Genomic DNA, 72,089 nt, shown 5'->3' on the forward strand with positions numbered 1-72,089 from the left:
CACCCTGTGGACATAAAATTCACCAGACTGCATAAGTGGGAGACGTCATATTTTTACATGGCCGCCATTTAAATAATGAAGACAGCGATTAATTATTTTACTATAATAGTACTATATCGGCCTAATTATCCCGCATTCTTACTTTTTTTCGATTCGTTTATATTAGAATAAGAGAACGCTTCTAAAAAAATGTAAAAACAACAAAAAAATTATTATTTTTGAAAAACTGATTTTTAAAATCGAAAAAAAAAATCATTAATTCATTGAAATTTTTGAGGCGCTCGATTTTTAGACGCGGTAGTATCTAAAATCAGTAGATGGAATTTGTTTCGTTCTTACATTAGGCACTCAAATTCATATTTAACATTAGTTAATTGTATTGTGATACAGAATAATTTATTTTCATTTATTTCATAAGAAATAGTGTACATTTTAATTCATCAAACTATTTAAGGTTAAAAAATAAACTTTGTTTCAAGTTATAAATCAGAATAATTTAAATGGTGTATTTTATCCATAGATTTATTGTGTATTTTTCAATTTCAAAGGAATAATTTTTCACCAAAAACCAGTTCATTTTTTATACCACTAGCTCTATTTATATACCAAAATCAGTTTAATTTTTTAACCAGCAGCGGAGTTTATTATACACGAGAAAATGGTATATTTTTTATATTCAAAATGCATATCACGAAAGTGCAAAAAATACTCCAAATATTTTGGTGTATTTTAGTTTTTTGTGCTACTTGAGAGTGTACGTCCCTGTTAAGAATAAAAGTTTTTTTTTATATTTACATTTAGTTTTCTGATAGTCTAACTATAATCAGGGCTAACACTTACTTTTTTATGTTATTAACCTTTTCTTTTGTCAGGAAACTATATTTTTTATTTTTGATGAATTTAATATGAAAAAAAATATCCTATTTTTCAATCAAAAAGAATACAGACAGATATTTTATTTTTTGAAAAGTCTGGGATACCGTGATTTAAATTAATGCCTTAAGACACTGTAGAAAACTTCATGTTTATTTCAGAACATATTGGGAAAATTGAAAAAAAAAAAAACGATTTTAACCTTCCGTCCTCCCTCTGGGGTATGAGATACCCCAGAAAAATTTGTAAAACGAAATTTTTTCTCTAAGTATAATTTTTAAATCATTTTTTTGTGTAGAAAGTATTTATTTTTTAATTGTTTGAGTGAAAAATATTATTTTAAATTCGTGTACTAAAAATATAAATGATGAATAAAAAATTAATTTTATGAAAACAATATAGTTTTTAAATATTTATGATTGGGGTATGTCATACCCCAGTTGGAGCAACGTGTAAGAAAAAATAAGATGGAGAAGGGAAGGTTAAGATCGATTTGCCGTTAATCACACAAATATTGGCCAGTCAGATTTTGCCATGGAAATATAGGACTTTGACCTTCTTATTTCCAACCAAGGTACCAGAATTTCTCTAACGTTAAACGTTTTTGAGATATCGAATTTTGAACTTCCAAAAACACTATTTTTGTAATGTTTTAGGTTATGAAAGAAGAGACCAATTTCAGAAAAAAATCCATTAGGAAAGTATATAAGTATATCACTAAATCTGACTGGCTAATATCACTGTAAATCTTAAAATCGTTTTTTTTTTTTTTAATTTTCCCAATATTTTCTGAAATAAATGTGTAACTTTGACTTTACCAAACTTTTCAAAAATCAAAAAAAAAATTTGGGCAACTTTTTTGATTGAAAAAATAGGCTAATTTTTTGATTTTAAAAAATTAAATTCGTCAAAAATACAAAAAATAATATTTTTCTAAAAAAAAAACTAAACATTGTTTAGAAACAAGTTTTGTTAAAATCCAACTGATTTGTAAGAGATAAACCTAAAAAAACAACAAAAACTGATTGTGGCAAAGTTGAAGATCTTTTTATTATCTACAACTTTTGTATTCATTTTTTTTTTTTAATAGGAGGCCTACTTTATACAAAAATTGTAAAAAACACGATTTTTGACACCCATCCCAATTATTTTCGTTTCCAACGAAATATGTAGGTACATACATAATAACGATTTTCGGATACATGCATTTTTAATAGAATATTTTTTTTATGAAAATCGTTTGCGATGTCGCCAGAGGTCTAGTCGATGTCGCCAGAGGTCAGAGGCAGTACTTTAAATATAGTTTTTGAAAAATGTATTTTCAAACTCAAACTTTTGAAGAAAAAAAAAATTAGCACAACAAAAAATTGTCAATCTATTTTTTTTTTTTAATAGAAACAAGGAATAGCTGATATTCTGGCTCTAACCCTTCGTTTAAAAATTGTCGCATAAATGGGGTTAAGTTCTCTCTATAGTAAATTAGAACGAATTCTGTTGCAATAAATCAAGCATCCACCAGAATATCGGAGTTGTCGTTTTCTTCACGAACACCAACAGGAACAAAAACCAGAAGACAAAAAGAAGTGATTCCATAATTTTGCTCACGATTGTAAAAAAGGTTTGTCACCACTTGCAAGTTTAATTTCTTGAACTTGTCTACTCAAACAGTATCTGTTTGGTATATTTAGTTTTGTTCATATGATTGTTCATGTTCACTGACCATTTTATTATTCACATTTATTTCAAACGTACTTTCTTTCCTAAAATCAATAAAACCCTCTTGAGTTATAAGGACCTATTTCTTCAAAAAAAAAAAAAAACCAATATAATAACCATTTTCTAATTTTGTCTGAAGTCTCAGGTCAACGAAAAGGTCGATATTGATTTCTGGCAAATTACATCTTGTGTATAAAATTAAGGTCAAAGCTATGTATAATGTTAATATAATATATTGACACTTGAAATGGCTTTCACAAACATACATTTGGTATGCAATTCAATGCGATAATAACCATCATGTGGTGTTCCCAGACAATCGATTCTATCTCTTTGGGTCACCAACAGAGTGTCATCTTGACTTGTATTGACAGTAGTTCTATCATGTTTAATAAAAATAAATTTATCTGTGTTGTTTTGTGTTATTTGATAACGTCTTTTGTAGTTAGATTATGTGATTGTTGAAACTAACTATGTTACATAGAGGAAAACTCTGTTCTAGTCATCAGATGGTACAATGCTTTAATATTCACTATTCGGATTTCAGGCTTTTAAACCTCGCCTATACAAAGACTTTAATTGATGTAATTATTTTGGGATCGGGTCAAAATTCTGGCTTCAAAATTCTGCTTTTCAAAATTCTGCTTTTTCAGCGAAAATTCTGTTTTTCAAAAATCTACTTTTTTTCTATTCTGTTTTTCAAAATTCTGCTTTTTAAAATTCTGCTTTTCAAAATTCTGCCAGCATTATATTTGAACAAAAAAAATTCTGCTAATTCTGTTTTTTTTGTTTTTATAGCATATGCGCTGGCTAAAGAAAAATACACCTCATTAATGTAATTCAACATTGGTACTTTCCAAAATTTTTTTATTTAAGTGTCGCAAATATTTTTTGAAATGTATATACTGACTTTCTTACAAATAAAATATGTATACTAATTGGAACCGATGTTACCTTTTTTTGTTCAAATTTTTGAATATTCATCTTTATTTGATAAATTAATAAATTTTTAGTTATTTTCGGAATGTTTAATATTAAAAACCTTTTCTTAATATTTTCAAATTTATTCATTTATAAAACAAAAATTAATTCGCATTTAAAAAATGACAAATTATGTAGGTAAGTAATCAAATAAGCAGATAATTTTTCAAAAAGATGATTTTACAGAATTCTGCAAAAAATTAAAAAAGGGTTTGGAAAATGTTTAAAAGCGCGCGCTTTTTAACATTTTCCAAACCCTTTTTTAATTTTTTGCAGAATTTTGAAAAGCAGTATTTTGAAAAACAGAATTTTGAAAAGCAGAATTTTGAAAGCAGAATTTTGTAAAGCAGAATTTTGAAAGCAGAATTTTGACAAAAGAATTTTGACCCCGGCAGAATTTTGACCCCAACCCAATTATTTTACTTAGGGGACAAGAGTAAACTGAAATTAACACATTGCTTTACTATGATTCCGGTCATTTTATTAGAATCAAAACTTTTAATTTTCTTTATGTTAAAAGGGAGAAAATCTCCAGTTGAGAATAAAATTTTGGCAGGGCTTATATTATTCGTTTTTTTATTTTTTTGGTTATTCAATGCGCCAATCTCGTTGCGGTATGAAATCCAATCTATTTTCTTATTTCATTAGGTGAGTATATTTTTCGACTGAAAATTCTACCTAACTTATTTGCATTTCTGTTTTGTCAGTTCAATTTATTATTATCGATTGAATTTGATGGCATCACGGTTTGCATAGATTTATGTCCTTGTGAATTCTATATTAAAAAATTCAACAATAATAAAAAAAAAAAAAAAAAAAAAAAAAAAACGAAAGTGGAAGTGGAAGGAGTAGCTACCTATAGCATCACGTCAAACTGCCATCGCCCTTTGAGGAATTTTTTAAGGATGAAATTGAAAATTCATTAAAATTCTGGCCAAACACTAGAAAAATATTTTTTCAAAAAATTCAATTGAATCTAGTTCAATTTTTATTTGACATTCTTATAGTCAATAGATGATGGGATTGGTGGTGGAATGCAAACGCAGTTAAAAATTTTTGTTCGATAACATTTTCTACCTGGTTTGTAACTCTTGAACAAAAAAACCGAATGTGAAATTTAAATATAAAGATTAAAATATTTTTTTTTTTGAGAATATTTTTGTGTGATAAACGATAAGTGTTAGTTACACAAACAGCATTTGATAGTATTTTTATTCAAGGTCAACCCTAAACTTTTACTGGTGAGTGGACATTGCCATATTCTGGCTAGTGAAAAAGAGGGCTAGTATTGAGAGGTGGTGATTGAAAAAAATCAATTCTTATCGCGAAATTTTAGGATTTGAATACCCATAAATTTAGTCGGTCTCAGTTACATATTCATATATTCCATAACGTAGGTATAGACTTGTATTTTGTTTTTGATTGTATAGTATGGTTGAAGTGTCAATACAATAAATATGAGGATGAGGACGGCAACGGTTCGCAGTGGCAGTGGTAACTTTCCATTAGTGACCTTGGAAACTATAGACATTCAAACGTTTTCATTTTTTTTTTAAACATCAGTGATTTTATAAGTATAGTTCAGGAGTTCTGGTGTTTTCATCGCGGAAAATTTTTTAGTGCAAAGCGTTTGAAAATCTAATCTTTCTCTTTTAGGTATATTATTTTTTAACTTTTCAAAAGTATATGAATCTGTTAATTAGTTGTAAATATGAATATTCATCATTAATTTGTCTTCTATGGTGGATTCACAAATATTAGGTTTCTACGTATCCCAGAGATGGCAAAGAATTTTGAAGAGATTTCTAACAAATTAAGAATTTTATCTGAGATAATAAAATTTACAGTCAAATACAACCAACACACAAGTTTTGGAAATCATAACATATTCCAAAAAGCAAGATTTTTGATATTTTCTATTTAATTTCTCGAAAAGAGAACGTGATACAGCATCTTTGAATCGTTTGCAGACTACTAATTTGTTTTATTAAAAATGGAAAAATTCTAAAAAAAACCGACAAAAAAAAAATTTCGATTCAATTTCAATGCTATTATGTTGAAATTCCCTTAAGCTCTAAACGCAAGAAATTAATGTTATTTATGATAATCAAAATAATTTAAGCCATTTTTAATGCTTAATTTTGCTGAACTAAAATCGCACATGTAAGAGTCCGAACATTTTTTCGTTCCACATCTTTTTATTTAATAGAAAATTCTACTAAGAAAGCATACTTTCAGTTAAAAAATATAATATATCCAAGTATTTAATTTATTGGATTTTCAGAAAAGTTTGTGATAAAATATGAGTTCGAATGTAAAGTAATACACTACTTTTTGATCCATATAAATATAAATTTTTTCAATAAAAAAAAGTTCGTCACAGTGACCTTTAAAGTTCAAATTAAAAAATTTACAGGGTGATTCAGGAGTAATGTGCCAAAAAGCTAGAGCTTGTAAATTGGGTCGAGACAAAAAAAAATCGTATAGGCAGTGGCGTACGTTGAGTCGCCGGGGCCCCGGGGCAAGACTAAATTTTGGGGCCCCTTAGATACAAAAAAAAAGGATGTATACGCCATACATTTTTTTGTATGGCTTATTTATTTTTAGGTTTATTTTAATGTTTTAATATGTTCGTAATGCACTTTGCTATACTTACTTTAAATGTCTATAATAAAAGTAGTAAATACTCGTACTAGGAGCCCCCAAAATTAAATACAGTCGACTCCCTCTAAGTCAAACTTTCACGCTACTCGAAAATCGGTTCGAAATAGAGGAAAATTCGAGTTAGAAGGATTTATTTAATATTTTTTTTTTCAGAACTGTTCATTAAAAGTGGTGAAAAAGTTCGACTTAGAGGGAAATTCGACTTAGAGGGAGTTGGACTTAGCGGAGTCCACTGTATTAAGAGACCCCTAAAATACAAATTTTTGAAGCTTAGGGCCCCTGAAAAATTATTTTTGGGGCCTCAAAATTAAGTGCTTAGAGGCCCCTAAAATATAATATAATTTTTTTGGAGCCAAGAATTAATCTGTTCTGAAGTAATATTCAGAATGAGACCAATAACGTAATGTTTTTATATTTGGGCCCTGATGTATTTATGTTGGGGTCCCTGAATTGATATTTAATTTTCCATTTGATTGTTTTGAACCGCTTTTTGAGGATCCTCAAATAATATTTGTCATGCCATCAGAAAATTTGATGAATATTTTTGGGCTCCTTAGTAATAGATTTTGGGGCTCCTAGAGTAATATTTAGTAATCCATCAATAAATGTAATTTAATTTAAAAAACAATTTTTTTTTAATTTAATTTTTCTTGACCCCCTGAAATAGAGGCTTTTGGGGCCCCTGGCCTGAAGTAGTTGTTTGCTTTTTTGGGGCCCCCAATGTATTGACTTGAAGTAATATTTGGTATGCCATTAACAAAACTTTTTTTGCTTTTTTGGGGCCCCTAATGTATTATTTGTGGTGGCAAAGATTTTTCAAGTAATATTTTTTGGGGCCCTAAGATAAAATTATAATTTTTCTTTTAAAAAAGCAGTTTATTTTTTTGGGGCCCCTGGGGTAACCTTTTTTTTTAAATCAATATATATATTGTGTGGCTACCAACTGAATGACATAATTAGTTTCCCTTGTATCCGAAGTGATTCAAATACATTTTAATTTACTTCGTAACTCAATTTATAACTGTTCTGTATTGTCTCCAGTGGGGGCCCTGGGGTCGGTCTGGGGCCCCGGGGCGCTGCCCCGCTTGCCCCAAGGGAGTGTACGCCCCTGCGTATAGGATAGGGTCTATTCCCCCTCGTTTAGCGGGGGGGCAATTTAAACAAAGCCATTTTATGGCACAGTTTTTGAAAAATTAATTCTTAAAATCAAAATTTTGAAAAAAAAAATTGGAAAAAAAATTTCAAACCAATTTTTAAAAAAAATGTAGGTATGTAACTAAGTACTAATTTAGTTTTTAAAATTCGATGTTTTTATTTATTTTTTGACAAAAACAGAAAATCAGATTCAAAAATATCTTGTTATTTTCGAGAAATTAACAAAAAAACCAAAACTACTTTTTTCTAAAAAACCTCCTTATTTTCTGTTTTTACGTGGCTGGACTTGTTAATAAATAAATTTATGAAACATTAACCATTCGTCAATTATTTTTTGTGTCCTTTAAGGACACAATAAAGTGATACAGTATTGGATTAACCCTGAATAGATCAAATTTTTTTCATTGATAACACCTGAAAACTTACCTTACCTAGCTGTAAGGGCGTTAAGGAAATAAAATTGTTTGATTTTCATGAAAAACAATAAAATAATATTTCCCCAAGCAGTTCAGAACAAAAAAATGGACTTTTGAAATCATATTCTTTGAATTTTAAAGGTTTCAAGAGAAACATTTTTCCGAGACAACATTTGAATTCTTTTCCTTCGTATTTGCCTTTTCTTGTCATCGATTATTATTATTTGTTATTAAATTTTCATTAACAAAATTGCGATTTTATTGCCTAAAGGCCCTTAAAACTATAATCCATGGGCGGTACCCCATGGATTTATTGTCGAGACAAGAAAAAAATCGCATTGGAGGGGGTCTATTCCCCCTCGTTTAGCCAGGAGTGGCAATTAAAAAAAAAATGACTTAATTTAGAAAAAAAAAATAATTATTATTAATAATAATAATAATCGAAAAAAAATTTCAAACTAATTTGTTTCAAAATTTTATGTAATTAAGTACTGATTTAGTTTTTAAAGTTCGATGCTTTTTCTTGTCTCGACCCAACCTACACGCTCTAGCTTTTTGGCACATTACTCCTGAGTCACCCTGTATATAAAATATAACGAATCGTTGAAAAAAATTGTGTTTTCCTTTATTTATTAGAATTTGAATTTTTGTTAACGTTCGAAAAATTGACAAGAAAATATCATATGTACTTAAAATGTCAAAAAATACCCAAATTTTTCAGATATACACTTTTATCCGAACATTCAGGATGTTTTGTTGGCTTTAATTATAACAATTTCACGAAACCATTTCCTTCGTACCTGCTAACACATAGTAAATTTATCTAATTGAAGCAAATCATTATCTTCACTAATAAATTACAGCTTCATCAAAACTGTACAAATTAGGTGTCTGTAATCAAATATTAAGTACAGCATTTTGCCATGTTACCATAAGAATTATGTTTCACCGGTAAAGTATTCTCACAGAAAAAGTAATATAAGTTTAGGGTTCATTACTCTTTCCATAAGGCTTATTTCTTCCTTCACACATAAGATTAACGAGACTATATTATATTATGCGAGTACTTCTTAGCCTTCTCTGTTTATCTTTATTATGTTTTTATTATTATATTTTCTTTATGACCTGTTAATTTTGGTCTATAGAAGATTCCTTCTTCCAGGTCCTGTCAAAATGTTAAGAACGAAAGGAATGAATTAACTGCGTTTTATTTGGAGAGAACAAGAACAGAGTCTTCTTTCATATTATTTTCAGTCAAAATCGTTTATAGGTATCTACAGTTACTGGAGCAAATTATGATTAAAACAAGTGCAATTTTATGAATTAAAATGTGTGGGCATGACCCACATGGGGCATGACCCACATGGGGCATGACCCACAAGGGGTATGTCCTACATGGGGCATGACCCACATGGGGCATGAACCACATGGGGCATGACCCACATGGGGCATGACCCACATGACCCCATGGGGCATGACCCAAATGGGGCATGACCCACATGGGGCATGACCCACATGGGGCATGTCTTACATGGGACATGACCCACATGGGGCATGACCGACATGGGGCATGACCCACGTGGGGCATGACCCACATGGGGCATTACCCACATGGGGCATGACCCATATGGGGCATGACTCACTTGGGGCATGACCCACATGGGGCATGACCCACATGGGGCATGACCCACATGGGGCATAACATACATGGTGCATGACCCACATGGGGCATGACCCACATGGGGCATGTCTTACATGGGACATGACCCACGTGGGGCATGACCTACATGGGGCATGACCGACATGGGGCATGACCCACGTGGGGCATGACCCACATGGGGCATTACCCACATGGGGCATGACCCATATGGGGAATGACTCACTTGGGGCATGACCCACATGGGGCATGACCCACATGGGGCATGACCCACATGGGGCATGACCCACATGGGGCATGACTCACATGGCGCATGACCCACGTGGGGCATGACCCACATGGGGCATGACCCACATGGGGCATGACCCACATGGGGCATGACCCACATGGGGCATGACCCACATGGGGCATGACCCACCTGGGGCATGACCCACATGGGGCATGACCCACGTGGGGCATGACCCACATGGGGGATGACTCACATGGGGCATGACCCACGTGGGGCATGACCCACATGGGGCATGACCCACGTGGGGCATGTCCTACATGGGGCATGACCCACGTGGGGCATGACCCACATGGGGCATGACCCACATGGGGCATGACCCACATGGGGCATGACCCACTTGGGGCATGACCCACATGGGGCATGACCTACATGGGACATGACTCACTTGGGGCATGACATACGTGGGGCATGACCCACATGGGGCATGAATAACATGGGGCATGACCCACGTGGGGCATGACCCACATGGGGCATGACCCACGTGGGGCATGACTCACGTGGGGCATGACCCACATGGGGCATGACCCACATGGGGCATGACCCACGTGGGGCATGACCCACAAGGGGCATGATCCACATGGTGCATGACGCACATTAGGCATGACCCACGTGGGGCATGACCCACATGGGACATGACCCACATGGGGCATGACCCACATGGGGCATGACCCACATTGGGCATGTCTTACAAGGGGCATGACCCACGTGGGGCATGACCCACATGGGACATGACCCACATGGGGCATGACCCACATGGGGCATGACCCACCTGGGGCATGACCCACATGGGGCATGACTCACATGGGGCATGACCCACGTGGGGCATGACCCACATGGGGCATGACCCACGTGGGGCATGTCCTACATGGGGCATGACCCACATGGGGCATGACCCACGTGGGGCATGACCCACATGGGGCATGACCCACGTGGGGCATGACCCACGTGTGGCATGACCCACGTGGGGCATGACCCACATGGGGCATGACCCACATGGGGCATGACTCACATGGGGCATGACCCACGTGGGGCATGACCCACATGGGGCATGACCCACATGGGGCATGACCCACTTGGGGCATGACCCACATGGGGCATGACCTACATGGGACATGACTCACTTGGGGCATGACCCACGTGGGGCATGACCCACATGGGGCATGACCCACATGGGGCATGAATAACATGGGGCATGACCCACGTGGGGCATGACCCACATGGGGCATGACCCACGTGGGGCATGACCCACAAGGGGCATGATCCACATGGGGCATGACCCACGTGGGGCATGACCCACAAGGGGCATGATCCACATGGTGCATGACTCACATTAGGCATGACCCACGTGGGGCATGACCCACATGGGACATGACCCACATGGGGCATGACCCACATGGGGCATGAACCACATTGGGCATGTCTTACATGGGGCATGACCCACGTGGGGCATGACCCACATGGGGCATGACCCACATGGGGCATGACCCACATGGGGCATGACCCACATGGGGCATGACTCACATGGGGCATGACTCACATGGGGCATGACCGACATGGGGCATGACCCACATGGGGCATGTCTCACATGGGGCATGACCCACGTGGGGCGTGACCCACATGGGGCATGACCGACATGGGGCATGACCCACGTGGGGCATGACCCACATGGGGCATGACTCATATGGGGCATGACTCACATGGGGCATGACCCACGTGGGGCAAGACCCACATGGGGCATGACCCACATGGGGCATGACCCACGTGGGGCATGACCCACATGGGGCATGACCCACGTGGGGCATGACCCACAAGGGGCAAGACCCACATGGGGCATGACTCACATGGGGCATGACCCACGTGGGGCATGACCCACATGGGGCATGACCCACGTGGGGCATGACCCACATGGGGCATGACCGACATGGGGTATGACCCACATGGGGCATGTCTTACATGGGGCATGACCCACGTGGGGCATGACCCACATGGGGCATGACCCACATGGGGCATGACCCACATGGGGCATGACCCACATGGGGCATGACCCACATGGGGCATGACCCACGTGGGGCATGACCCACATGGGGCATGACTCACATGGGGCATGACCCACATGGGGCATGACCCACATGGGGCATGACCCACATGGGGCATGACCCACATGGGGCATGACCCACATGGGGCATGACCCACATGGGGCATGACTACGGTGACCATATTTCTAGAAGCGAAACCCGGGACGGATACAAAATGTGATGGATCGTTTTGAAAATAATGATTTTCAAAAAAAAAATTAAATTATTTAGAGTGAAATTTAGCTGGGTTCTTTACTCTTCCATATGTTGTCCATTATTCGAAAAAAAAACTTTTCCTGGTAGGTATAGCTTTTCAATCTGACAAATACAAGCTGGATGCGGAACGAAAATTTTCACATAAAACAAGCACAACGAAACAAAATTTAGCTTTTCGTTGCACATTACGCACCTAACACAACTAAATTCTTACCAGTGCTAGAATATTTGGAGTTTTCTGTCGTTTGTCACTCACATTAAAACTGTCCAGGTAATTTTTCTTGCTTCAACAGAGTTTTTTACTTGGAAAAATTTTCGTTTTGCTTCAGCAGCGTACTTGGCTTAGTGCTACGAAAAACTGTTAATTTCCAACCACATTTTTCTTGTTCTTGTTTTCCGTAAATTTTTTTTTAAATTTTAATTTTAAAAAAATCAGAAAGTGTGCAAATACGGGACAATCACGGGACAAATAACAAAATACGGGACACTTTTACGTCCTGGGTTCCTCAAATAAAAATCCGGGACAAGCTGTAGAAATACGGGACAGTCCCGGGTAAACCGGGACGGATGGTCACCGTAGGCATGACCCACATGGGGCATGACCCACATGGGACATGACCCACATGGGGCATGACCCACATGGGGCATGACTCATATGGGGCATGACTCTCATGGGGCATGACCTACGTGGGGCATGACCCACATTAGGCATGACCGACATGGGGCATGACCCACGTGGGGCATGACCCACATGGGGCATGACCCACGTGGGGCATGACCCACATGGGGCATGACCCACGTAGGGCATGACCTACATGGGGCATGACCCACATGGGGCATGACCCACATGGCGCATGACCCACATGGGGCATGACCCACGTGGGGCATGACCCACATGGGGCATGACCCACATGGGGCATGACCCACATGGGGCATGACCCACATGGGGCATGCCCCACATGGGGCATGACCGACATGGGGCATGACCCACGTGGGGCATGACCCACATGGGGCATGACCCACATGGGGCATGACCCACATGGGGCATGACCCACATGGGGCATGACCCACATGGGGCATGACCGACATGGGGCATGACCCACGTGGGGCATGACCCACATGGTTCATGACCCACATGGGGCATGACCCACATGGGGCATGACCCACATGGGGCATGACCCACATGGGGCATGACCCACGTGGGGCATGACCCACATGGGGCATGACCCACGTAGGGCATGACCCACATGGGGCATGACCCACATGGGGCATGACCCACATGGGGCATGACCCACATGGGGCATGACTCACATGGGGCATGACCCACATGGGGCATGACCCACGTGGGGCATGACTCACGTGGGGCATGACCCACATGGGGCATGACCCACATGGGGCATGACAGACATGGGGCATGACCCACATGGGGCATGACCCACATGGGGCATGACCCACGTGGGGCATGACCCACGTGGGGCATGACCCACATGGGGCATGACCCACATGGGGCATGACCCACATGGGGCATGACTCACATGGGGCATGACCCACGTGGGGCATGACTCACGTGGGGCATGACCCACATGGGGCATGACCGACATGGGGCATGACAGACATGGGGCATGACCCACATGGGGCATGACCCACATGGGGCATGACCCACGTGGGGCATGACCCACATGGGGCATGACTCACATGGGGCATGACCCACATGGGGCATGACCCACGTGGGGCATGACTCACGTGGGGCATGACCCACATGGGGCATGACCCACATGGGGCATGAAAGACATGGGGCATGACCCACATGGGGCATGACTCACATGGGGCATGACCCACATGGGGCATGACTCATATGGGGCATGACTCTCATGGGGCATGACCCACGTGGGGCAAGACCCACATGGGGCATGACCCACATGGGGCATGACCCACATGGGGCATGACTCACATGGGGCATGACCCACATGGGGCATGACCCACGTGGGGCATGACTCACGTGGGGCATGACCCACATGGGGCATGACAGACATGGGGCATGACCCACATGGGGCATGACCGACATGGGGCATGACCCACGTGAGGCATGACCCACATGGGGCATGACCCACATGGCATGACCCACATGGGGCATGTCTTACATGGGGCATGACCCACATGGGGCATGACCCACATGGGACATCACCCACATGGGGCATGACCCACGTGGGGCATGACTCACATATGGCATGACCCACGTAGGGCATGACCCACATGGGGCATGACCCACATGGGGCATGACCCACATGGGGCATGACCCACATGGGGCATGACCCACATGGGGCATGACCCACATGGGGCATGACCCACATGGGGCATGACCCACATGGGGCATGACCCACATGGGGCATGACCCACATGGGACATGACCCACATGGGGCATGACCCACATGGGGCATGACCCACATGGGGCATGACCCACATGGGGCATGACCCACGTGGGTCATGCCCCATGTGGCTCATGCCCCATGTGGGTCATTCCAGATGTGGGTCATGCCCCTTGTGGGTCATGCCCCATGTAGGACATGCCCCATGTGGGTCGTGGGTCATGCCCCATGTGAGTCATGCCCCATGTGGGTCATGCCCCATGTAGGACATGCCCCATGTAGGACATGCCCCATGTGGGTCCTGCCCCATGTGAGTCATGCCTCATGTGGGTCATGCCCCACGTGGGTCATGCCCCATGTGGGTCATGCCCCACGTGGGTCATGCCCCACGTGGGTCATGCCCCACGTGGGTCATGCCCCCTGTGGGTCATGCCCCACGTGGGTCGTGCCCGATGTGGGTCATGCCCCACGTGGGTCATGCCCCATGTGAGTCATGCCCCATGTGGGTCATGCCCCATGTGGGTCATGCCCCATATGGGTCATGCCCCATGTGGGTCATTCCCCATGTGGGTCATGCCCCATGTGGGTCATGCCCCATATGGGTCATGCCCCATGTGGGTCATTCCCCATGTGGGTCATGCCCCTTGTGGGTCATGCCCCATGTAAGACATGCCCCATGTGGGTCATGCCATGTGGGTCATGCCCCATGTGGGTCATGCCTCACGTGGGTCATGCCCCATGTGGGTCATGCCCCACGTGGGTCATGCCCCCTGTGGGTCATGCCCCACGTGGGTCGTGCCCGATGTGGGTCATGCCCCACGTGGGTCATGCCCCACGTGGGTCATGCCCCATGTGAGTCAACCCCATGTGGGTCATGCCCCATGTGGGTCATGCCCCATATGGGTCATGCCCCATGTGGGTCATGCCCCATATGGGTCATGCCCCATGTGGGTCATTCCCCATGTGGGTCATTCCCCATGTGGGTCATGCCCCATGTGGGTCATGCCCCATATGGGTCATGCCCCATGTGGGTCATTCCCCATGTGGGTCATGCCCCTTGTGGGTCATGCCCCATGTAAGACATGCCCCATGTGGGTCATTCCCCATGTGGGTCATGCCCCTTGTGGGGCATGCCCCACGTGGGTCATGCCCCATGTGGGTCATGCCCCACGTGGGTCATGCCCCATGTGAGTCATGCCCCATGTGGGTCATGCCCCATGTGGGTCATGCCCCATATGGGTCATGCCCCATGTGGGTCATTCCCCATGTGGGTCATGCCCCTTGTGCGTCATGCCCCATGTGGGTCATGCCCCATGTACTACATGCCCCATGTGGGTCATGCCCCATGTGGGTCATGCCCCACGTGGGTCATGCCCCATGTGGGTCATGCCTCATGTGGGTCATGCCCCATGTGAGTCATGACCCACATGGGGCATGACCCACATGGGGCATGACCCACGTGAGGCATGACCCACATGGGGCATGTCCTACATGGGGCATGACCCACATGAGGCATGACCCACATGGGGCATGTCCTACATGGGGCATGAGGCATGACCCACATGGGGCATGACCCACATGGGGCATGACCCACGTGGGGCATGACCCACATGGGTCATGACCTACATGGGGCATGACTCACATGGGGCATGACCCACGTGGGGCATGACCCACATGGGGCATGACCGACATGGGGCATGACCCACATGGGGCTTGACCCACGTAGGGCATGACCTACATGGGGCATGACCCACATGGGGCATGACCCACATGGGGCATGACCCACATGGGGCATGACGCACGTGGGGCATGACCCACATGGGGCATGTCCTACATGGGGCATGACCCACATGGGGCTTGACCCACGTAGGGCATGACCTATGACTCACATGACCCACATGGGGCATGACCCATATGGGGCATGACCCACATGGGGCATGACCCACGTGGGGCATGACCCACGTGGGGCATGACCCATCTGGGGCATGACCCACATGGGGCATGACCCACATGGGGCATGACCCACAAGGGGCATGTCCTACATGGGGCATGACCCACATGGGGCATGACCCACGTGGGGCATGACCCACATGGGGCATGACCCACATGGGGCATGACCCACGTAGGGCATGACCCACATGGGGCATGACCCACAGGGGGCATGACCCACAGGGGGCATGACCCACATGGGGCATGACCCACGTGGGGCATGACCCACATGGGGCATGACCCACATGGGGCATGACCCACGTGGGGCATGACCCACGTGGGGCATGACCCACATGGGGCATGACCCACGTGGGGCATGACCCACATGGGGCATGACCCACGTGGTGCATGACCTACGTGGGGCATGACCCACATGGGGCATGACCCACGTGGGGCATGACCCACATGAGGCATGACTCACATGGGGCATGACCCACGTGGGGCATGACCCACTTGGGGCATGACCCACTTGGGGCATGACCCACATGGGGCATGACCCACATGGGGCATGACCCACATGGGGCATGACCCACATGGGGCATGACCCACATGGGGCATGACCCACATGGGGCATGACCCACATGGGGCATGACCCACATGGGGCATGACAAAAGTGGGGCATGACCCACATGGGGATGACCCACATGGGGCATGACCCACGTGGGGCATGACCCACATGGGGCATGACTCACATGGGGCATGACCCACGTGGGGCATGACCCACTTGGGGCATGACCCACTTGGGGCATGACCCACATGGGGCATGACCCACATGGGGCATGACCCACATGGGGCATGACCCACATGGGGCATGACCCACATGGGGCATGACCCACATGGGGCATGACCCACATGGGGCATGACTCACATGGGGCATGACCCACGTAGGGCATGACCTACATGGGGCATGACCCACATGGGGCATGACCCACGTGGGGCATGACCCACATGGGGCATGACTCACATGGGGCATGACCTACATGGGGCATGACCCACATGGGGCATGACCCACGTGGGGCATGACTCACATGGGGCATGCCCCACCGCATGACCCACATAGGGCATGCCCCACCGCATGACCCACATGGGGCATGCCCGACCGCATGACCCACATGGGGCATGACCCACGTGGGGCATGACCCATGTTCATCTACGTATGAACCTACTGTGTGTAAGAAATTAAAACAAAAAGCGAAATAAAGTTAATGAAAATATGAAGAATGTAAGTAATATTTTTCATCAGTAATTCGATAAAATATAATTTCCGTTACGCTTTGTAGCGACGTTTAAAAGCTTAAAGGGATTATGTAAAATTTAATTTTAACAGTTTTTTTTTTGCAAAATGTTTAACTAGGAGCTTTAAAGATTAAATTTCTAAGTACATGCACTTACTTATATAGAAGATAGGAGTATATACATTTCAGATGGTTCTCTGCCATAGAAGATTTTTTTGTTTTTAATACTGGGGGGTAATTACGTAATTTTGAAAAAGATAATCGAATAGAATAGACGATAATCGTTTCATAGTTCGAGAATCTTTAAAGCTATTTTAAATCATGCCTGATTTAATATTTCCTAAACAGTTTATATAAATAAAAGTTTTCATATCCTTGAAAGTCGTATTAGTATAGGTGAGCTTGTAGTTGCCTCTAAGTCGGGTGGCCGAGGTTCGCCTCCCGGAAATGAAATTGTTTTTTTATTTCTAAGTACATGCACTTACTTATATAGAAGATAGGAGTATATACATTTCAGATGGTTCTCTGCCATAGAAGATTTTTTTGTTTTTAATACTGGGGGGTAATTACGTAATTTTGAAAAAGATAATCGAATAGAATAGACGATAATCGTTTCATAGTTCGAGAATCTTTAAAGCTATTTTAAATCATGCCTGATTTAATATTTCCTAAACAGTTTATATAAATAAAAGTTTTCATATCCTTGAAAGTCGTATTAGTATAGGTGAGCTTGTAGTTGCCTCTAAGTCGGGTGGCCGAGGTTCGCCTCCCGGAAATGAAATTGTTTTTTTATTTCTAAGTACATGCACTTACTTATATAGAAGATAGGAGTATATACATTTCAGATGGTTCTCTGCCATAGAAGATTTTTTTGTTTTTAATACTGGGGGGTAATTACGTAATTTTGAAAAAGATAATCGAATAGAATAGACGATAATCGTTTCATAGTTCGAGAATCTTTAAAGCTATTTTAAATCATGCCTGATTTAATATTTCCTAAACAGTTTATATAAATAAAAGTTTTCATATCCTTGAAAGTCGTATTAGTATAGGTGAGCTTGTAGTTGCCTCTAAGTCGGGTGGCCGAGGTTCGCCTCCCGGAAATGAAATTGTTTTTTTATTTCTAAGTACATGCACTTACTTATATAGAAGATAGGAGTATATACATTTCAGATGGTTCTCTGCCATAGAAGATTTTTTTGTTTTTAATACTGGGGGGTAATTACGTAATTTTGAAAAAGATAATCGAATAGAATAGACGATAATCGTTTCATAGTTCGAGAATCTTTAAAGCTATTTTAAATCATGCCTGATTTAATATTTCCTAAACAGTTTATATAAATAAAAGTTTTCATATCCTTGAAAGTTGCCTCTAAGTCGGGTGGCCGAGTTTCGCCTCCCGGAAATGAAATTGTTTTTTTATTTTCTGTAAGTCAACAAACGTCAATAAATTAATAAACGATAGCTAAATATGTCTCGTTTTTGGAGAAATTGTTTTGGAAATATTGAATCAGGCATGATTTAAAATAGTTTTAAAGAATCTCAAACTGTGAAACGATTACCGTCTATTCGATTATCATTTTCTAAATTAAGGAATGACCCCCCTGAATTTATCGTTAATGACACAGCAAATTTCAACTTAAATTTGTATACAGAAACGTCAAAGTAATCGTGTACAAATTTTACAAAATTTTCAAAAAACTATAATTTTATATTAAAAAAAATATTTCAATTTTGAAAAATCAAGTTTTTGAAAAAAAAGTCGATGAATTTCATCAGAATTTCGTGTTTTACGTGTCGAATAATATTTAATTAAAATGGCATACAAGTTTTTTTTTGTTAATGTTAGAAAAATTGTATGTGTAAAAAATTATCTAAAAAAAAAAATTAATAAAACGATTTCAATTTTTTTTTCTAATTCTTTTTTTTTTTTTAATACAAGAAATCAAATGGGATACCTACTGGGTTTTGTGCATAATATAATTTAACAGTTGATATATTTTTTTGGAATTTTATTTTATTACTGTGTATAGATACTAATTTTATTTCTATTTTTTCATTTTTAAAAATTTGTAATTATAAAAACCTTAGTAAAAAAAACCTATGTTATAAAAGAAATATAATGGCATATCTCGTATGGAAGTTGAGTTCGATGAAAATTTCTTTTTATAGGTAGGTATATTTAAAAAGAAGTTTTCCTTTTTTTTTAATTTCTTTTCAAATCAAATAAAAATTATTTTTTATATTTTTTTAAACATTACAGAGCCTTAACATTCTAATCATTCAAGTCGTGAATTGCATTTTAATTTTATATAAAAATTCTGAAAAATTATTTTTTTTTAAATTGCTACTTCAACTTAAAGACGGGAACAAATTACCCTTTCTATGTCCATTTTTTGAGCTATGCTTTTTGTAGCATCATGTGCTAAATTTACCAGAATGAATAAAAATGTTCCACATACGCCACAGTGACCAGGAATGTTGTATTTCTAAAGCTTATAATAAGTAACCTTGTTTTAAAACTGTCGAACACTGCTCAACTTATACCAAATTGACTTATAAATTAATGACGGTTTAAAATTTTTTTTTTCGGCTACGAGTGGATTTTTTTTACGGACACCCGAAAATTCCGCTCTCGGTTTAAAAAGACAGAATAGTGCCTAAATTAGATTTCACTATATTAGATATTATTCAATTTAATCGATAAGTAATTTTTCCAATTTTCCATATTTGTCCAAAAGCACAAAGATACTTCTGGGCTACTGTTACTGTATTTCTTAAAAATTTAATTCAAATAGCCCACAATAAAAATGTACACGCGCATTCCACAAGTCAATCATGCTTACTCAACAAACTTAAGCCCCTCAGCAGCATGCCATATTAAATCATTATTCTTTTCATAAATTTATGTTTTTCTTTTCATTTAATCCTCCTTAAAGTCTATTTATGAATTTTAACAAAAGAGATTTGTTTTCGAAGTTGATTTGCTATTAAATCCTGTGTAAATATTTTGTTTGTATTGTCCACCAAATTATAAATTCATTGTTTTTCCTAATGATCCTGGCACATACAATTTTGGTTGAATAAATTAACTTATTTATCCTTAAACAGACAAAAAAGTAAGCTTCAACTTTACCAATTTAAATATGCAAAAAAGACAACAACAAAAAAACCATTTCCACACTAGAAATGGAGATATCATTATCTAGAAACTCTTACTTTACTTGTTTGGACATTGAGTCCAGACGGAGCTTGTTACTGCCATTGGCAATATTGGTATTATGTTTGAAAAAATGAGAAAAAAAAAGTGAAAAATAAGAATTGTAAGTAAGAATTGGCTTCATGAAAGATCTTATTGGATTAGGTACAGCAAAGCTCTAGAGTACATGACGGTCAGGTCTTGCTGAGCTATACTTCTATGCTACTTGAAATTTCTTCCTCTTTGGCACTCTATACAAAAACACATTTAGATTATTTATGAATGCAAATTCGTGCTCTCGAAATTCCATTGTTGATTAAATTGATTTCATGATGAAAGAAATATTACGAGACACAGTCAAGAGGTTATACGAGTGGCAGTGGGTAGGTAATGGAATTTTCTCAATTTTTCAATACATAGGGTGTTTTGGATTTTACTACAGGGTAGTGAGATGTTTTAAACGTAGTAGTAGGTTTCTTACATTTTTTGTAATATTTCATGAAAAAAAATAGTTATTTCGATGGACAGCCATGTCAGGGCTCTGGGTTCAAATCAAGCTACTGCCACCTTAGTATTTTGAACTAGTTGGCAAAGTCTCTAAGATTTATTATTGTCATTTAAAAATGCATCTCCGACTCCGATTAGTCGGCCAGACTCTTGATATTTTGTAGGCTCTTTATATTGTTGTAAATTAATAACACGCACACAAGAACGGTTGAGAGTTGTAACCATGTTCCTAGATGGGGTCATTGCTAACAAATTAATTTTTTACAATTTTTGTAAATTTTCCAGTAAGTTTAAATTTTTAAAATTTTGCATTTTTGTGTTGTTGTTAAATTTTTATTTCCAAAACTTGGAATATGAAAAACTACGAACTGTAAAAAAAAACACCCTGTTAACATGTAAAACTGCCAAACATATTTTTGCGTTTTTTTGTAATTGTAGACCGTAGTTGTAAGTAAGTAGGTATATACACAACTCTTCTAGAATAACCTTTATCGTGGAATGAAATTTTTATTATTGTACTTACAAATGTGTTTAACACAGGATAAAAACGTTCATCTATTGAACCAAACGATGAATGCTGCAATGGAAATGAAACAGTTTTTTTTTTTTTTCTTATTATTTTTTTTTTCTGCAAATGAAAAGACATCATATTTATTTTTTCAATGAATTTGTAAATATCTTTTCATTTCCAATAGAAAACATATTTTATTTGTGTGTCAAGTCGAAAAAGAGTTGCGATTTACCTATTTTCAAAGAAATCAAATTTGCTAAACGATATTTTATGAATTGAAAAAATGTTGAAATAGATTTGATCATGTTAACATCTTTATGTTTGATTCTTTCTTCTTTTTTATCAAATATTTATTTTGTATTAATAGTATTTCCAAGGAATTCTGAATATTTTTTATTCTGAATAAAGTTTTTTATTGACAGTAAACGTAACACACTAGAGGCGACTTGACACACAGTAATAGAATTTTGTAAATGGAATCTATTGTGATTTTGATATTCAAGGAGCCACTAGATAATACAGCATAGATGTGGCATGCGGATGGGTGATTGCTGCATTCAAGAATTTTGTTTAAGGTTTATTGTATAGAATTATATGTAGGTATAGTCTATTGACTATACCTGTACCTAAAATTTAATTGCAACTGAAAAATATTTACATTGAAAAAAAATTTGTTGCAACTAAAAATATTTTGCATTAAAAAAAATTTTATTGCAAATGAAAAAAATTTACATTGAAAATAAAATTTTTATTGCAAATACAAATATTTTGCATTGAAAAAAAATGTCTGCATTGAAAAAAAATTCAATGCAAAATATGTGCATTCAATTTTTTTTTAATACTCGCCGAATTCAATACAATTTTGGCTATTATAGACCATACATAAACTTAAAATATAATATTAAAGATAATATAAGGCCACAAAGTCAAATTTGTAAGAAAGTCGACGAGTATTAAAAAAAAAAATATTTAATGCACATTATTTTGCATTGATTTTTTTTTTTTCAATGCAGAAAATTTTTTATTTGCAATAAAAATTTTTTTTCAATGCAAAATATTTTTATTTGCAATAAAAATTTTACTTTCAATGTAAATTTTTTTTATTTGCAATAAAATTTTTTCATTGCCTTTTTGGAAACAATTACTGAATTTGCTGTCTCTTCGAAAAAACACCCTTTCACTCCAAATTATTTTATGAAAACTCTTTTTTCTTGCTTTTTATCCAAAATGCAAAGTTTTTACCAAATTTAATTCGGGTGGAACATCAATTTGCATAATGCATATTCGCAATACCTATATAGGGTATCATTATTTTTAGTAATTTTTTTTTTTGAAAAAACCCACATTAATTATCTCTACACCGAAAAAATATATATTTTCAAATGAAAAAAATTTAGGTATATAGGTAGACTTCTTTTATTCGTATTATTCTTAGGTCAATCGTATTGACCTTATTTTGATGTCATTAGATTCAGCTTTTTTTTTACGTTCACCCCTTCACTTTTTTCCGCCCGAGTAAAAATAGAAATTGAATTTTTAAATAAAAAAATAAAAAAAGAGTGTGTGTACACATGTACACGCGACTGAAGTTATACTTCTCATTCAGTATTATGTAAATGAATTTCATTTGATATTTTTAATTTCTATTATTAAGTAATTAATCCACACTTAGGCCCATTTGCTCATACGGATCATAAATTTGATTCATAGCTAGGTCGAACATAGCTCTTATTTTTTACTTAGTTTATTCCAAGTTTCTAAAAAATATTTATGTTCAACCTAGCAATGATTTAGTTTCATGCTAGAAATCCCTGGGAATTTTAATTCAAATGTCAAATAAATTTTAAATTTAATTATTTTTCATGTTTTCTGAATTTTTTTGATTAAATAATAATAAATGTGGTTAAATATTGAATTGTTTGTGTGTGTCCTTTTATCTTTTTTGGGAAAATTACTACACTCAAAAAAAAAAACTGGTACCGGTGACCAGATTTCCCGCTTAATTTATCCAGAAAAAGTGGTTTTTAGATTCCTACCAGGCGTCTTGGTAAAATTTACCAGAAAAGCCTGGTAAATTATACCAGGAGATTTTTCGAAGAATTCCTGGTCATATACACCAGATTTCTGGTAGAATATACCAGGAAAGTTTTTTTTCCTGGTAAAAATTATACCGGGAAGAATCCCAGTATTCTGGTAGAATATACCAGGAATATTTTTTTTTTCCTGGTAGAATTTTCCCCAGTATTCCTGGTAAAAATGGACCAGAATTCTGGTAGAATATACCAGGAATATTTTTTTTTCTCATGGTAAAAAGGAACCAGAATTCTGGTAGAATATACCAGGAATATTTTTTTTTCTCCTGGTAAAATTTTACCAGAATTCTGGTAGAATATACCAGGAATATTTTTTTTTCTCCTGGTAAAAAGGAACCAGAATTCTGGTAGAATATACCAGGAATATTTTTTTTTTCCTGGTAAAATTTTACCAGAATTCTGGTAGAATATACCAGGAATATTTTTTTTTCCTGGTAAAAATTTAACAGAATTCTGGTAGAATATACCAGGAATATTTTTTTTTCCTGGTAAAATTTTACCAGAATTCTGGTAAAATATACCAGGAATATTTTTTTTTCCTGGTAAAAATTTACCAGAATTCTGGTAGAATATACCAGGAATATTTTTTTTCCTGGTAAAATTTTACCAGAATTCTGGTAAAATATACCAGGAATATTTTTTTTCCTGGTAAAAATTTACCAGAATTCTGGTAGAATATACCAGGAATATTTTTTTTTCCTGGTAAAATTTTACCAGAATTCTGGTAGAATATACCAGGAATATTTTTTTTTCCTGGTAAAATTTTACCAGAATTCTGGTAGAATATACCAGGAATATTTTTTTCCTGGTAAAATTTTACCAGAATTCTGGTAGAATATACCAGGAATATTTTTTTTCCTGGTAAAATTTTACCAGAATTCTGGTAGAATATACCAGGAATATTTTTTTCCTGGTAAAATTTTACCAGAATTCTGGTAGAATATACCAGGAATATTTTTTTTCCTGGTAAAATTTTACCAGAATTCTGGTAGAATATACCAGGAATATTTTTTTTCCTGGTAAAATTTTACCAGAATTCTGGTAGAATATACCAGGAATATTTTTTTTCCTGGTAAAAATGTGCCAGAATTCTGGTAGAATATACCAGGAATATTTTTTTTCCTGGTAAAATTTTACCAGAATTCTGGTAGAATATACCAGGAATATTTTTTTTTCCTGGTAAAAATGTGCCAGAATTCTGGTAGAATATACCAGGAATATTTTTTTTCCTGGTAAAAATTTACCAAAATTCTGGTAGCATATACCAGGAAATTATTTTTTTCCTGGTAGAATCGACCAGAACTTTGGTAGAATATACCAGGAATATTTTCTTGGTAAAATCCACCAAAACTTTGGTACTTCCTAGGGTTAGAATGGTTATTTATTTAGAATTTTTCTGTTTTGCTTACCATTTGATTCAAGAAACTCTGAAAAAACTATTACAAAAATGTCCATAAAATCGCAATCTAAAAATCCAAAAACCAATCCATAAAATTAAAGAAAACATAAGCCTTTTTATAATTTAAATAAACAATAACTTATTTTATTCAAATAAATTAAATAACATAAAAAAGATAACTTAAACTAAATAACATAAGATAGTTAACTTAAATTAAATAAGTTAAATAGTTAGCTTAAATTAAATAACATAAAATATGTTAGCTTAGATACAATATTTACAGAATAATGGAAGTTATAGAATAATAAAAGTTATCTCACTCTGACATCTTACGAATTTTGACATTCAGTTGAGTTGAGGAATCGCAAAAGGCTGCGTGCTTTGGCATTTGTGGCTGATTTTTCGATTTGGTAGAAATAAATATCTATGAATTGCCAAAAGTTTTCACATGGCTTCGGATACGCCATGTTAAAGGTGAAAAATGTTTTCAGGCAAATATCAATGGCACGTTCAATAGTTAACATCTTAAAATGTGTGTTGTCGAAATCTACGTGAACTTCTTCAATTTTCGTCAATGAACCAATAATTGATATTACCGGTGGCTGTGAATTTGAACTGTTTGCAGCTAAAGCATTTTGATATTCCTTGTAATCTTGAGGGAGCGCAAACAATCTTATCGACGCTTCTTGACTATCTTTCACAGTGTAGCGCTTATTGTTATCACGTGCAGTTGGTGGCAGTAGATAGTGCAAGTGCATGAACACCATCGCAATCATAGTATCTGTTCAAGAATTGAGAATTTTGTTATTAGAAAATAGGTAATTTTGATTTATGTTTTATGCTGTATGAAATGAAAAATTGTCAAATTTATGAGAATAATAATTTTTCAAAGTAGCTAATAATAATGTTTTAATCAAAATTATGACCAGTTAAATTATTTTTTTTTTTAATAGATTTTTTGTTTTCTTTTTCTGTTTATTAGGTCCTCAAGATGTTAACTGAAACATAAACAGATATTGTAAAACAAAGCTTCAAATTTCAATGAAGTAAACCAAGCATTCAATTTGTGTGCTTGGTTTATTCAATCATAAAGACACAACTCAAGAATTAGAAGATGATGCCCCAAAGGCAAAGGACGATGCTCAAAAGACCTAGAAAAAAACCAACTTGTTAACTGCTTACATATTTCCTTTTATATTTGAAAAAAAAAGAAAATATTTTTTGAAGGAAATAGAAAAATTAATTATTTTTGAGTTTTGTTAATAATGAATTTAAGATTTATTCAAATGTTTGAACAAAATACAAAACTAAGGAATTGTTTAGCGTTTAAATTGCTCAACAATTCTACGTTTTACAATAATTAAAAAAATAAGAACCTGTTATATATATCTGGGCCTTATCGCCATATAATCGTAAGTGGCATAGTCAAAAAACTTAAAAAAAAGAAGATTATTTGGCAATAAGGCTCCGTTTGTAATATATATAGCTAATGTTAATTATAGTTACTCTGAGTGACTTCGCACACATCTGCTTGACATTGTTGATTGAAATCGTGCAACATATTTTTTAACTCGATGTTGGTTATTAATTTTGGGAACGCGTATTGCAGCATTAAATTGCAAAAATGGGCTATTTTGGTACCCACCAGAACATCATCTTTATTTGCAAACATTCTGTTGAAGTCCGATTCGATCTAAAAAGAAAGTTTATTTTTAAAGTTAAATTAGAAAAAAGCTATTTTTTAACTAAATTTTTGTTAAAGTGGCTAGTTGACAACTAATAATAATAGAAAAGTAAATGGATAACAAATTGGAGGAAGGGTCATGCAAGAAAAGAAACCTTAGATACGTTATCAATGTATTCTAAAATCTGATTTTTGAATTATGGTTTTCATCAAAAACCGAAAAGAAAGTTTTTGATAATTAGGATTTGAGTAAAAGAAAAAAATCAAATTCGGAAGTTAAAATTAATGGAAATCATTTCATTGAAATAATATTGATAAACTACATATTAAATTAAGAAAGCATTATTTAGTTATGAAAAAAATTATAAAACTAAAAACTATAAAAAATAAATTAGGACCAATTATTTTCTTACATATTCATAGCCATTCGGAAAGTTCATGAAGTGCCATTTTTCATAGAATTTTTCCCATTTAATTGTCTTATCGTTAGCCTTTTTGAGATCTAATTGGCGAATATTGAAAGTTTTTGCCCATGCATCACTTTTTTCCTGAGCGTTCATTGTATGATGATCGTGCTTCATTTTTAGAAGCAGCTTTTCTTGTTCAAAAGTATTTGGTTCCACCGGCAAATCATCGATTTTCTTTTTTTTATTATTGTGGTCCGCAAACAAACGATTTATTGAACGACTTTTTCCTCGATAATTATGAAATTTGTTTGCAAGCATTCCTTTAGGATTTTTCATGCCTTTTTTTGTGCAGTAGTAATCCAACTATGAATTAATGAAAAATAAAAAAAAAATTAAAAGGGTAACAGTTTCTAATTTCTTACTGGATCCTCATTGAACACCAACTGTATTTCATCTGAAAGCTTTATCAAATCGTTCGACGAGAAATGTACGTTATTTATTCTGGCGTAACTCAAAATTGTGTCGGTGAGCAACTTACGAACAGATTTATTGTCTATGTTTTTATTTTCGTCATAATAATCTTTAATTGTTTGTCCATCTTTACAGTTTAAAATATCTATCAAACTTTTGCTCACTGATGCTGTGGTAGAAGAAGGTGACGCTACACTAGTCGTTGGTGTAGAAACTAAAGACGGAGTATTAGATAAAGATGTATACCGTTCGGTTTTCCATTGAAACCACTTATCAAAGAAAACAATCCTACTTGCGGTTGTTATATTTAAAGTTTGTAAAAACCTCTTCATGAAAAATTCGTTTGCCACTTGCAACACCGGTACAAAAAGATTTTCATCTGAAAAAGTAGTTTTTGGTTTTTATTGAAATATTTCGACTTCAAATCAGAATTCTATAGTTACCAATAAAAAGTTGGTGAAACATATTTGGGATTTTCCATTCATTCAAAAGAGTTTTGAGAGCTTCCACCTCATTGTCATCATCATTGGAGCAATAAGAACTTATCAATTCTGTGAATGAAACGTTTTCCACACCTGATTGATCATCTGATTGCTCTTGAATACTTATTGATTTGTTATCTGGCGATGACAAATCATTTAGTAATAATTTACTGTCATCTCGAACCAAAACGTAATTTGTAGTCGATAGAAGTACTTGACTAGATGGGATAATGTTGACCGGTGTTTCTGTTTGTGGGATAATATTGACCGGTGTTTCTGTTTGTTTCAATTCACTTATCGTATTTTTCTCCACAGGTGACGTTGAACGTGATTGTGATTCGTCCATTTTTTTTAAATTTTGTTGGAACTGGAAGCAATGGGAATTTCTTAATAATTAATATATTATTTTTGGTCTTATCATCATTAAACCACGAGATATTTTATAAACATTTATTGGAGGACTTTTGCAATTATCTATTCGTAGTAAATGATGAGATAAGTATTGAATTGGTGTAGTGGCATTGCCAATTTCGATTGCAGCGTAGTGTTTTCGATAAGCAATTATTTGAACACGTTCGCATACTAAATACGGAAAAGTTGGCTCGGAAAACTTAACTACCTCTTTTATACGAAATATATACGCATTTTCTATTGCATTATCGAGACATTGTGAAATGAAGTAACCTTTTTTAAATAGTTTGCCGTAATATACGCATTGTGAGAAACTTGAGAAATCTGAGTGGATTCCTTGACGTACTTTGTAATCATTTATCAATTCAAAGTGGGAAGTATCAAGCATGTGACAATCAGAGAAAGTCACAAGATCAGAAGAAGTCTCATTTAATATCGATTGTGCAAATTTTAATTGAAATTTAATTGATAATGTGAGTGGAATGTTCTTTCGACAGTTAATGACTCGCGCATATTTCTTGAATTCCTTATGTTTGGCTTCGAATTGGAAACACCAAAAATTTCGCGGCACGCCCGACATACGAAATACCAATGGGTAATGCACCATAAAATGATGTTTTGGTTTAAGAGTATCCTTGAACAACTTTACATAGTCAAGATGGTGTTGTCTTATAAGTTCAGCAAGGTGATCAATCATGTCATTCGAAATATTGAAATCCAAAAGAATATCTATGATTTCTACGAAATTTAAGAAGAAAATCCAGATTTCGTCTTTTTCAGGAATACGATCGGCTACAATTAGGGGAAAATGATAAACAAAAGTCATCATTTCACGCGCGGTTTTCTTTAAATGCATATTTTTTAAATTGTCATTCGTAATTGGTGACTGTGAAATGTTTCCGATCTCAATTTCTCCGTAATTAAACGAGTTAATTCGGTCGTTGAAAGTCTCCAAATTTGAGAAAAACTTCTTTTCAATAATATGTCGAATGATGTGACACATGTTATAGTGGCATACGCCCTCAAAAATATCATGCATCACATCAACTGAATAGTTGGATGTCACGTGAAATGATTTAATAGAATTGAAAACTGAATTCTCGTGTATGCCCGTTTGTTTGTAATCGTTAACAGCGACGTCTTGTTCATAATTCTCCCTATTACGCAGCATATTTTTCACTTCAATAGGCATTTCAGAAGTTTTTTTTTTTGGAAGCTTGCAAAGTCGACAAAAAAATGTACTACTGCACGAAGAAAACCCTAAGATAGCATTTAAACCCAAATTATCACCAATCAATAAAGCCATTACAAAGTGAACATTTTTTATTCCTTCAGATGTAGCTATATTAATTCCGGTTTCTTCCAAAAATTTAATTTTTTCAATAAGTGCGTAAAGGCATTTTTTATTTCCGAACGATTTGTAGTCGCGAGCTTTGAAAAGTGCAGCTAAATTAACATCAGATTTCCCCGGGATGACGGGAAATGAATAATAAATAAATGAAATAGGATCGGCGTGTGAGCCTAACGGGTTATTTATTTCCGCATCATCCATGTATAAGAAATAAGGTATGACAGTTTCACTAGATGAAAACAATTCAAGTTTTTTTTGCCAAGCTTTTCCTTTAATGAAATGTGAGATATTCGATTCATCACTTGAAATTTTTTTGATTTCTGTGATAGTTTTAATTAATAGATCATTTTTTTCAAAAGTTTTTCTGAATTGAAATTCAAGTGGGAGGAGGACCCCCGTAGTTGTATAATCTTCATGGCAATTAATTCCATTACGATAAACATTTTGTAACTCGTCATTAATAGTGAACTCTGTAGCTGCACATAAATAATCATTCAATGTCAGCCATTGCATAAGATTGTGATCAGTGCTGCATAGTTCGAATGGCTTTTCAACCGCTGCAATTAACGATGAGATCTGTAAGCGATCTTCGATCGGTCGGTTACTTTTATTAGCAAATATTTTAAAGAACTCTATCATGGGCTCGTGAATTGATTGCTTAATCATTCCTATTATTGTAGTCGCATCCTTGCGTGACAAATTGTCCATACTGTATAATTTCATAGCAAACTTTATTCCAATTTTATCAATATTAATATAATTATCATGATTATTATCATTATCTCTGTCCATATCTATATCAGTGTTCACTTGATTAAAATGATTTGTGTCAGAAGAAACTGCAGTTGGAGGAGAAATACGATAAGAATCTGATACAAATTCAGAATAAGAAGGCAAATCTGAACTCTCAACAATATTCGAGGACGACCAAAATAGTGTCAATCCATCCTTAATGTGAGTTTTACAATGCCGCGAAAAATTTGAAAAAGTGGAAGTAATTGACGTACAGTTATTAAAAGTACACCGGTAAACACCTACTCCATCTAATCGGTGAACTACTTTGAAGTGAGTCGATATACTTTTCAAGGTATCAAATCTTTGATTACAAATAAAGCAATCCATTTGTTGGTTAATCTAAAAAGAGGGTTCGTAAAAGTTGTTGTAGGTTATATTAAACTAAATTTCGTTAAAGCTGGTGTAAGTTATCTCAAAGCAGGATCTTTTAGATCGACAGAAAATTTTTTTTAATTAATTTAGACTTAAGTCAACAAGAAGGTATTATGTGTTACAAGTTTTGCTCAAGTAGCACTCAGTTTCGTTACCAAGATAAAAGGTTAACTATTCTAAGCAGTTATTAGTTATTAGTTAGACTATCAGAAGAAGAAATGTCAATATAGAAAAACTTATTCCCAGGAATAAGCCTTAACTGGGTTTTATCTAGCTATTGCAAAATTGACTCAAGTCAAAGTTAATGTTAACAATTTTGCTTTAAAACGATACCAAAACAAAATTCTAACAAACTGATGTAACTTCGTGCCTTTATCTGCTGAAAATGATTAAGACTGATCTGTCTAATAATTGTTTTAATTGGTTTTTTTTTTAATGATTTGATATTTTGGAATCTTTTAAAAAGAAGAATTAATGTTAGTTTGATTACCTATATCTATCTGTATGTTTTACAACAAGCTATACAAAGTCAGATCTATCACTTTAAATTTTGCTTTAAAACGATACCAACACGAAATAAAAGGATAATACTTTTTTTTATAAAATTTAATTATGGCTAGTTCTAGTGATATATAGTTTATTTTAGTATATCTATTAAAAAGGTGTTACTCACTATTTTTATATGTTTAAAATATAATTTAGTTTGGTCTGGCTGATGATTGTAGTAGCTGGTTGGTTTTCAGATGTAGCCGATGATTGTAGTAGCTGGTAGTATTCAGATGTCTGTTGAACCTGTTGATCAGGGGAATAAATTAATAAATTATTTAATTAATTTTTGCAGCTCAAAATTAATGAAAATTAAAATATGCTATACAAATAAGACCTTTACGTTTAGAATTTTGCATTTAAACGATACTTTAGCAAAACTTTAGATAGATTGAAATGATTTTTTAGTTAATTAAGACCGAATCTAAAAGGAATGTTAGAAGTTAAGCTCAACTATTTGCTTTAAAAGGATAATTTTTTAGTTAATTAAGGTTAAGTCGACAAGAATGTGTTATGTGCAACAAGTTTTGCTCAAGTAGCATTCAGTTTCATTAACAAAATAAAAAGTTACTTATTCCAAGTCAAGAATAAAGTTTAGAATGTTGCTTTAAAACGATACCAGAACGAATTTCAAATAAAAGGATACTATTTCTTGTTATAAATTTAAGTTTTGGCTAGTTCTAGTAATTTTTTTTTGAGATCTAGTTCTAATTGGTGCATTTGAATTTTGTTTTGTTATCAAAAATGTATATTGAGTATTTGAAATGTACAAAATCGAAAAAGAAAGCTACTTTAGCAAAACTCTAGATAGACTGAAATGATTTTTTAGTTAATTAAGACCGAATCTAAAAGGAATGTTAGAAGTTAAGCTCAACTATTTGCTTTAAAAGGATAATTTTTTAGTTAATTAAGGTTAAGTCGACAAGAATGTGTTATGTGCAACAAGTTTTGCTCAAGTAGCATTCAGTTTCATTAACAAAATAAAAAGTTACTTATTCCAAGTCAAGAATAAAGTTTAGAATGTTGCTTTAAAACGATACCAGAACGAATTTCAAATAAAAGGATACTATTTCTTGTTATAAATTTAAGTTTTGGCTAGTTCTAGTAATCTTTTTTTGAGATCTGGTGTTAATTGGTGCATTTGAATTTTGTTTTGTTATCAAAAATGTATATTGAGTATTTGAAATGTACAAAATCGAAAAAGAAAGCTACTTTAGCAAAACTCTAGATAGACTGAAATGATTTTTTAGTTAATTAAGACCGAATCTAAAACGAATGTTAGAAGTTAAGCTCAACTATTTGCTTTAAAAGGATAATTTTTTAGTTAATTAAGGTTAAGTCGACAAGAATGTGTTATGTGCAACAAGTTTTGCTCAAGTAGCATTCAGTTTCATTAACAAAATAAAAAGTTACTTATTCCAAGTCAAGAATAAAGTTTAGAATGTTGCTTTAAAACGATACCAGAACGAATTTCAAATAAAAGGATACTATTTCTTGTTATAAATTTAAGTTTTGGCTAGTTCTAGTAATCTTTTTTTGAGATCTGGTGTTAATTGGTGCATTTGAATTTTGTTTTGTTATCAAAAATGTATATTGAGTATTTGAAATGTACAAAATCGAAAAAGAAAGCTACTTTAGCAAAACTTTAGATAGACAGAAATGAATTTTTAATTAATCAAGACCGAATCCAACAAGAATGTTAGAAGTTAAGCTTAACTATATGCTTTAAAACGATAATTTTTTAGTTAATTAAGATTAAGTCGACAAGAATGTGTTATGTGCAACAAGTTTTGCTCAAGTAGCATTCAGTTTCATTAACAAAATAAAAAGTTACTTATTCTTAGTCAAAGTTAATGTTTAGAATTTTGTTTTTAAACGATACAAAAACGAAATTCTAACAAACGGATGTTACTCTTTTTTATAAATTTAAGTTTTGGCTAGTTCTTGTAATATATAGTTTATTTTAGTATATGTTTTAAAAAGGTGTTACTCACTATTTTTATCTGTTTAAAATATAATAAAGTTTGGTCTGGCTGATGATTGTATTAGCTGGTAGGTTTTCAGATGTAGCCGATGATTGTCAAAATTTTACTATTTCTTGGAACCTGTTGATTAGGGGAATAAATGTTAGCTTAATTTTTTAGCTCAAAATTAATGAAAATTAAAAAATGCTATACATATTAGATCTTACTTTAGAATTTTGATGTTAAACGATACTTTAGCAAAACTTTAGATAATAGAAAAGATTTTTTTATTAATTAAGAGCGAATCCAAAAGGAATGTTAAAAGTTAGGCTCAACTATATGCTTTTAAATGATTATTTTTTATTAAAATTAAGATTAATGTGTTATGTGTTACAAGTTTTGCTCAAGTAGCAATCAGTTTCATTATCAAAATAAAAAGTTAACTATTTTAAGTCAAAGTTAATGTTTAGAATTTTGCTTTAAAAACAAAATTCTAACAAGCGGATGCTACTTCTTTTTATTAAATCAGTTTTGGCTAGTTCGAGTAGTACGAAGTTTATTTTCGTATCTTTTAGAAGGGTGTTACTTACTATTTTTATCTGTTTTAAAAATAATTTGTTTTTCTGGCTGATGATTGTAGTAGCTGGTAGTTTTTCAGATGTCTAACCGATGATTGTTAAATTTTTGTAATTTTCTTAGAATCTGCTGGGTAGGAGATTTAATTTAAGTTCGATTTTCCATCTCAAAATTAATGAAAATCAAAAAAGCTATACAAAGACAGATCTATCACTTTGAATTTTAAGTATTTAAAATGTACAAAATCGAAAAAAGAAAGCTACTTTAGCAAAATGAATTTTAAATTAATCAAGACCGAATTCAACAAGAAGTTAAGCTCAACTTTATGCTTTTAAATAATTTTTTTTTAATTAATTAAGGTTAAATCGACAAGAATGTGTTGTGTGCAACAAGTTTTGCTCAAGTAGCAATCAGTTTCATTACCAAAATGAAAAGTTACTTATTCAAAGTCAAAGTTAATGTTTAGAATTTTGCTTTTAAACGATACAAAAACAAAATTCTAACAAACGGATGTTTCTTCGTGCCTTCATCTGCTGGAAATTATTAAGCCTGATGTGGCTAATGATTGTTGTAGTTGGTGTTTTTTTTTCAAATGATTTAAATATTTTGGAATCTTTTAGGTAGAAGAATTAATGTTAGTTTGATTACCTGTATCTTTTAAAATTAAAATAAGCTATACAGATCTATCACTTTAAATTTTACTTTAAAACGATACCAGAAAGAATTTCGAATAAAAGGATTATTTTCATAAAATTAAATTTTGGCTAGATCTAGTAATATAAAGTTTATTTTCGTATCTATCAAAAAGGTGTTACTTACAGTTTTTATCTGCTTAAAATATAAATTAGTTTGGTTTGGCTGATGATTGTAGAAGCTGGTTTTCAGATGTCTAGCCGATGATTGTTTAAATTTGTAGTTTTCCAAATGTTAAGCCGATTTTTGTAATTTTCTTGGAATCTGTTGGGTGGGAGAATTTATATTAGTTTTGTTTTCCATCTCAAACTTAATTAATATAAAATAAGCTTTACAAATGAGAGATGAAAGTTAATTTGATTGCTCATCTCAAGATTAATGAAAATAAAATAAGCTATACAAATGAAATATTACGTTTAGAATTTTGCTGTTAAACGATACAACAACGAAATTCTAACAAAATGGATGTAGCTCCCTGTTGAACGTGTCTGGTCTAAATCACCAGCAGGTTTTTGTTTTAAGATGATTTAATTATCTTGGAATGACTTGGGGTGGAGAAATAAAACTAATATTTAATTATCTAAAACAGTGACATTTTGTTGACAAGCACGCTCCATAAGAAAAGCGCATCTTTTTTTTGCAATTAGGTAGGTAATATGAAAATGTTAATTTAAAATTGGGATTGGAGATAAAATTCAATGATGTACACACATATGTACCAACGTGGTTAATGCAAATGCCCGCGTCTTTTTTTATTTGCAATTGGAGCGTGCTCGCCACTGTTGTAGATAATTAAACAAATATGTTTCAAAATGGGAATTGAAAAAAATATTCTGTAGATGTGTACCAACCTGGTTAATCCAGACGCCCGATGAAGTAGACGAAAATCATGTGCCTCTTTGGAGTTGGTCAAAATAAAAATGTAAGTTTCAAAATGGGGGTTGAAAAAAAAAACAATTCCGTAGGCATGTATGTACCAACATGATCTACATAATAAAACGCGTGCAATGTTTGCAATTGGAAAATATTACTTTAGAATTAAAAATGCGGATGGAAATAAACAATTTGTAGATACATACATATTACCAACAAGTTTAATGCAAAATTACGTTAGGCTTTGCAAAAAAAAACGCGCTCTTTTTTTTTATGTTGCCAACAGATATTATTTGAGTTTTTTTTTTATATTTAGATTAATATTGCGAACGTGAATTAATATTAGTTTGATTATGCATACATATATTTCAAACTGAACGAAAATTAAAATCTACACGAAGTCAGATTGATTTAATTTAAAACGATATAAGAAAAAAAATCTAATAAAAGTGTATTACTTACTTTTAATTATGCCTGGTCTTGCTGATGTAAATTTATGTATATGTAGCAGTTATTGCTGGTAAACGCCCGACAAAGTAGAATATTATCTTGGTTTTCACACAATTAGATTTGTAGCTTGTTCATTGTTGAAGATAATTAAAATATGAAAATAGTTATAAATGTTTTAAAATGGGTATTGAAAAAAAAAAATATTCTGTAGATATGTACTAACCTGGTGAATGCAGACGCCAAACGAAGAAGATGAAATGAAAAGCGCGTGCCTTCTTGTGAGTTTCAAAATGGGGGTTGATAAAAAAAAACAATTCTACACGAAGAAAATATTACAATATTACTTTGTTTTTATAAAGTACCTTATATTGTAATATTTTCATTAATTTTACTTACGCGAAATAATTAAATAAATTTTTCCCAACAAATTTATTGGAAAACCACGAATACATTACCGCAAATAAAAAACGCGTGTTGCTTTCCTCGATGTTTGCACAGAACTAACACACGAGTTTCAATTTTCTTTCTTCCAATACCAAGCACATTGTTCAATGGGCAGGGCAGGGTTGTTATATTGTAAAAGCTCTCTGCACATTGGACAGAAAACAGAGATGCGTAAAAGATTTAGTAGGTACATAATATTATGAAGATTTTTGTTTGTTTTTTTTTATTGGAATATTTTTATGGACTTTTCACAAACAAAATTTATAAAAAATATTGAAATATGTATTTGATATTTAGGCTTGTGAGAATTGGGTTAATTTATTTAGCTTAGAATGCTTTAACGACACTGTTAAAATAAAAAGATACATTTTCAGTTATCAAAAATTTACTCTGCTTTGGGAGCCGGTTAAATTTTTATGTTCAGAGAATAAATATTTGACAGAACGAAAAATAAAAAAAGAAAATTGAGAAAGTAATACAACTTACCGAGTATGTTTTAACTGAAAATTAGAAAATTTAATAAATTTCGTTTTTGATGGTAAAAAAAATTGATAGTAAACGGTACCCAAAAATAAAATTCAAAGCTCCGATAAGTTTAATCAATATCTGACAGGTTTGCTCAAATATCCACGAATCAGGTTATGGATATGCGCCTTATTTTTGCAAACATAAGTGAAAATTTGTGATGTGCTTGAAATTAGCTTATGTTTGCTTATGCTTATTATATTTTGGCCTTAACATCAATGAAAACTGGGGTGGAATCATATAATTTAATAGTTAAAAAACCTTCATTTGTTTTCATAGTTAAATTTAAAAACGCTTTTTTTCGAAATTTAAAGTGACACCCAATTAGTTGTCATTTTTTTATTACTTCGGGTTCGGGTTGGAAAAGCGATCAACTATCAATTAGTGCGTTAAAGGTTTGACTTTTAATACATCGTAATGTGAAGTCAATTTTACTTATGCTTATATGGCAAATAATTTTGTCAATTTTGTATGAGTGTCCTTGATAAATAAAAATATGAAGAAAAATAGTAGGTAACTCACATAATATCATCTAAATTTGTGCGGCAAACAAATTTAGCAATGAAATATGTTATGCAATACAGGAATAATTACATTTTGAGACGAGTCCAGCAAACTCTTTTATTAATTTTATAAAACCTAAAAAACATACCAGTAAAAAAGTTACATATAACATCCCTGAACCAACAATTTCTTTACCCTTGTTATAAAATATCCATCCAATAACGGGACATGAATATGCATGTCTATGTCTGCTTCTATACGAAAACGTAGACGCGATAAGAGGAAAGGAGAAATCGATCTTTCTCTCTCATTTGTTCTCATGTGTATCTTTTGCATCTACGTTTTCGTGTAGAAGCAGAGGTAGACATGCATATTCATGTTCCGTTATTGGATGGATATTTTATAGTATGTATAATGGCGGGAATGATGAATACTACCAGCAAACCAGCCAGACCTGGTTTTTTGTTTGTGTCTACGAATCTCCTTATTTTTTTTACGATGACGACTGACACTTTGTGTAGTCATTAGGGTGTGCTTATCTCTATATTGTTTGCTTTGGAATTAATTAAAATCTAGTTATCGCATGTGCATTTTAGAAGATCCGTAAGGTTTAAATTGCCACAGCGACGGTATTTATAAGTTTACCATTTTTTTTAAGTTAAAAGAACACAATTAATTAAAATTTCTAAATTTTATTTTTCTATTACAACTACAACAGACAAATTTTACAACATTGTATTTTTCTATTGCAGTAGGGTTAGGGTATAGCAGAAGTGCAAAAGTGTAAAGAATTTTTAGTCTGTTTATTTGGTTGTTTTATTGTATAAGAAAATGTTATACTTTTGAAACGATACAAGACCATTTGCATCAATTAGAGAATACCCATATTGAAACATCACATTCGATGGCTGAGAATTATAAGGTTGTATATTATATAGAAACTGCTGCAAACATACAACCCTATATAATTCTCAGCCAGCGATTTGTGAAAGTTCGATTTTAATGCGCACCCTAATCAACTTCTTTATTTCAAGATGCTCAGCGAATATGTACACTGTCTGCGAAATTTTCGTTGTATTATAAAAGAAAAAAAGCATTTAAACAGGGTTGTTAGTTGAGGAACTGATTTCTAAAACCAGCTACCGATCCATTTAAAAAAATATTTTAGGTGCAATTTTGGGAATAGATTTATTTTTGATTTAGTTAAATGTTGAAAAACTTATGTTTACATAAAAGAGTAGAATTAAAATATTGTATTTTAACCCTTCTATGCACTAGTTTTTCTTTCACCCCGACAAACAAATTACTTAAAGGCTCAAATATACTAGGCATATTAGTATTAATAAAAGTTTTTCGGTCGCTGAAACTGAATCCGAAGTTCTTTTAACCCATCGAGTCAGGTTTTTGAGATAACCTCAAAAAATGTCATTTTAACAAAAAAATTTTTGATCTAGGGGTGTAATAGTATTAAATATATGTTTTTCGGGTCGCTGAAACTGAATCCGAAGTTCATTTTAACCCATCGAGTCAGGTTTTTGAGATAACCTCAAAAAATGTCATTTTAACAAAAAATTTTTTGATCTAGGGGTGTGATAGTATTAAATATATGTTTTTCGGGTCGCTAAAACTGAATCCGAAGTTCATTTTAACCCATCGAGTCAGGTTTTTGAGATAACCTCAAAAAATGTCATTTTGACAAAAAATTTTTTGATCTAGGGGTGTGATAGTATTAAATATATGTTTTTCGGGTCGCTAAAACTGAATCCGAAGTTCATTTTAACCCATCGAGTCAGGTTTTTGAGATAACCTCAAAAAATGTCATTGTGACAAAAAATTTTCTGATCTAGGGGTGTGATAGTATAAAATATATGTTTTTCGGGTCGCTAAAACTGAATCCGAAGTTCATTTTAACCCATCGAGTCAGGTTTTTGAGATAACCTCAAAAAATGTCATTTTGACAAAAAATTTTTTGATCTAGGGGTGTGATAGTATTAAATATATGTTTTTCGGGTCGCTGAAACTGAATCCGAAGTTCATTTTAACCCATCGAGTCAGGTTTTTGAGATAACCTCAAAAAATGTCATTATGACAAAAAATTTTTTGATCTAGGGGTGTGATAGTATTAAATATATATTTTCCGGTTCGCTGAAACTGAATCCGAAGTTCATTTGAGCCCATCGAGTCAGGTTTTTGAGATAGCCTCAAAAAAGTTTTTCGTTTCAGGTTGTCTGAACAATTTGAGGTTTTTTTGATGAGGCTTTTGCTTATTATAATATTTGGGCCTTATCATGTAATGATAATCATGTAATGTTAGTCAAGATATCTGTTTTTGTGTTTTATGCAAGAAAGTTAAATTTAAAAACGCTTTTTTGCAATGATTTGAATGACACCTAATTAGTTTTCGTTTTCATACAAAAATATGCAATTTTCATGAAAGTTTGCATGGTTAATTCGAGTTGGAAATTCGATCAACTTAGACTATTCGAAAAAAAAAACAAAATCGAAAAAAAAAACCAAAACAAGATTTGCCTTTTTTTTATATATCTGAATTTTGTAAGGGTTTCATTGATAAATAAAAACACAAAGAAAAATAGTAACTCGCATAATATCAACGAAATTTGTGTGGCAAACAAATTTAGCAATGAAATACCTTAAGCTATACAGAAATAATTACCTTTGGAGATGAATAAGCAAACTTTTTCATTTATTTTATAAAACCTGAAAAAAACTACCAATAAAAATGTTACATTTTACATCTCTGTTTCAACAATTTCATTACTCGTGCTTGCATAGAGCACATTCAACATCTCTGGATCCACAATTTCATTACTCGTGCATGTATAGACATGCATATGCATGTGCCGTTATTGGATGGATATTTTGTTGTAGGTACCTATTTACGGCGGGAATGATGAATACTACCAACAAACAAACGAAAGGTGTTTTTTTTTTTGTGTCTATCAATCTCTTTATGTACGATGACTGTATTATTTATTTATTATGCTGCGCCTTAGGAATTCGTAAAATTTGATTTCTTAATCATAATATTAAGATGGTGTTGACTCTTAATAGTTTTGGCGGGTAAAATAATTTTTTTTTCTATTAGTAAGCAGATAAACTTGCGTATGGAACTATGTACCAGATTTTCTGGTACTATATACCAGAATATACCAGGTTTTTTTTCCTGGTAAAAATGTACCAGAATTCTGGTAGAATACACCGGGAAATTTTTTGTACCCAAAATGTAGCTGAATTCTGGTAGAATATTAAGCTCTTCCCGCCAAATTACATATGGTTAGCGCCTCATGAAATAATGAAAAAAAAATAAGGATTTTTCTCAAAAACGAAATTATCGGAAGCGCCATGTAGTTTACGATAATTTGACAGGAAGGGCTTGATAGGTGTACCAGGCATATTTTTTTTTCTTTACTAAAATTTGCTCGTGAAATGTTTCAGAAGTCTGGATTTTATCTAAGAGCAAAATATATACTAGCCCATAAAATTCCTGGTTTTATTTACCAAAAAATAATTATTTTTTTACTCTCAGAATTTCTGGTACTAAGTACCAGAAGACTGGTTTTATCTACCAGGAAAAAATATACCAGACAAAAAAATTCCTGGTTTTATTTACCAGAAAAAAATAATTTTTTTACTCCCAGAATTTCTGGTACTAAGTACCAGAAGACTGGTTTTATCTACCAGGAAAAAATATACCAGACAAAAAAATTCCTGGTTTTATTTACCAGAAAAAAAAATTTTTTTTACTCCCAGAATTTCTGGTACTAAGTACCAGAAGACTGGTTTTATCTACCAGGAAAAAATATACCAGACAAAAAAATTCCTGGTTTTATTTACCAGAAAATAATAATTTTTTTACTCCCAGAATTTCTGCTACTAAGTACCAGAAGACTGGTTTTATCTACCAGGAAAAAATATACCAGACAAAAAAATTCCTGGTTTTATTTACCAGAAAAAAATAATTTTTTTACTCCCAGAATTTCTGGTACTAAGTACCAGAAGACTGGTTTTATCTACCAGGAAAAAATATACCAGACAAAAAAATTCCTGGTTTTATTTACCAGAAAAAAAAAATTTTTTTACTCCCAGAATTTCTGGTACTAAGTACCAGAAGACTGGTTTTATCTACCAGAAGTCTGGTTTTATATATCAGGAAAAAATATACCAGAAAAAAAAATTTCCTGGTTTTATTTACCAGAAAAAAGATAATTTTTGATCTCCCAGTATTTCTGGTAATATGTTCCAGAAGACTGGTTTTATCTACCAGGAAAAAAATAGACCAGAAAAAAAAATCCTGGTTTTATTTACCAGAAAAAAGATAATTTTTGATCTCCCAGTATTTCTGGTAATATGTACCAGAAGACTGGTTTTATCTACCGGGAAAAAATATACCAGAAAATAAATTTCCTGGTTCTATTTACCAGATTCCAGATAATCTTCAGTTTACCAGGAAAAAAAATACATTCTACCAGGACGCTGGTAGCATTTACCAGGAAATTATCTGTCAAAAAAGGTACCAGGAAACCAGATTTCTGGTAAATAAAACCAGATTTCATTTTACCAGGAAATCTGGAGTTATTTACCACGAAATCTGGAGTATTTTACCATGTTTTTTCCTGGTTTTTTTCTACCAGGAAATCTGGTTAAAAAAAATTTCTCCTGGTTCTTGGTAGATTCTACCAGATTTCTGGTTTTTTGATTTTTACCAGGAAATCTGGAGCTATTTACCACGAAATCTGGACTATTGTACCAGTTTTTTGCCTGGTATTTTCTACCAGATTTTGCCTACCAGGAAAATTTTTTGAGTGTAATATTTCGAAAATTTAAAAATTTTTATTTGACACAAGAATAAAATTAAAAACGTCACATAAACCTAAAATTGTGAATAAGTTGGATAAACTGTCAAATTTGTGTGCTGCAAAATCTTGTATAGAAAATTTTACCCTCCACGGATGATTAATATGGAAAATATGTTTGCAAGTAAGTTAAGTTCAATTTTAAGTAATCTTTTTTACTACCCGTTGCATTTTTTAAGCTATATTCCCTCGTATTTTGTAAAATAAATTTGCTTAGGTAAAACATAAACTGCTTAAGTTCTACAATTTCTTCCACCTAAGTTATGTTAAACTTAAAGGAATTTATGACACAATTTGAAGTTCGTGCAAACCATTATGTAGAACTTAAAGGTTTATGTTTCACATAAATATTTAAGACTCGTTTCAGCAAATGGGCCTTAGTTTTTTTACATTTTTATTAAGTGAACAATAAATTAATTCTTTCATCCTCCTTGCGTCCATGTAGTTTTCAATTTATTCTGTGAAATTTTTTCATGTTGTGCGGTTCAGAACGTACGGTATATGGTTAACGAAAGTAAATAAATTGCGCATTAAATGTGCGATATGGTAATTTTATGAGAATTGTGTGTGCTTCAGCACTAGTAGTAGCAATATTTAACTTGCAGGGTTGCTACAAAGCTCAAAAGTTAGCTGAGCTCAGCTCACAGCTCAGCTCAAATTTTGAGCTAGCTCACTTTTGAGCTATGTACCATAGCTCAGCTCAGTTGAGCTGAGCTGAAAGTGAGCTGAGCTGATGGTTGAGCTGAGCTGATGGTTGAGATGAGCTGTTGGGTGAGCTAAGGTAAAGTGAGCTGAGCTGAGCTGTGATGGGTGAAAGGATACATTGATTTTTATTTGGAAAGTATAATGAAATATGAAGATATTTTAAACTTTTATAAAACACCATAGCTTAAGATGTTTGGTTCTAGTTATTAATGGAATTATTTTAACACATGGATATTTTTATAAATAAAACAGATAATTTTTCGTGATCTTTTTTCTTGGTTTTTTTAATAGTAAATATATTTCTATTTTTTTTTAGTAAAATATTTCTTTTTTTATCATAAAAAAAATTCCGGTACAATCCGGTTTTTCGACTTTTTTCAAAATTCCGAGAAAATCACGTTTGAAAGTTGGGGTAAATTTTTTTTTTCGAAAAATCCCCGAATCTTTGAACGCTCCTTGAAGCTAAACCGCTTGAGAGCAATTTTTGGGAGCGATGCCAAATGATAGCTTGTGTCATGGGCCTACGCTTTGCACATTATTAGATTTTAAAAAAATCGCCTTCCATGTTAAACCGCCACATCATGCCTATTTCATCAGAATCGTGCCTATTTTTTTTTTACTTTTAAGTTCTCCCGGTTTGAGAACGCGTGCACCTACAGGGATGGGAGTTGTACCCAAATATAGGTTAGAGTCCCCGCTACCTTTTGGCATCAAAAAAATTTTTTTCATTTTCTTCAAAATTCCGCGATATAGGCGTTGGAACGCTTTGATCTAGAGACAGGGGAGTGGTGCCATATGAAAGCTTATATTCTCAGCTACCCGATAGTGGTATAATCCGGTTTTTCGACTTTTTTTAAAATTCCGAGAAAATCGGTTTTGAAAGTTGGGGTAAATTTTTTTTTCGAAAATTTTGGGAGTGATGCCAAATGATAGCTTGTGTCATGGGCCTACGCTTTGCACATTATTAGATTTTTAAAAAATCGCCTTCCATGTTAAACCGCCACATCATGCCTATTTTTTCAGAATCGTGCCTATTTTTTTTTTTACTTTTAAGTTCTCCCGGTTTGAGAACGCGTGGACCTACAGGGATGAGAGTTGTACCCAAATGTAGGTTAGAGTCCCCGCTACCTTTTGGCATCAAAAAAATTTTTTTCATTTTCTTCAAAGTTCCGCGATATAGGCGTTGGAACGCTTTGATCTAGAGACAGGGGAGTGGTGCCATATGAAAGCTTATATTCTCAGCTACCCGATAGTGGTATAATCCGGTTTTTCGATTTTTTTCAAAATTCCGAGAAAATCGCCTTTGAAAGTTGGGGTAAAATTTTTTTTCGAAAAATCTGGAAGCTAAACCTCTTGAGAGCAATTTTTGGGAGTGATGCTAAATGATAGCTTGTGTCATGGGCCTACGCTTTGCACATTATCAGATTTTTAAAAAATCGCCTTCCATGTTAAACCGCCACATCATGCATATTTTATCAGAATCGTGCCTATTTTTTTTTTAATTTTAAGTTCTCCCGGTTTGAGAACGCTTGGACCTACAGGGATGAGAGTTGTACCCAAATGTAGGTTAGAGTCCCCGCTACCTTTTGGCATCAAAACATTTTTTTTTCATTTTCTTCAAAATTCCGAGATATAGGCATTGGAAGTTGGGGGCTAGCTCAAATTTGAGCTGAGCTGTGAGCTGAGCTGAAATGTGAGCTTTTTACAACCCTGGCAACTTGCCACATGGAAATTACCACATGCAACTTGCCACATGCAGCTTGCCAAATGCAACTTGCCACACGCAGCTTGCCACATACAACTTGCCACATGCAACTTGCCACATGCAACTTGCCACATACAACTTGCCACACTCAACTTGCCACATACAACTTGCCACATGCAACTTGCCACATGCAACTTGCCACATACAACTTGCCACATGCATTTTGCCACATGAAACATGTAACTTGCAACGTGTTGTGTGTTTTATGTTTGCCGTACTGCGGCGTACTGCATTTTTAAATACTAAAGTACTGCCTACTCTAAAGGTGAAACGACAGCCCTGCTACCCAGGGTGATCGCGTCATAATCCCTTTGACATTCTTGTCAAAAAGTAAATTTTCATACTCACCTTCCCATAAGAAGTATAACTTCAAAAAATATCTTGACCGCCGCAAAACAGCTGCACCACCGTCGTTTGACGTTTGAAAATTTGTTACTTAAGTCAAAATAACTTTGAAGACGACTTAAACATTTGTATAAGTACGAGAATAGAATTTTTGATCATAGTGCATACGTGATGCGGCGGTGGTGCACCGAATTTGTCATTCAAAATGGAATTGTGCGGACGTTGTGCAGTCGTCGTGCGGCGGTGCGGTGCGCTGATTTTGTTCATACAAAGTGAAATGGTGCGGACGTGGTGCAGTCGTGGTGCGGCGGTGGTTCAGTTAACTTTTTTCATATTTGTTCATTTTTTTTTTTTTCAAAACGAAACGGTGCGGACGTGGTGCAGCGGTGGTTTAGAAATGTTTGATCATGGGATGGACGTGGTGCAGCGGTGTTGCGGCGCAATATGTCTGATAATGGTGCGGACGTTGTGTGGCGGTCAAAATGTGGTGCGGGAGCGAAAAAAAAAACCCTTACACCCAATTTTGTTTAGAGACTCTTTTGATCCTTGGTTCTTATTCCAAAAAAGCAAACTTTCTGCTAAGTTTCATGAGAGTAACATTTTTTTGTATTTATTGATTTTTATACTAGTTTACCGGATGCACTATAAACTCATTGATACAAATTTCATATCATCCACTTGTATCAATCCCTTCAAAAACATCTAGATAAGTGCTCAAAGTCCTTTTGTATTTTTCATACTCTTTTTTTAAATAGCTTTAAAATTTCTATCATCGTCATGGTTGACATAATATAGCTGTATTTTAAACGGAGAACCATCTTTATCTTATCTTTTGTAATTTTTCAAAATAAATTGCTCGCAAAATAGCAATTACGAACAATAAAGTATTTTCAAATCGTCTTTGGATTACCCTCAAAGTGAAAGCAAAAAAATAAGAGTATTCTAAGAAGAATCCTTTTATTGCATTTACTGGCAGATTGACAGCACACTTTGACTCCTCTGTATTGCATCCAAGTTCCTATATAGCTTTACGAATTCCATGACTAACGAGCACTGTTCCGGTTCGTTTATGGCTCCGACTTGAGTGACATTCCATTCAATTTCCAAAATCGCCTCCTCCCCCATCCTCTCTCAAAGAATATTTCCACATGCTAGACATCGATGTTAACACCTGAGAAACCTAGGTATCCCGAAAGAAAATCAACAGAACAAGACATCTGCCCGATCGTCTTTAAATCCCTTAATAGAACCATTTACACCTGTTGGCACGTACGTCATGGGTTAAACGTGGTGTACTTATGATACTCACAAAAAGCAAAAAGAAAAAGTCTTCTTAGCCGAATATCAAATAAGAAGGTTTGCCGCACACAGACGTTCGTTGGTATACGTTGCCTGCATATTTGGCACGTTAAATGATTTTCTTCTGTTTTTGGCTTAACTACCACCTACCGTCTTTTCCTCACAGGATGATTATTATCCACCAGCTTATGAATCATTCCAACTTGTAATAGTAAATCGCTCGCAATCTTCCTTGCATATTAAATGGCATCTTCCGGTCTAATCCTATGGAAAGGGTCTATTATCTTATGACGAGTGGAAGACAATTTTTTATAATTTAGCTCTTTAACAGGTGAATTTTTTCAAAAGGTTTTCTTAGTGAAGGAAGTGAGAATAGGTTAATATTTGAGTTATCACATTTTTCTATTGAAGAGAGTTGTTGAAAAATTAGTTTGAAAAACATTATCTAATATAATGAGTTGTATGGAAGTGCTGGAGGGAAAGCCCTCTTTTCGAATTTTTTATATGGTCTAGTTTTTCAGTAAATAAATCCCGGGTATTTGAACTTCTACCTAGGAATAACTCCAACTTCGCTGAAATTTGAACACACTTTTATTTTGTCATAAATCAAAAAACTGTAGATAGGTACTTAATCCCATTAAATCTCTTACTTTAAAAATTTCCCAACTTCAAGTGTCAAGAACCCCAGTTTTCTTAGAACATCCTATAAATTGTCTGCGTTAAGCTACTGATCTTACATTTTTCTACGAAATAGGAAATATGATCTTATTTTCTATAAGTTAACGTTTGAAAATTTGTGCCTTTTCAAAAATTTCAAAATTTCGAATATATGAGTTCTTCAAGGAGTGCATCGTTGAAGAACATAACGTTTTTTTGAATTGCATTTAAATAATTTAGTTTTTGAAAAAAAAAAACAAAACTTTAATAAAAGAGGTAGGTATTCTGGTTATATGCAGAGGCGGCGGAAGGGGTGTGCGGAGTGTGCCCCCGCACACGGCCCCGCGCTTAGAAGGGCCCCGCGGGCGCTTAATGAAAATGTCTCAGAAATAATAAAATCCGAAAAACCATGTCTCTTCTCTTTATTCAAAACAATCAAATAATTGAAATTGGCTTGTTTCCACTCGATTTCCATAATTGCATTGAGATGAGTCGAAGCATACATTGTCCACTTTTTGCAAAAGTAGGAAAGAAAAAATAAATTAAACAATTTAAGGTTATTGTTTGTTTTTTTTTTTATCTCAAGTGAAGCAGATAATCCAGTTTGCCAAGCAACTTGGATTATCTAAAATTTTGCTTTTAAAATTCACAATTAAATTTAAAACTCAATGAAATGAATACATTTTTAAAATTATGATCCTAAGTGGGCTGTAGGTCTGTCTTGATAATTTTAATATTTCGTCGACGTTTCGGGCGTGATTACACCCTTCTTCAGGACTCTAAAGTAAAAATTTTTTTCTAAAAATACTAAAAAAATCTAAATTAAAATCTATACTTACAATATTATAAAATAATAAATTTTAAGATATTTCTTAAAATTTGTTTTGGTAAATTTTCTGGTATCTCTTTTTTATTTCTTATATTTTTGTAAATATTTTAAAATTCAAAAATTGAAGCCTTAAAAAAGACGTTTCAATTTATCAAATTTCAAAATAATGAAATCTAAATTTCACATTTGATACAAAAATCAAAATTTGACTTTCAAAATCAAACATGATCTTCAGAAATCAGGTCAAATATAAAATTTAGCCTAAAATATTTCTATGGACAAACTGGCTATAGATATTGCTCAGTCCTTCGCAATCTGATCGCCTATTAACAGTATTATTAGTATTTAAAATGTGCAACATTTCTAATAACATACGTTTACTATAGTGTTTTTCTGTCTGTAAAATGTCAACATTGTTAAAGTCTGGCCTATGTCCTTCATCTATACAATGTAAAGCCAATGCTGTTTTTTGTGAGTGTCCGCTATTTATGTCTGATCTGTGACCAGCTAAACGATTTTTAAGCTTTTGCATAGAAGTTCCTACATAAACGGAAGGACATTGGTTTATTCCGTCACCTAGACATTTTATCTTATAGATAATATTTGATCTTTCACTTTTCGAAAATTCACCTTTTAAATTTGAAAACAATGAACTTCTTAAGATATTTGATGATTTAAAAGCTAAACGAACATTGTCTTTATTTCTTAAAAAAAATTCTTTGCTCGCTTACGCTCGCAATTTATATAAACTGATTTTTCACACTTTCTACCAATTTAAACACTTTGTTACTTAGGACTTAAGAACATTTCTGTTTTCTGCGTCAATTTGATGATTAAAAAGGACCATTTTGTTCAGTGGAATTTTCGAATTTTCGCTGTTCGTATTCGAACACATTTTGCGGATATATTGATGTTTCAAAATACGAACGGATTTACAATCCACCAAACTTTAAAAACCCGTTTTAAATCAAAAATTTTGCTCAAACAAACATGCGAATAATTTATGTATTTATCAGTTATTTCGTAAAACAAAAAAATTATTGGTAAGTATCTAACAGAGGAAAGCAAACATCAACAAAAACAATTTCAATTTTGTATATATCTTCCTGTATTTAGCAGGGAGAGCCCCTTGGTTTTTTCCGGTCTCTTCTTCTTCAACTCAAAAGCAAAATTGAATCACCAATTAAAAGAAGCAATAAGTCCTTAATATTCCTAAAATTACATTTTGATGTAAATCTTGTCTCTATACAAAAGAAAGAAAAAAAAAACGATTTTCTAATAGAAATCATATATACAAGTGATTTTAAAAAACAATAGTTTAAAGAGAGAAACAAATCCTGGCCTTATTTCCTTCTTCCTACTGATTAATTTTAATTTTTTATTTTAATATAGCAATGGCGCTCAGCTATATTACAGGTTGTTTGAAAAGTGTAAATTTTCAAATTTTAAGACTAACGTTAGTTTAGCCTAACCACATTATTAGAACCATCAAATAAAGAAGTTGTGCAGTTATTTGCGTTTTGCCAACAAAAAGATGAGATGGATTTATTCCCTTTAAAAAATTCTTACTTTTTTGGTAGGCATGGTAGATACATACATTATTGAAGCGTCATATAAAAGGTGATATAAAATTTGTTATAGGTTGTTGGAATAAAAAAAGGTAGGTGTTTTCGATTTTCTTTGCAAGAAAAATGATTTTTTAAGGCTTCACTTCTAACACGTGTAAATTGCACACATGATTTTTTTTTTTATTTTATTTGAATAGTCAAATTTTAGAAAATTTCTGCAAAATTTCATATCAATTTTACTTAAAATATTTTTTTTTTTCCGAAAAATGTTTATAGCGATTTCTAACGATTTTGATTTTTTCTAAAAACGCGCCCTAATAAAAGAAATCAAATTGCTGAAATTTATTCTAGATGTTGTTATTTTGTTTGATTTGAAGAACGAATTAATTTTGTTTTTATTGATATACTTAAGAAAAAGTTCGTGAGATCGAGGCGTGCATTTTGTTTTTCATCTACAGCCCTGTTCTATTGGAAGTGGTAGTCTTCTAATAGTAGAGGTTTTGGTTAATCTAGTACTATCATCTACTGTCTTGGAAATCGCTAGTAAACTACTAGTAGTACTTTGCCAGCTCCCAAAGGAACAGGGCTTACATTGAAATGAAACGTTTTGTCTTAAGTTTGTTATTAGAATTTTGAACTTGAACTTGGACGGAAGATTTGATATTTTTTTCAAAATGATAGTCCAAATTCATTTTCTCAGGGGCCCCGAGAAAGTGAAAACTTCTTTAGTATCGTAGTGATTTGAAACAAGATGAAACGAAAACGCGACACGACTTCAACTTGTTATAACTTTTTTGTTTAAATAGATAGATAAATGAAATTTGTACTGTAGATAGGTAATTAAATAAATTATAATTGTACAAAATTTCAATTATTTTCATGTTCCAAATTCGGAGATAACGGTAAAAAGATGTTCTTTTCCAACACACGTTATATCTTTTGATCTAGTGCACATACAAATTTGAGACATCTTTGAAATAAGATTTATACATCAATATACAAGGTGAAACAATAAGCTTTCACATGGTATACAATTTTTTATAGGTTGTCAAACAAAAAAATTGATTTAATAGCATGAGAACATAAAAATAAATGTTTTTTTTTTTTGCTTTTTGGATGAAATTTCATCGAGCTGAGACAACTAGCTTTCAGATGATATAAAATTTATATAGGTTGTCATATAAAAAACATGGATTTGAAGGTGATAGAATTAAAATAGGTAGATTTTTTCTATTTTATTTTTTTTTTGCTAGAAAAATGATTTTTTAAGGTTTCACTTCTACCACGTGTTAATTGCACAATTCTTCTTCTTCTTCTTCTTCTTCTTCTTCTTCTTCTTCTTCTTCTTCTTCATCTTCTTCTTCATCTTCTTCTTCTTCTTCTTCTTCTTCTTCTTCTTCTTCTTCTTCTTCTTCTTCTTCTTCTTCTTCTTCTTCTTCTTCTTCTTCTTCTTCTTCTTCTTCTTCTTCTTCTTCTTCTTCTTCTTCTTCTTCTTCTTCTTCTTCTTCTTCTTCTTCTTCTTCTTCTTCTTCTTCTTCTTCTTCTTCTTCTTCTTTTTCTTCTTCTTCTTCTTCTTATTCTTCTTCTTCTTCTTCTTCTTCTTCTTCTTCTTTTTCTTCTTCTTCTTCTTCTTATTCTTCTTCTTCTTCTTCTTCTTCTTCTTCTTCTTCTTCTTCTTCTTCTTCTTCTTCTTCTTCTTCAAATCGATACCTTCCCGTAAGAATACATTTTTTATGTATGTATGTAATTTATTCGTGTATTTTATTGGATCATACAATGGTAAGTGGTGCTTAAAACATTGTCATGGTCACAAAAAATAAAGGTTTGAAAAAATTGTGTCGTTTAATTTATTTTTTTTATTTTTTCAGACAAAAAATCGGAAGAAAACAGTAGCCTACTTCATAGAAAAATAATTAAAATCAAAGAATGGTTGTCTTTGATTTTAAATATTTTTCTATGAAGTAGGCTACCGTAACAAAAATGGATCAAGTTCAAGTTGGACCAGTGTGCTAAATTCAGTCAAACTAAGCGAAATCTACTGTGTGGACGTTCTGTTGCTTACGGCAGCCAACCCCAGGCCAAAACGTGGCGCATAACTCATAGTATAGTTCCTCATCAAAAAGTCATTTTTGATGAGGGAAGGTATCGAAATTAAGACCCGCTAATTTAAATTTAAAATTTAATATACATATTTTATTTTTTTTTTTGTAAAATCATGTTTGGATTAATATTGTGTATAGAATCAGTAGATCCACTGTGTTTTTTAAGAAGATTCTCACGACCTTTCCTTTGAATATGGCGGTACTAACTTTTTACTGTATAAAAATGAGAAAACTTTCTCAAATAATTTTTCAAATTCCATCTTGGGACTTTCTTTTAGCTCAACTTATGTTTTGTGTCAGCAAACGGGTCTTAAATATGTTTGATCGAAAATAAAAAAGAAACCAAGATGTACCTACATAATTTAAAAATGTTTAATACGAAATATCTTACACAAAATTCGAGAGGTCGATTAATGAATAACTTTCCTCCAAAAAAATAAATAACTAAAATCGCTTTTGGAAAAAATTGATTATTTTTTTCATTTTGACATTTAAATAAAATATATTTTTCTACGTTTAAAAAAAATCGATTAAGAAAAAAATACGTTATCTAGTAATTCGTATGGAATTATATTTGGAATTCCTGTACGAGTTTTATAATTAGGTATAGAAGTGTTTTATTATAAACCTACCTAATTAAAAAAAAATACGAAAAATACTCCAATTATAAATATGTAAATTGTTTTTTTCGGGATGATTTTTCATTCGACAATAAAAATAAAAAAAAAAGAAAATTTTATTCTTTCTTCATAAAAACCTTTTGCTGTTCAGTCCAGGGCATAATTACTATACCCTAATTTAGGGATTACACAATTGTAATGCGAAAAAAGAATGATTGTATACTTTTAAATGTCCATTTACACTAGCGACAACTTGTCAGTGATTTTTGTAAGGAAAAATATAAGAACCATTGAAACCTTTGAATGGATGCAACTATCAACACTAATGACAAGGCGATAGCTGACTAGTTGGATTCTTAACCGAAACCAAACTATTCGAGAATGACTGTCAACAGTGGACTTATTTTAAGCAACATCAATTCAGTCGAATTTCAGCAACTTCATCAAAACCCATGAACTTAGTAACACAACCAGCGGAATGCTTTAAAAACGACAGAAGTTGGTATGTAAACAGGCTACGAAGAGAGCTCGAAGAACCTATACCACTCCACCCGGGGTGAAACCTTCTGTATGTCGAGAAAGAATTCGTCAGCGTATGGATTGAACCTATTATTCATAAACTTTAAATTCTATATATGTTTTTATAGCACTAATTCAAATTATGTTCTCTTTCTTCCAAAAACTTCTCAGGCATTCTGATTTCCCGACGACCGAGGCGACGGCTACTACAGTAAATGGGGTTACCTGATCCTCAAAATCGGAGCGAATTGAGCCAGTAAAGGCAATAATAGATACATATAACAAAATAAGTTCCATTTTCAAGAAAAAAAAAAAAAAAAAAACGTTTATTCGAAATAATCCTGAGTCTCTTGTTTTCTTATGGCCTGTGTGTTTTCCTTACAACATCTTCTGAAATTCACCTAATTTTCTTTGAATATTTTGGTCAGCTAAATGAAAGGCAAGAACGCAAAAGGTGTTAACTAGCTAAAACAGCCACTACTTCCGACAAAAGTTAGATGATGGCTTTGAATCGCGAAACTGTCATCAGCATACGGTGGTGACCAGAAGCAGAAACGATTTTCCGACTATATTTTGTCCTAATGAGACGTGTCTGTATAAATGAGGGCAAGGTGTGCTTGTGCTTATTATTATGCTGCTAGCTCTAGGTGCTATTTTGCAAATGTCTACCTAAGGTTTTTCCTTTTTCGGCAGAATATTGTATTATGGGGTGTAATTATGCCACTAAAGTAACCACGAAGCCGTTGTGGCCAAGTCCTTGCTGTTTAAACAAAGGTGCGGTTAGCAATGTTTGCATTTTGCGTGGCTTGCATGTTGTATCTAGGTATCTACTTTAGTTTCAAGTTGGCCCCTTTTCATCGTAAGCAACCATTTAAAGACTATTAGGAGTGCTGGGGGTAATTGAGGTGTGCTCACTTTGTTGTGGTTTTGGTTTGGTGGTTTGATATGGTTATGGCACAATAAATGTTTTAGTAAAGATAGAAGAAAATTGTGTGCTTTGAGAGTGAATAATAGAGGTATAGTGTGCACTTGGAATTAGATTTTGTTTTAAGGATAAAATATTGTGCTTTAGGGAATGGTATTTTATTGATAATGCAATGTTGTTTTTTTTTTTTGTTTTTTAAGGGAAAAAGATGAAAATGTAAAAACTTTCCCTCAGGCACCTTGGAAAGTTATTACATTAAACATAAGAAAAAAAAATAAAATGAAAATAGTTGGACAACTATTTGTGAGGTATCTTCGCTTGTTGTTGTTTTCAAAGTACACCATTAGAAAGAAATTTTGAAGGCTGTGAATTATTTATTATGCGCAATTATGTAATAAAAACCATGAACTTTCATCTTCGGTACATACTTAAGATATCTTTACAAATGATGAAGTTTCATAAAATTGACAGGAACTGATTTGATGATATCAACAGAAATCCTTCTGAAAGTATTTTAGTTCCTAAATCATTGGTTTCGGTTTTATTTTCTATTTTGCTTACCTATGTAATACTTTCTTGAACACGACTAATTATTTTGAAAAGAAGCAATTGATAACTTAGAATTTATTAGAACTAAATTCTGAAAAGGAAAAATGTTAATTATGAAAAATCCAAATTTTCTGAGCTTTAACAGTATCCACACACACTATGCGATGCGATTGCTTTTAAGTTTTTTAAGCGACTTTTCGTCTGAATGATATTTCAACAACCGATCCTAATAGAATGAGCTGCTGAGTAGACGTGTTTCTGATTCTGGTGATATTGTTAAATTCTTTTTGACCGTAAACGCATTTAAACTAAAATTAAAACCAGTTTAAATCTTAAGTTGACATACATTAATTGATTTCCTTTAATTTGTCAGTGAATTGTGATTAAGTTTTGGCCTTTAAAAGCAAAAATAAAAGTGGTTATATTTTCATTTACACATTTTTTATGCTTTCTTTGTGCAAACTTATATATTACATACATACATTAAGTTCTCTTAAACTAAAATTTTATCTGGCACTAACACATCTTTTTTTTTTTTTTATGTGTAATCACTCACTCTTACACACTCTTACAACTGTTTAAAATTATAACGCACACAATTGCCATCTAATTCAGCAAAGTGACCCATTTCTGGTGCTAACAAGTCTCGCTTCGACTCGCCCCTATCCCCTTTATCCCCTTCACAAAAATCAATATAAAAATAATCCCAAAAAACAATGGATAAAATCTGGATAACTGAGAAGCTAAAACAACAAAGTGAGTTCATTGTTTCACTTTTAACTAAGAAAATGAATGAGTCCGAAAAAAAAATTACCGACGAATTAGGGCGCGAAATAAAAGACCTGCAAAAAAACATCAGTGATATAAACAATAGAGTGGTTCAATTAGAATCATCACAGCCTAATATTCAAACAGAAATTGTTTCACTTACCACAGAAGTTAACAACTTGAAATTGTCACTATATAACGTAACTTCCGAGTGCGAAAAAACAAAAACATTGCTTGCCGAAAAATCTAGTGAACTCAAAAACATAAACACACAATTTAGTAACACTACCGACGAATTAAGAAAAATGAAACAATCATTTGACTCTTATGAAAACCGAGTGGTTGCGAAAGATGCTTTTATTTTCGGCATTCCATGTTTGCCTAATGAAAATCTAAAATCAATCTTCAATTTAATATGCAACGTAATTAGTATTAAACCACCAACAATAACTAATATTTACCGCACTCGTCCTAAACTAAAGTCAAGCAACTCCGCGATAAAGATCAAATTCAACTCGCCTTACGATAAAAACTATGTTTTAACCTCCCTAGCGAACTATCGGAAAAATAATAAAAAACAACTTTGCTTAAATGATATTCACCTCGCTATTGATGGTAAAGGTACCTCTACCTCCTCTTCGCCTCTTATCCATATTCGAGAAAGCTTGTCATATCTCAACAGAACAATATTAAAGCGTGCACTTGAACTAAAAAAATGTAAACAACTTTCTTCCGTATTCACCTCAAGAGGAATTGTTTATGTCAAACGCCAAACTGAAGACACAGCTGTGTTAGTTAAATGCATCGAGGGACTCGATAACGTTACCAGATCAGCAGATTTAAATGAAAATTAATATTATTGTTTTTCTTTGTATATTTTGAATTCGTAAATAAACTTTTTTTTCTTTTTTCTACAATTTATTAATACCTAATTAACTTTTCTTTTTCAATTTTCATTCAAATTAATAAACTTTCTTCATTTTTTTTCTCATCATTTAAATTACTTATAACTTAAATTACTTTTATTACATTTACTTTTTTTTCTTTTTTTTTTAAATCTTTTCCATTCCTTTTGTTGCCATATTGAAAAATGATTAATAGCAGAACATTGCACTCTATGGTTAGAGTTCTATGTAAACAGAAATGCGGTCTTCGCATTTGTCATATAAATGCGCAAAGCTTATTACCAAAAATCGATGAGTTTCGTGATCTTTTTATCGAATCTGATGTTGATGTAATCTGCGTTACAGAAACTTGGTTTAAGGATGAATTTAACGATGAGGTTTGTAGCTTAGAGGGCTATAAGTTATTTCGAGTTAATAGAAAGGATCGTATTGGGGGTGGTGTAGCAATATATGTTAAAGCGAGTGTTAAGTGCAGACTTAAATGCTCATCAGATTCTCTCAGTAGTGTTGAGTATTTGTTTGTGGAAATAGTTGGCAATGAGGATAGTCTGCTTTTAGGTGCAATATATCGGCCAAATAGGAATATAGATCTCTCACCCTTCTTCACATTTTTGGAAGATATCTTGCTGGCTTCCCCTAATATTGTTCTCTGTGGTGATTTTAATTGTAACCTTTTGAAACCAAATATCCTTTCTCATAACATGCAAACTTTGAACTTGAGACCAGTTAATGCTAATGTTCCAACACATTTTTCGCTTACTGATTCAACACTATTAGACTTGTTTTTTGTCTCCAACAAAAGTGACGTAGCTTTGTATGACCAGCTTTCTGCACCTGTTTTTTCTCGACATGACCTAATTTTTTTAACTTTGAAATTCAATTTTGATTACTCTTTTAAAAAAGTCACATATCGGGATTTTAATAATATAAATATTCAGCGTTTGGAAGAGGATACTAGAGCGAAAAATTGGGATCGTATATTTTATATGTCTTCATCAAATGAACAGTTAAACTTCTTAAACGACAACATTAAAACTTTATTTGATACTCATATACCTTTAATTACCAAGCTCTTTAAACCCTGCGAAAAACCATGGTTCACCAACAATATACGAATTTTAATGCAGAAACGGGATGATGCCTATAAAGATTGGAAACGGTACAGACTAAATGAGTTAAGGCGTATATATTGCTCCCTTAGGAATAGAGTTATAATGGAAATACGATCGGCCAAAAAATTAATGTACACTGACAAGCTTAGTACTTCCTTAAACGGACGTCAGTTGTGGACCAACCTTAAAAAAATTGGCATTGGAAAATCAAAAGGCTGCACAGTAGAAGATGCGGATGGTAATGTTCTCAACAAAACTTTCGTTTCTTTACCTTCACAAAACTTACCTTTAAGCATAAATCCATTTGCTAATGTTGTAGAATCAAATGAATCTGGTTTCGGTTTTCATTCAGTAGATAGTGTTGATGTTGTCGAGAGTATACTCTCTATCAAGTCAAATGCAGTCGGGTTGGACGAAATTCACCCTAAGTTTTTAAAAATAATCTTGCCAATTGTCCTACCTTTTCTTACATGCATTTTCAACAACATTCTTATGTCTGGTGTGTATCCGAGTGGCTGGAAGTTAGCTAAAATCATCCCTCTTCCGAAAAATGCCAAAGGTGATGAATTTAGGCCTATCGCAGTATTACCATTCCTGTCAAAGGCCTTCGAAAGAATTCTGCAAAAACAAATTAGTTCTTTTCTTACAGACAATACGTTGCTTACTCCAAAACAATCGGGTTTTCGCGAAAAGCACAGCTGTATCACGGCACTCCTAAGCGTCACTGAAGATATAAGGCAAAAGTTGGATAAGGATGAAGTCACGTTTTTGGTGCTCCTTGATTTTTCAAAGGCTTTTGACTCAGTCAATCACGTTAATTTGTGTTGGAAGCTTTTGCAAAATTTCAATTTTTCATTAAATGCCACTAGACTCATCTATTCCTATCTGTGTAACAGAAAACAAGCTGTCCAAATTAGAGATAGATTATCTGATTTCTTGCCTAACGTTTCCGGTGTCCCTCAGGGCTCAATACTTGGTCCTCTACTTTTTTCTATGTATGTGAATGAACTTCCATCCATCATTAAAAACTGCTCCATCCATATGTATGCTGATGACGTCCAAATGTATATAAGCTGTCCCCTTGGGTTAATTGAACACGCAGTTCTTTGTGTTAATGAAGATATTGAGAAAATTGTAAATTGGTCCAAGTTGAATTGTCTTATTTTAAACCCAACAAAATCTAAGAGTCTGGTAATATCAGGAAAAAATCTTGATGTTAACTATTTTCCTTCGATTGTTTTGGACACTGTGCCCATTACTTACGTAGAAACTGCAAAAAATCTCGGCGTTACATTTAATCGTTACTTAACTTGGGATAACCATATTAATTCACTCGTGGGTAAAGTGTATGGGGCTCTGCGTACTTTATGGGTAACTCAGTCGTTTACACCTGTTAAAACACGTCTTTTTCTTGTGAAGACTTTGATAATACCAATTTTAGTCTATGGGTGCGAAATTTATTGTAATTGCAACTATGTAAGTAAACGTAAGCTGAATGTCGCGTTCAATAGTGCAGTACGTTATGTTTATGGACTTCGTAAATATGATAGGTTGGCCGGTCTCGAATCACGATTGTTGGATATGTCTTTTGAAAATTACTTAAAGTTTCGCTCTTTGATCTTGCTCTCCAATATATTGTTAACACACAAACCTCATTACTGTTTTGAAAAAATAAGATTTGCAGCCTCAAATCGATCTCATCATTTAATTCATCCTCGATATTCATTTTTAACATCGGAGCGCCAATTTTTCGTAAACTCGGTACGCCTTTGGAACTCTTTACCTCGATGTATTAAAGAAATACAAAACACAAACAGAATGCGAAAGGATTTAAGAAAATATTATTCAGCATGAAATGTTTAGATTTAATAGTTTTTGAAGAATTATATATTGAATTATCCTTTTTGAAGTATTTTAATATTAAATTATGCTTGCTCTAATAGTAAAATTAGCTTATAACTAAATTATAAGATATTGTATCTTACTGTTATTAAGCAATAACGAAATAAATAAATAAAAATAAAAAATAAAATAAAAAATAAAAGATCCAGAGTCGAGTGTCCTACACGAGAGCCAAATTGCATGACGGAAAAATACCGTTTTTGAAACAGTAATTCTAAATCCTATTGAGAATTAATTCTTACAGAATATATCTGATGTTGTTGAGGAGCGATAATGGCCTGTATTTAAAACACATGTTGTTAAATCCTTTTTTTTCTATCACAATATTTTTCGTTTTTCTTACATACCTGGGAGTTATTTCTTGGTTGATGGAGTTACTTACGATGCACAATGGGACCAAACGACCAAAACCATCTCAAAATTGGTTTTAACGAATGTGATCATTTCAAAAAAGGAATGATTGTTTACCATAATAGAAATGTGCGCAATTATGATAGCATACATTGTTTTTAATATATTTTGGATAAAAGTACTTAAAATGAGTCTCGAACCTTACATTTCAATTTTTATTTTTTTTTTCGTCCTATTTTATATAACAGTTTAAACTTAGTTTTCTCAGAAGTTTGTGAAGAGACCTTATAAGTGTTGTATATCAATAAAAATTTTAGAATCTCTACTTTATAAATCCGTCACTTGTTTTTGAATGTACTTTAAACTGATTGTTTAAAAAAAATAACAATTAATGGGATGTAATTTAGTCAACTTTAATTTTCAATTGTAGATTTCTTCTTTGCCGACGACTGCCGACGTCGAGTTATGAATGGATTTAGAATCTCATAATACTCAAAATTAAGGAATAAAAATAAAATTTTGCGGATATTTGCGCCATTTTGATTTACGGTCAAAAATGTATAAAATAAAAATTTTCCAAAAATGTTTGCAAATCTTTTTTTTTACTGTCATCTATAGGGTGTCTCAAAATTAATGGTTCAAATGAAATATTCTGATAGGCTATTTAAAGGGCTCTTAAAATTTGGCAACTTGTTTATCCTAAATGTTTACGGTTTTCGATTAAATGCACTTCTTGTGAAATTTCGAAAAATTCCTACTTTCAAACAGTATTTTGCTTCCCCTGTTCATAAATTATTTCTGTTTTTTTTACAAATCTGTCCCTAAAATAGTAATAGACAATTAGGAACAATTGACAAATAAAAATAAAAAAAAAAAATTCGCTCGCGATTTCGCTACAAATTAGTTTAAACAAAAGCCTATGTTTTTTATGTAAGAAATATTATATTTAAAATGTGCTAAGACCAAAAGACTAATTATTCTAAACAATATTGACCACCCTGTTCTCTTGATTTACTTTCCTATAATTTAAAGAATAACCGATCAAACCTATGTATGTCTATGTACCTACGTACGCATTGATTTTATATTTTGTCATTATCATATTTCTCTCTTTACTTACTGTACAATCGAATGACTTATTTAAACGTTACCTAAATCTTATGTACTTTCTCTTAATCGTCAAAATATTAACTGTTAGTTTTAAGTTATGAGAAATATGTTATTTTATCAAAATCACTTGTAATAAAGTTCTCGCTAAGACAAGACGTGTCTTTGTTTTTTTTTAATGATTTTAATGATTTACCTATATTTTCGCATGTAATTAATTAGTAGTTTTGCATAAGTTTTAATTTATTTTCTTGTTTGCTTGCTTGTTATTTGATTTGCTAAAGTAAATGCATTATAATTATTCAGAAGTGGAATAAAAGACTCGCTTTTAGTGCATGTGTAGAAATTATATTGCGCTTTGATGAAATTTTGATCAACCTAAATCAAAAAAAATTTTTTATGATGAATGCAAGTGCTCGTGCCGCTTTGTTTGTACAAAATGCAACTGTACCGAAACTTAAAGCTAAACTTTCTGAGTTGGGTTTGCCTATATTGGGATTGAAAGCCGCGTTGATTTTACGTTTGGAGGAGGCAATAGCTCTTCTCGATGATGGTCGGTTGGAGGAGCTTTTCTCAAACGATGATGATGATAACGTGGACGATGATGGTGATGGAAGTGTTAGTTTAGAATTGGTGGAGGAAGACAGAGTTGTGTCACAGAGGTTAGAACGTTTGCGAGAGATGGTTAGGAAAAAAGAGGAAATTGCTTTGTTATAACAGAGGTTAGCCGAGTTGGGTAACTCCTGTAAAAATGTACAGTCACCACAGTCACAACATTTCGTGATATTGAAAACACGATGCCGTGCTTTTCTGGAGATGATAACTATCATGTGAAGAAGTGGATAAGTAGTTTTGAGGATGCTAAACTCCTTTACAAATTCACTGAGTCAGAGAGTTTTGTCTATGCCAAAAGATTGCTTCGGGGTACAGCAAAGCTATTTTTAAGATCTACGTCGTGTATTTCTTGGGAAGAGTTAAAAAGAGCCCTGCTGGCTGAGTTCCACGACCATGCGTCTGCCACTGATGTTCACAATATGTTACGAGGACGAAAGAAACGCAAGGACGAAACTTTTCAACAATATTTGTTGAACATGCAAGAAATAGCTTCTCAAGTTGACATCGAAGAGCAGGACGTTATAAGCTATATTATTAAAGGTATTCCTGATTCCATTTTTAATAAGCAAATCTTGTTAACGGCAAATAACATCGCCGACCTGAAAGTCATATTGAGAAAATATGAAAAGATGAAGTATGAGCCGCAATCCTCTATGTCTGTGTACCACAAAACAGCACCAGTTTCTAAAAATTCACCGGGCTCAAGTTCAAAGTTTATTTCGAAATGCTTCAATTGTAATGAAGCTGGGCATCTTTCCACCAATTGCCCAAAGCCAAAACGAGAAAAAGGTTCCTGTTTTCGCTGTGGCCAAAAAGGCCATGTAGTTAAGGACTGTCCACAGTCTCTGTCAGTTCTTGTGGTTCAAAATTCAGAGCTACAAAATGAAACGCAAATGTTTTCCTGTTCCTATATGGGGGACTTTCATAATGTTTTTGAGTATGGGTTCCAAGAAGACGACTCTGGTCCTGTCCGTTTAACCATGCATGCGATGACATTAATAGACACGGGAAGTCCCATAAGCTTTGTCCAGCAGCGGTATGTCCCACCATATCTGATGACGTCGGTACAATCTTTTATTGGGTAACGTTTTATGTAATATTAAGGTTAATAGTAATTTCGTTAAATTATGTTTATTTGTTGTCAAAAATGATACGATGCAAAATGCTGTAGTGTTAGGACGAGACTTTTTACAAAAAAGTAATGTTAAACTAGTTTTGAAAGATCAAAATATCGATTTGATTGAAAAGAATAATTCTAACGACTCTTTATGTGAAGGGGTTATTAAAGAAATTTTGAGTATAGATATATCAGATGAAAATGAAAATGACAAATCGGTTTGTTCAAAAATTAATGAAAAGTTAGATTACAAAGACCAGAAATTAGTAAGAAGTTTAGTTACGCGAAATATTTCTCCAAATAAGAACTTTACAGATAATTTTGAAATGAAAATCGTGTTGACTAATGAAAACAGTGTTTTTAATTGCGTTCCTCGGCGATTGCCGTACGTCCATAAGCTTGAACTTCAGAAAATTCTTGATGAACTTTTAAAAAATAATATAATAAGAGAAAGCAATTCCCCTTATGCTTCGCCGATTGTTTTGGCAAAGAAAAAAACAGGCGAGTTACGTCTTTGCATAGACTTTCGTCAGTTAAATAAGTTGACATTAAAAGATAATTTTCCTATTCCTCTTATTGAAGATCACCTGGATAGGTTACGTGGCAAAAAGTATTTCACATTGTTGGATTTGAAAAGTGGTTTTCACCACGTTAAAATGTCGGAAGATTCTGTGAAGTATACTTCATTTATCACCCCATTAGGCCAGTATGAGTACTTGCGCATGCCGTTTGGCTTAAAAAACGCGCCATCTGTGTTTCAGCGATATATTAATTCGCTTTTTAAAGATCTTATAAGTGCAGGAAAATTGCTGGTCTATATTGACGATTTGCTAGTTGCGACAGAATCAAAAGAAGAGCACCTTGAAATTTTAAAAAACGTCATGGATGTTGTAACGAAACATAATTTACAATTGCGGTGTGATAAGTGTCTTCTTATGTATGATAAGATTACATACTTGGGCTATGAGATTTCTGCTAATGGTGTTGGACCAAACATAAGTGGGTTGAAGGCCATTTCTGAGTTTCCTGTTCCTTCCAACATTAAAAACTTACATTCCTTTTTAGGTTTAACTTCTTATTTTAGGAAGTTCATTAAGGATTTCTCCACCATTGCGAAACCCTTATATGACCTTCTTAAAAAAGATGCAAAATTTGTTTTTGGTGGAAATGAATTATCTGTCTTTGAACTCCTTAAACAAAAATTGTTAAATGCACCGATTTTAAGTATTTACAACCCGAATGCCGAAACTGAGTTGCACTGCGATGCAAGTAGTTTGGGATTTGGTGCAGTGTTGCTCCAACGGCAGGAAGATAAGCATTTTCACCCCATTTTCTTCTACTCGAAGCGAACAACATCACAGGAAGCAAAGTACCACTCATATGAGTTGGAGACGTTGGCCATTGTGTCTGCTCTTAGGAGATTTAAAATTTACCTCATGGGTATACAGTTTAAGATAATCACAGACTGCAAATCTCTAACCCTTACTTTAAACAAAAAACTTTTAAATCCGCGAATCTCAAGATGGGCTCTTGAGCTCCAGGATTTTGATTATGTGATTGAGCATAGGGATGGTCAAAGGATGAAACATGTCGATGCTCTTAGCCGCTGCCATAATATTTTAATTGTTGAGTCAGATTCCTTTGAGCATGCCCTTGCAGCATCACAACAAAAAGATTCAGTCATAAGAAATATTGTGAAAATGTTGGAAGTAAGAGAAAGTCCTGCCTACGAGCTAATTAATGGTTTAGTTTATCGTAAAATTGCCAAAAAAGTTTATTTTTATGTTCCATCTCAAATGGAGAGAAGTGTTATACAAACACATCATGACGCATTATGCCATCTAGGAGTTAAAAAGTGTTATAATTTTCTGCGAAAAACATATTGGTTTCCTGGCATGAAAATCAAAATAAAAAATTATATTAGCAACTGCCTAAAATGCGTGCACTTCTCTCCACCATACGGTAAAAAAGAAGCAATTTTACACAGCATTCCAAAAGGCGATAAACCTTTTGACACCATTCATGTCGACCATTATGGACCATTACCGAGTTCTGTGCGTAATTCCAAGAAACATATTTTTCTTATTGTCGATGCTTTTTCCAAATACACTAAGCTGTTCGCGGTTAAAACAACAAGTTCCAAGGAAGTAATTCAGTGCCTAGAAATATATTTTTCTACCTACAGTAGACCAAACCGTTTGATTTCGGATAGGGGTAGCTGCTTTACTTCCGAAGAGTTTGCTCTGTTTTGTGAAGAACATTGCGGTAAGCATATAAAGATCGCCACAAGTTCACCCCAATCAAATGGACAGGTTGAACGTGTCAACCGGTGTCTTACTCCAATGTTAGCCAAGGAGAGTGAGGTGGAACCTGGTGACTGGACAAAATTTTTAGCTAAAGTAGAATTTGCGCTTAATAATACGGTTAATAAGAGTACTGGTTTTTGCCCGAGTCAATTGCTTTTTGGTGTTGAGCAAAAGGGGATTGTAAACGACAAAATAAGAGAATATTTAGATTCAAATATATTAACTGATGAACCGCGAGATTTACAATCGTTGAGGGAACAAGCAAGTAAGAAAACTGTTCGGAGTCAAGAATCAAATAAAATGTATTATGATAAACATCATAAGATGCCTCATATCTACAATGTGGGAGATTTTGTTATGGTCAAAAATGTAGTGACTACCCCCGGATTGAACAAAAAACTTCTTGCTAAGTTCAAAGGCCCCTTTGAGGTAGTAAAAAGGTTACAGAATGATCGTTATTTAATTAAGGATCTGGAAAACTTGCAGATCTCTAGAATTCCCTATGAAGGAGTTGCATGTCCAGAAAACATGAAGCCTTACGTGTCAACTTAAATAAATATTATAAACTATTCTGATATATCAATGCTTAATCTCATTAATAATTTCTGTTTTTGTTCTATTACAAGATTATTTAAATTATTAATTAAAAAAAAAAGTTCTATTTATGTTCTATTAATAGATTATTTAATTTTTTTTTTAATTAAAGAAAAAAAAAAAATTATTTGTTTGAAAATTTATTTCAAATTTCGTTTTATGTATAACGTTTCATAAATATTTATTATACTTAAAGTATAACATCATTTTATATGAATTTTATTTGTAAACCACAAATATTTGACTTATGTTTAAAATTTAAAACAATTTATATTATTGTGTTCAAATATTACTTTTGATATCATTAAAAAGAAAAAATGTAATCGAGGACGATTAATATTCAGGATGGTCGAGCTGTAAGAAATATTATATTTAAAATGTGCTAAGACCAAGAGACTAATTATTCTAAACAATATTGACCACCCTGTTCTCTTGATTTACTTTCCTATAATTTAAAGAATAACCGATCAAACCTATGTATGTCTATGTACCTACGTACGCATTGATTTTATATTTTGTCATTATCATATTTCTCTCTTTACTTACTGTACAATCGAATGACTTATTTAAACGTTACCTAAATCTTATGTACTTTCTCTTAATCGTCAAAATATTAACTGTTAGTTTTAAGTTATGAGAAATATGTTATTTTATCAAAATCACTTGTAATAAAGTTCTCGCTAAGACAAGACGTGTCTTTGTTTTTTTTTAATGATTTTAATGATTTACCTATATTTTCGCATGTAATTAATTAGTAGTTTTGCATAAGTTTTAATTTATTTTCTTGTTTGCTTGCTTGTTATTTGATTTGCTAAAGTAAATGCATTATATTTATTCTTTTTTTTTTTTACTCTGAAGAGCCTTGTTTTGTTGAATTCAAATTATATAGTATCTTTCGTTCTAACTTCAATTTCCTAAACTTTTATACTTTTTTTGAAAACTGTGATAACTAGGCAAGCTATAAAAATGATAAACCAGTTTCAAAATGTACAATTTATTTTTTAGGGTGTTGCTCTAAGATAAAAGTAAGAAATTGAGTTTCATTAATACTGCTAACTAATTTGTAGCGATATGGCGAACAAAATAAATAATGTTTTGATTAAATAATTTATTCTTATTTACCAATGTTTTAGTGAACGTTTGTAAAAACAAAAATCAATTATGAACAGGGGAAGTAAAATACTGTTTCAAAGTAGGAATTTTTCGAAATTTCACAAGAAGTTCATTTAATCGAAGATGGTATGAATTTGAGATATGTTGTTTAAATTATTACTTTTGGGATCCCCTATATAGGGAATTCCCAACAAGCTTGACATTCTGAACGGATTTCAAGTCCCATTTTCTGCCGAAAATAAAAATCTGCAGATTTGATTTTATTTTATTTCATCCCATTTTTTCAAACTTTTATTTTTTTACGCTATTTTAATTCTTATCTCAAGCTTCCCTATAAAATATAAATTATTTTCATATTCTATTTAGTTTTAATACATTTTTCCTCTTTAAACCTTTTTTGTTGTTTGAGTTTTATAAAATACACAATAATTTTGATTTTATTAAGAAAGTGGTAAATTTAGTCTCTACGTTTTTAGGTACTTATCCCTTTCACATTTTTTCTTTCTTTTCTTACTTATAAAATAAATTCTACCTACAATGAATTTTATATTATCTTTCATTCGTATGCTTTTTTTTGAATTTATAATCTTTAAATTTTTGCTTTCTTATCAAAATATTATATCCAGGATAACTTCACTTATACAGGGTGTCCCAAAAGTAAACGTCGAAACGAAAACGGTAGATAAGGTAGGTGGTGACAGTTATCAGAAAAATAATAAAAAAATCGCAGCCATAAATATTTTGCGAGTTATGAGCATTCGAAAAAAAATCGAAAAAATGGTCACCCTGTGACGGTTTTTCATGTGCCGTGACTACAAATCTTAGTTTTTCTCATTTTTTTCTTTGGTTACGAAACCGTGAATAACCCTGCTACCGAATGCATTCAAAAATTTTAACTCAGCTGCATCAGTTTTAAAGCAAAAGTTGGTGTGTTCAATTCTCTTTTCAAAATGGTATAACATTGTTGAGAATATTCCATAAATAACCGAGATAAATTTTTTTTTCTTAAGAAATCCGTCTTTTTTATTAGGAAATTTTTCCTTATTATTTGAGTTTTGTACCTTTCAGAATACAATCGCATATGAATCCTAGGACTATTAGCTTTTTTAATAATGTATTTTAAATGACCATTAAATGTAAGCTCAATATTAAGAATAACTCCTAAGTCTGAAAACTGGGGGACTTTAAGTAACAGGAATCAAACGAATAATTAAAAACAAACGATTTTTACTGCACCATTCCCTAAATAAAATTAATTCTTCTTGTAGAAGTAAATAGTCAAAAGTACCTACATTTAATACTTTTGAAAAGCTTAATGTCGTCCAGCATAAATAAGAACAGACGAAGTCCATTTATAAATAAAATAAATAAATTTGGACCAAAATGGCTGCCCTGAGGGACGCCTAAATTGAAAAAAAAAAATTGATACAAACATACATTACCAAATACTAAACTATAAAGCCTATTTTTTTAAAGTAGGTATACGAGGACATGCAGTTTAAGAAATTATTATTAAATTCAAGATTGCTAAGTATTAAAATCAATTTGTTATGACAAAACTTGTCAAAACTTTTACTAAAATCAGTGAATACAAAAATTAAAAACTTATTTTTTATCAGATTTTCGAAATAAATTCAAAAAGTGCTTTACCACAAAATGCATTTTAAAAAACTACCTTCAAATTCATCGAGTTAGATACCAGAAGAAAGGATTTATTCTTAAATGAAACCCAAGAGTTTCTTTGAGATCTAGTTCGTTTCTCAGTTTTTTTTTTTTCGTACTACATCATTTTTCGTGAAATGAACGCCCCTGATTGGTCACACACAAATATAAACAAAAAAAAAAAAAAAAATCACTACTAGTTTTAGATCCTAAAGACGATATTTTTATCGATATTGTTATCGAGCCTATTGCCTTTGTCAAATGTTCGAAGAAAGAAAACAACAAATGCCTGTCGAAAAAGCTATAGATGAACCTCTTTTAAATACGAATGTAGCGAAATTATATATAGAGGGCGAGATGTTGTTATTGTCGGCTAGGATTTTTACGATTTCTGCTTTTCTGGGGCGTGGATAACACTGAAGGAAATCGATTACAAACAACGCTGCTTTGCTAAACTCTCTACCACGTTGTATGCTGTCCGAGGACCGCAGTACACGTTGAATAGGTAGTGTAGCAAATGATTTTTTATTCTTCCCTTTGAATGAAAACAATGAATTTAAAGTATTAAAAATTAACAACAATTTTATTGAATTTAAATCTTAATTCTAGATAGGGTGGTAGTCATTACAAATTATTCATTATTATTATTATATAAACTCATGTGGCAACCATGGCAAATAAAAAGAAGGAAAAAAAGAAGAATGAAAAAATGACAGCTAACCAGACAAGCTTTGTGTGGGCGCTTAGTGTAAACTCCGCACACTCCACCAGCCGAGTTGCTTTTGTCGATCAAAAGAAATATGCTGTCCAGATTAGCTTCGTGTGGGCGCTTAGTATAAACTCCGCACACTCCACCAACCGAGATGCAACTTCAGTTGAATGTGTATTGGTGTGGTTGCTAATCCATATGTGGACGCTTGTGATACGTCGCACAATATGAATGTGCAATAACACCAATACTGGTGAACCCTTTTCAGGTCACTTTGGTGGACGCTATGTGATAACTTCGCACCTCAGATCGCTGAGAAGAATTGAATTTGTTCTGATCGGTGTCGCTCTTTTATACAAATTTCAGAAGAGCTTTTGTAGGATTTGAAAAGCTTTTAGAACATATGTTTTTTATTGGAAAACTGGAAGTGCTTTATAGAAATGTCACAATGCCACTTTGTGTAGGACTAAAAATTAGTGTTGCCTCTTTGACAATACTTAGTATTAGAAAATTATACTTTTTATAACATGAGTGAAGATGAAAAGTATTACAGTAAAGTTGTTTGAATGTATTTCATGAATGATTTATATAAACACAAGTAAAAATATTAATTGAAGTGAAATGAATGGTTTATAAAAGTGAAACAAGTGAACAAGTAAAATATTAATTAAGTAAAATGAATGATTTATAAATGTTGATTGTAGAAAATAAAGATGGTCGTTACACGAACAAATAAGTCGAAGTAGATTTCCCATCACAAGCATCTTTTTTTCATTTTTATAAAAACTTTTAAGGATGGAAAATGACAGTAAATACTGTGCTTTTACCAGAATCAAGAATTTTCATCCCAATAGCTTATAGGTTAATTCGTCAAAGGACGAATTTCAAATGAAAAATTCGATTCACTTTTTTTTTAAACATTTTTACAGCCTTGATGGACATCACTCATTTGTAGGTACCTACCTACTCGTATGCAATTTCAATTTCTATAGTTCTTTTGGTGTCCTCGAAAAAAGTGTCAATTTCCTATTTCACCCATCATGGAAAGACATACACAACTTTGTAATTATGGTTTTCTTTCTGGGTCTTGGAGTAAGGAAAAACCATTCAGCCTAACATATTCCAGATATCAGAAATCGATATACATGTACGAAATATTCCTTTTGCTTTGTATTTCTACTGCACGAACTTTTAAAGTCAGTACAAGTCAGTAGAGATGAGCAAAAAATCACGACCTGTGATTTTTAACCTGTGATTGACAAATCACAATCACTACCTGTGAACAGTTCTCAAATAACCTGTGATTTCATTAACCGTGAATTGTATATTTACTTTTCATTTTACTACACTTCGCTCAAATAGAGAATTCACCCCGAATGTCATTTTCGACAAGTTCGTTTAGGATATGGCGTGATCTCATAGATCAAAAAAGATCTCTATGTTTTAAGTTTACACTTTACACTAGAAGTGAGGCAAAAATGTTTGTCAAAAGTAGATGTCACAGGTCAAAAGTCATTTTCAATGCGTTTTCGTGAATTCCGGGAAAAATAATTCACGTTTACACTTGACCTGTAGCAAAAAGTTATTTTTTCCAAAATCACAGCTCAAAAGTCATTTTTAATGCGTTTTCGTGAATTCCGCGGAAAATAATTCACGTTTACACCTGACCTGTAGCAAAAAGTTATTTTTTCCAAAATCACAGGTCAAAAGTTATTTTCAATGCGTTTTCGTGAATTCCGCGGAAAATAATTCACGTTTACACTTGACCTGTAGCAAAAAAATATTTTTTCCAAAATCACAGGTCAAAAGTCATTTTCAATGCGTTTTCGTGAATTCCGCGGAAAATAATTCACGTTTACACTTGACCTGTAGCAAAAAGTTATTTTTCCAAAATCACAGGTCAAAAGTAATTTTCAATGCGTTTTCCTGAATTCCGCGGAAAATAATTCACGTTTACACTTGACCTGTAGCAAAAAGTTATTTTTTCCAAAATCACAGGTCAAAAGTCATTTTCAATGCGTTTTCGTGAATTCCGCGGAAAATACCTAATTCACGTTTACACTTGACCTGTAGCAAAAAGTTATTTTTTCCAAAATCACAGGTCAAAAGTCATTTTCAATGCGTTTTCGTGAATTCCGCGGAAAATAATTCACGTTTACACCTGACCTGTAGCAAAAAGTTATTTTTTCCAAAATCACAGGTCAAAAGTCATTTTCAATGCGTTTTCGTGAATTCCGCGGAAAATAATTCACGTTTACACTTGACCTGTAGCAAAAAAATATTTTTTAGAAAATCACAGGTCAAAAGTCATTTTCAATGCGTTTTCGTGAATTCCGCTTAAAATAATGCAAGTTAAAAAATATTTCTTTAAATATTTATGTGTTTTCTTTAATCAAATAAATATACCCAGAAATTTAGTCTTGGAAAAATATTATTGTGGTCCGCAAATGCTTTGCAATTTTTGTAACCTGTGATTTTTCAAAACAACTTTTGCAATAGTTCTTTTGTGAACGTGAATTGTTTTGACCGGAATTCACACATTGTTAAGGATTTTTTTAAACCCCTGATTTTGTTCAAAATAACTTTTGCACCAATTCTTATGTATAAGTAAATTATTTAAAGCAGAATTCACAAAAATGCATTGAATATTACTTTTGATCTTTGATTTTGGAAAAAAATAGCTTTTGCAACAGTTCTTCGGTAAGTGCATTGGAAATTATAACCTCCCATTTTTCCCAAAACAACTTTTGCAACAGTTCTTGTTCTTGTGTAAACGTGAATTCACTTCAAAAATGCTTTGGAATTATTTTTAACCTGTGATTTTTCCCAAAACAACTTTTCAACCGTTCTTGTTCTTGTGTAAACGTGAATTCACTTCACAAATGCTTTGGAATTATTTTTAACCTGTGATTTTCCCAAAACAACTTTTGCAATAGTTCTTTTGTAAACGTGAATTGTTTTGACCGGAATTCACGCAAATGTTTAGAATTTTTTTTAAACCCTTGATTTTGTTCAAAATAATTTTTGCACCAATTCTTATGTAAACGTGAATTATTTAAAGCGGAATTCATGAAAATGCATTGAAAATGACTTTTATTTTGGCCAAAACAACATTTTGCAACAGTGTAAAAGTGAATTATTTTAACCGGAATTCACGCAGATGCATTGAAAATGACTTTTAA

At 33.9% G+C, this 72,089-nt stretch overlaps 1 protein-coding gene and 1 long non-coding RNA gene across 2 annotated transcripts; both read right to left on the minus strand.

The window, feature by feature from the left end:
• Nucleotides 1-26,638: 26,638 nt before the first annotated feature.
• On the minus strand, nt 26,639-29,137 carry LOC129915127 (uncharacterized). Its single transcript, XM_055994591.1, has 4 exons — nt 28,347-29,137; nt 27,855-28,282; nt 27,439-27,795; nt 26,639-27,034 (listed from the first exon to the last, which is right to left on the minus strand). Exons 1-4 carry the CDS (start codon nt 28,729-28,731, stop codon nt 26,834-26,836), a joined length of 1,371 nt encoding a protein of 456 aa, XP_055850566.1. The 5' UTR covers nt 28,732-29,137; the 3' UTR covers nt 26,639-26,833.
• Nucleotides 29,138-31,760: 2,623 nt separating this feature from the next.
• On the minus strand, nt 31,761-36,798 carry LOC129915480 (uncharacterized). The gene is made up of 5 exons (XR_008772310.1): nt 36,640-36,798; nt 36,429-36,542; nt 35,220-35,357; nt 33,855-33,965; nt 31,761-32,106 (listed from the first exon to the last, which is right to left on the minus strand). It is a non-coding gene; the product is annotated as an uncharacterized LOC129915480 (long non-coding RNA).
• Nucleotides 36,799-72,089: the final 35,291 nt, after the last annotated feature.

Source organism: Episyrphus balteatus, chromosome 3 (genome assembly GCF_945859705.1).
Source record: "Episyrphus balteatus chromosome 3, idEpiBalt1.1, whole genome shotgun sequence".
NCBI lineage: Eukaryota > Metazoa > Arthropoda > Insecta > Diptera > Syrphidae > Episyrphus > Episyrphus balteatus.

Excerpts from the sequence above, each read along its gene's own strand:
- LOC129915127 (XM_055994591.1), bottom strand. The coding sequence starts at position 28,731 with ATGGACGAATCACAATCACGTTCAACGTCACCTGTGGAGAAAAATACG. Across the intron at positions 27,796-27,854 it reads TGGTGTTCAATGAGGATCCA|TTGGATTACTACTGCACAAA; the intron begins GTAAGAAATTAG and ends ATTAATTCATAG. Across the intron at positions 27,035-27,438 it reads TTCCGAATGGCTATGAATAT|ATCGAATCGGACTTCAACAG; the intron begins GTAAGAAAATAA and ends CTTTCTTTTTAG.